The sequence below is a fragment of the Myotis daubentonii genome, chromosome 5 (genome assembly GCF_963259705.1).
Source record: "Myotis daubentonii chromosome 5, mMyoDau2.1, whole genome shotgun sequence".
Classification (NCBI taxonomy): Eukaryota; Metazoa; Chordata; class Mammalia; order Chiroptera; family Vespertilionidae; genus Myotis; species Myotis daubentonii.
In genome coordinates, this window is record NC_081844.1 from 85814399 (window position 1) to 85881988 (window position 67590).

Genomic DNA, 67590 nt, shown 5'->3' on the forward strand with positions numbered 1-67590 from the left:
ACTGAAATTGTACTAAGCAACTTTTGTTTCCTAAAGTTGTGTTTTGTATGTTTACTATGTGAATGGGACTGTACTATGACTGAGGAAGCTGAAAAGGTAATACTAAAATTAGTAAAGACATGGTCCTTGCTCATGAAGAGGTGTTATTAAGTTAAATACACTATAACAATGCATTATAGTAAGGAGTCAACAGTGTTAGGAGTTATGAATAGTTACCAAGATGTTCACCTTTTCCTTTAATATTCCTGTTGTAACTGCCTTTTTTTTTTTCTCCAGCACACTTTTATTTCATTTCCCCAAAATAGATCCTGATACATTTTAGATTCTCAACTTATTGTTTATTAAGTGGATACATTAACACACAGTGAAGTGGTAAAAGGAACCCTTGTGCACTGCTGGTGGGAATGCAGACTCGTGCAGCCACTGTGGAGAACAGTATGGAGTTTCCTCAAAAAAACTAAAAATGGAACTCCTATTTGACCCAGTGATCCCACTTATAGGACTATATCCCAAGAAACTAGAAACACCAATCAGAAAGGATATATGCACCCCTATGTCCATAGCAGCACAATTCACCATAGCTAAGATCTGGAAACAGCCTAAGTGTCCATCAGCAGATGAGTGGATTAAAAAACTGTGGTACATCTACACAATGGAATACTACGCTGCTGTAAAAAGGAAGGAACTCCTACCATTTGTAACAGCATGAATGGACCTGGAGAACATTACGTTAAGCAAAATAAGTCAGTTAGAGAAAGATAAATATCCCATGATCTCACTCATTTGTGGAGTATAATGAACAACATAAACTGATGAACAAAAATAGATCCAGAGACAGAGAAGCATCGATCAGATCATCAGACCTCAGAGGGCAGGGGATGGTAGCGGGGAGGGGGAGAGATCAACCAAAGGACTTGTATGCATGCATATAAGCCTAACCAATGGACACAGACACTAGGGGGGTGAGGATATGAGGGGGGAGATGGGGGTGGGGGCAATAGGGGGATAAAGACACATATGTAATTCCTTAATCAATAAAGAAAAATAAAAAAATTTTGTTCTCCAGAATCTGAAATTCTTGGGTTCTACACCTATCTCTACAACTTGTTAGCTGTGTGACCTTGGGCAGATTATTTAGCTTTTTTGAGTTTCAAGGTCCCCATCTGTAAAATCAGGATAAAAATCTACTTACCCCATAAGGCATGCTAGCATTTAATAAGATTATGCATGTCAATTGCCTGGCTTATAGTAAATACTTAATATTTGCTGCAACCACAAATATTACTGACCCCCAAGATGTTGGGGCAGGCAAGAGGTAGTCTGTAAGGTCTTGAAATTCTCTGGGCTATAGGTTTACTCTATTGTGCCAACAGAGCCACCTCAGTGGTAAGATTCCTTAAATTTCAGTCTAATTATCTGGTCACCATGTAATTTAATGTTTTCTCTTTAGTTACATTTCTATTTATATTGTTTCTGACATAATAGAATTTTAGCAAAGTCTCCCTGGTTATTATGCAAATGAAATCATCAAATGAAATGATTTATTATCCAGCCTGGAGAGTCTATGAGACTCTTCTGAAGTCAGCCATGACCCAGTGGCTGAGTTGAGAACAAAGCCCTGGCCTCTAGAACCTGGATGAAGCTCTCTTGCAATTACATAAGGCTGCTTCCTTATGATCTTTTCTCCTAAACAAAAGGCCAGAACTCAGACAAGACATTTAGCTTCTGTGAGCCTGTTAAAATGGGTACAGAAATAGAACTTATAGAGTTCTAAGAATTACACACACACAAATAAATGTAAAGCACCTAGTGCAATATCTAACACATGTCAAGGACTGATCCTATGCTAACTGTTCCTACTGTCATTGTTGTTGTTTGTCTTAATCTGTTCAGGCTGCTTTAACAAAATACCATAGACTGGATACCTTATAAACAACAGAAATGTATTGTTCATAGTTCTGGAGTCTGGAAGTCTAAGATTAGGGTGTCAACATGGTCAAGTGAGGACTCTGTTCCAGGTTGCACACTTCTGGCTGTATCCTCTCATGGTGAAAGGGGCTAGTGAGCTCTTGGGGTCTCTCTCATAAGCAACTAATCCCATTCATTCATGCAGACTTCACCTTCATGACCTAAGCACTTCCCAAAGGCCCCACCTCCTAATACCGTCTCCTTGGACATTAGGATTCCAATGTATGAATTTGGGGGGACACAAAGATTCATAGCATAGCAATGTTGAACAGGAAAACTAAACCAAACCATCACTGAGCGCCTTGATGGTAACTTGACCTTGATGACCTGTTTGATCAGGCCTTAAGTGTAGTACTATGCTGAGCTCTGTTTCCCCTTCATTAATCAACCCAGTTCAATGAGCTGGCATGCATATTAATTGACTAGCAAGCCTCTTCTTTACTCCAACTCCAATCTTTTAACCCAAATGAGGTGTGCATGCCCCTGATTGTATTTAAGATGATTCCAGATGGTATATAGTCTTATATTTTAATATTTATGGCCTTATTTTAATAAGTATTAGAAAAAACATATAACTAACAAATAAAACCACTGATTTAATGGATAAGCTTGCTTAGGATGAAGCTAAAATGGGTTGATTTAAAAAAGGATAGTGCCTGGCCAGTGTGGCACAGTGGTTAAGCATCGACCTATGAACCAGGAAGTCACTGATAAATTCCTGGTCAGGGCACATGTCCAGGTTGTGGGCTCAATTCCCAGTATGGGGCATGCAGAAAGCTGCCAATCAATGATTCTCTCTAATCATTGATGTTTCTATCTCCATCTCCCTCTCCCTTCCTCTCTAAAGTCAATAAAATATATTTTTCTAAAAAGGGTATTAAGTGAATAATAGAAATGGTAGCATGAAATTACAACAGGAATTGTGAAGATGAAATGCAAATACACTTTGGGAAGCATGAATTTCACAGACCTTGAGATTACAGGGGCTTGACAACTCCAGATAGCTTTATTATTGTTAGTCTTAATCTACCAGTATGTTCTCTTTTGACATAGCTCAGCCTGTCTCCTTTACACATACCATGCCATGCCTCTATTCTTGCTCTAACTTTGGCTGAGAGGCCATTTCTAGCTCTCTTTACTTGGATAACTCCAGCTGAGTCTTTCAGTTTTGAATCGTGCATGGTCTCATATAAGAAGGCAAGATCTCTGTTAGTTCTCCTCCAGCCTCGAAAAGCCTCCCTGCACTTAACACTTTGTACAGGAATTAAATGACCTTGTGCCTCTCTCCCTGCTTTTTTGGGAGTTCCTCAAGGTCAGGGAGAGTGCCTTATTCATCTTTGCACCCCTAGCACTGAACACAGTGCCTGGCATAGAGAAGGCACTCGGTGTTTACCTGAAATGAGCCATTACTCCAGGCTGCAGAAAAAAGAAAAAGAATGTTTCTTCTGGTTGGCCCCTTAAAACTGGCTGCCTGTCCAATGCACAGGGCAGTCATGAAAGAGCTGGTAGCTATTTTGTTTTACTTAAGAACCCAGTGACATTATATATTTCTCAGCTTGTCAAATGTGAGAGAAGCAAGAGGTGAACACATTAAAGAAAGAATAGTATGTGTTCAGGCTCTAGGATGTACAGATCTCTGTTTATTAGGACAGGGAACCTGGTTTGAACTTGTAATTTTTAATTGGGGCAAAACTCTAGGGGGAAAAAATCACTCCTGTATCAGATTATTCCATCTGTGATCCTGTGAAACATTCCTTGGTTCAGTAGAACCCTGCCAAACCACCACATTATCTCTTTTTGACAATTAACATTGATCCAGCAAATGAGAAATGGGGAGACAAACATAGAGGATGCACTCGTTTTCAGTAAAATACTAAATAAAATACACATCTGTGAGTTCCATAAGGTTCTGAAGAACTTGCCAGGAATTGCTGTTCCCTCCAGTGTGATGAGTCACTAGACCAGTGGTTCTCAACCTTCTGGCCCTTTAAATACAGTTCCTCATGTTGTGACCCAACCATAAAATTATTTTTGCTGCTACTTCATAACTGTAATGTTGCTACTGATATGAATCGTAATGTAAATATCTGATATGCAGGATGGTCTTAGGCGACCCCTGTGAAAGGGTCGTTCGACTACCAAAGGGGTCGCGACCCACAGGTTGAGAACCGCTGCACCAGACTATGAAGTTTCCATCAAGACAAAGTATCCTGGCGGTGTGAAGAGATGTGGGCCCTGGCTATAATTTTGCTCTTGTGTAAGATCTTGGGCAAGGTAGCAACTCCACTTACACTTTAGTTTCTTTCTTTCTTTCTTTTTTAAAATATATTTTATTGATTTTTTACAGAGAGGAAGGGAGAGGGATGAAGAGTTAGAAACATTGATGAGAGAGAGAAGCATCAATCAGCTGCCTCCTGCACACCCCCTACTGGGGATGTGCCTGCAACCAAGGTACATGCCCTTGACCGGAATTGAACCCGGGACTCTTCAGTCCCAGGCCGACGCTCTATCCACTGAGCCAAACCGGCTAGGGCAACACTTTAGTTTCATTCCCTATAAGCTAGGGGTTTGCATTAGGCTCTCTCAGGGTATCCTAGGTCTAATAAACTACCTTTAATTCATTCATCTATTTGATAAATATTTAATGAGTTTCTACACTGTTCTAGATCTTTGCAGGTAGTAATTAGCAAGATAAAGTCTGTTCTATCAGAACTTCTCGTCTTGTGATGGAAGGAAGCATTAAACAAATAATTATGCATGATTATTCAAATACTTATTTAAGTGTGGTTACATTAAGTGTGATGAAAGAGGGCAGTGTCGCATGAGCATATATGACTAGAAGGCCTCAGAATAGTCCCAGAGGTCAGGGAATGCTTCCTTGAGGAAGTGATATTTGATAGCTGTTATCTGAAAGATGTGTAGTGACCCAGGGGAAATGTAGAAGAAAGATCTGTCCAACTACAGTAAAGAAGTCAGGTGCTTACGGAACTAAAAGGAACTAGTGAGCGGGTTGGCAGGCACATGAACTGAGGCAGGAGAGGCCAGCTATGGTCAGCCATGCAGAGCTCTATAGGCCGTGGAAAGGGTAGCCTTCTTCAGTGGCAAAGGGGAGCCATCCATGAAAGTGGTATAATGGGGGTAAATGATTCACAGTAACTGATTACAGGAACTTTCTTTTCTCTAATTATGATAGGCCCTAATTGACAAGGTCTTGGATCTTTCTGGATTAACTATTACAAAAACAATATTGCCATCAAAGGCTTCTTTAGAATTCTTGACTAATTCCACATGGGCTCATGGACCTCTCACACTTACAAAAGTGTTTTTTACCCCCTTCACATTATTGCAGTGTGTCAGCAAAGAACATACTGCCAGAACCTTTTGCAAACCCTCGCTAATGAGGTTACCACCCAAATGATCTCAGGAAATATAACCATTTGTAAGAACAACTGTAGACTTTAAAGAAGTCAGCACCTAACCTGCTATTTGGACTCCATAAAACTCACTTTCCCCACTTATTTTCTTTGTAAAGGATCTAACAGTTTCTATTTAGAAGGAGAGGTGAACTTAAATCATGTGCTTCCTCTTTCAGGGGCTCAAGCATTCTAGATTTAACTCCTACTGTTCTCTAATACTCTCAGAAACCAATCAGTAAGTGGGAAAGAAAGTGTGGATGTGGTAGGGTGTGGAGGGTTGGGTTGAGAACCTTTCAAAGTGTGCCTGTGTATAGTATACTTCAGCCATGTGTCACACTAGCCATGAAGGGTGTAAGAGACACTTGAATATTGACTAGAGCAGTGATGGCAAACCTATGACACGTGTGTCAGAGGTGACACGCGAACTCATTTTTTTGGTTGATTTTTCCTTGTTAAATGGCATTTAAATATATAAAATAAATATCAAAAATATAAGTCTTTGTTTTACTATGGTTGCAAATATCAAAAAATTTCTATATGTGACACAGCACCAGAGTTAAGCTAGGGTTTTTCAAAATGCTGACATGCCGAGCTCAAAAGGTTCGCCATCACTGGACTAGAGCAATAATTCCCTAACAAATATTCTAGTTTTTTCTACCCTAAACAAAAATGTCATTTTTTTCTGTATTAAAAAAGAAATAATTTCACAGTATACTGTACAATGCTATGTATTATTGGTATTATTCTTATTACTATGTATTGATTTTCAGAGAGAGAAAGAGAGAGAGAAAACACATTGATTTGTTGTTCCACTTATTTATGCATTCATTGGTTGATTCTTGTATGTGTCCTGACCAGAGATCAAACCTGCAATCTTGGTATATAGGGGCAATGCTCTACTCAACTGAGCTACTCAGTCAGAGCCTTGTTGGTGTTCTTAATGTCTAACTATAAGCAAGCCAACCCAATTTTTTGGAACTTTTCTCTGGGACTGATTTGGGATTCACAATCAAAACAGTAATGTGTCATTATTTGTCATTCACTGTTACTTTAACCACCTGATTTATAGCCAACCAAGCAGCTCACTCAAAAGACAGTAGGAAAGCCCTAACCAGTTTGGCTCGGTGAATAGAGCGTCAGCCTGCGGACTCAAGGGTCCCAGGTTCGATTCTGGTCAAGGGCATGTACCTTGGTTGCGGGCACATCCCCAGTAGGGAGTGTGCAGGAGGCAGCTAATCGATGTTTCTTTCTCATGGATGTTTCTAACTCTCTATCCCTCTCCCTTCCTCTCTGAAAAACAAATTAATAAAATATATTTAAAAAAAAAAAAGACAGTAGGAGAGAAATAGGCAAGATGAAGTCTGGGCCATATAAGGGTGTCCCAAAATTCACACAAGAAGTAATTTTGATAGAAAACACAGGTTTATAATTAAAAATTGTAAAGTTTTTATTGATTCATAAAGTATACAGTATAGGGTTATGTATGGAATAGCATATCGGGTAAACTGGATTATCATGTTGTGATAGCGAGCACCATTAACTGTTATTGCCTGAGCAGCTGCATTTTCGAAGAAGAATGGTCTGATGATACCTCCAGCCCAAAATCCTCACCAAACAGTGACACGTTGTGGATGCATTTGTTTCTCAACAATCACTCGTGGATTTTCTGAACCCCAAATGCGACAATTTTGTCGATTAACCAAGCCATCAAGATGAAAATGAGCCTCATCGAAATTCAGCCACATTTATGCAAAATGGTCATGGAAAATTTCAACAAAAGAGTGCATATGTGCCAGCAAAGCTGTGGAGGCCATTACCCAATATCCTATTCCATACATAACCTTATACTGTATACTTTATGAATCCATAAAAAAATTACAATTTTTAATTATAAACTTGTGTTTTCTATCAAAATTACTTCTTGCGTGAATTTTGGGACACCCTCGAGAAGAACTATGGAGTTATGAAACTGGGTTGCTAACAGAATTGAGCAAATAACCTAGCATGTCTGATGATGCACTTTACCATGGAGGTCAGCCAGTTAGCAACTAGACAGGAAGGTCTGCTGAAAATTGTGGTAATGAGAAGCTGCCTATTCAGATAATGCAAATTCTGCTGTCTGGGCCATACTGCCATAGTCTCTAAGAGCTGTCCCTATCAGGAAAAAGTGTAGTGTAATGTTGAAGAACACAGATTTTGGATTCCAGCTTGACTTCTTCATTGTTTCATGGCCCTGGACTATTACTTAGCTGTCTATGCTTGATTTTCCTTAACTTCAAAATAGGGATAAAAACACCCAGGACCGTGGTGAGCTGTATGAGATGAATGAGGTCCTTACCTTGGGCAAAATGGAGGGGACGCCACAAAACTTAGAAATAGAGATAAATAATATTTTAATGTGATGTTTTCTTTTAAAAAGTCAAATTTAATGCCAAAAAATGCACAAAGAACCAAGTAACAAGAAACTCATTTAAAAAATTATTTTGTAACTACATACTCTGACCTTTTTATCTTTCTAAAGTTTTAACAAAAGGTTATAGAGTCACATGCTCAGTCTTTTTCCTATGCCACTGTGTTGGCAGCCATTTCTGACTTTTGGCATTTTTTTGCCATTTAAAGAATTTGAGGATTTTCTTAAAGAACTTTTTTTAAAATATATTTTTATTGCTTTCAGAGAGGAAGGAAGAGAGGGAGAGAGAGATAAGAAACATCAATGATGAGAGAGAATCATTGATCACCTGCCTCCTGCATGCCCCCCACGGGGGGAATGAGCCTGCAACCCGAGCATGTGCCCTTGTTGGGAATCAAACCCAGCACCCTTCAGTCCGCAGGCCAACACTCTATCCACTGAGCCAAACCAGTCAGGGCAAGAGTCTGAGGATTTTCAAAATCAGCCAGTCTTGATGCTGACACGCAATGTACTTACTGGATTTTGTTTGTTTTACTTCTCCCACTAGAATTTAATCTCTGTGAAGGCATGAATTTTCTTACAATTTTTAAAGTTGAAATAATTTTGGATTTACAGGAAAGCTACAAAGACAGTACAGAGAATTCACAAATACCCTTCATCCAGGGACCCTAATGCTAACATTCACATAATCAAAACCAAGAAATTAACAGCTGCACAATGCTGTTCACTAAACTATAGACTTAATTAGATTTCCCAAGTTTTCCATTAGTGTCCTTGTTCTGTTTCAGGATCCCTTTGCATTAGTCATCATGGCTCTTAAGCTCCCCCAATTTGTGACAGTTTCTCGGTCTTTTCCTGTTTTTCATGACCTCAATACTTTTGAAGGCTACTGGTCAGATGTTGTGCAGAATGTCCCTCAATTTGGGTTTGTCTGGTGTTTTCTTAGGATTAGACTGAGATGATGAATTTTGGGGAAGACTACCAGAGGTGAGAAAAGCACTTTTTATATTTTATTGCTTTTTATATTTTATATTTTATTTTGATTACTGATATTTCCTCAGCATGTAGAATAGTGCCTGGCATGCAATGACAATAATTTGTCAATTGTTTGAGATGGAATTTATATGCATTTACCTGATAAAGTGGCTAAAAAAGGTGTACATACATACATATTTATAGCCATACAACGTTTTTCTAAAGAAAATACTTGCAAAATGCTGATGGCTTCTAAAGAAAATGGCCCTGAGAAATCCACTTATCTCCAATGCCAGATGGGGAATCCTGTTTTAAATTAACTCTAGGTCATTGACGGTCAAACGCCCCTAACACACACGCACGCACACACACATTAACAACACTAAAACCCAAACAAACAAAAATGGAGAACCAAAATGTAAGAAAGCCTGCTTTAAGTATAAATGAACAACATTTGAAAAATACTCACTAGTTTTTCTCCAAAATCATATACTCATACTTAACCAAGAATTTGTAGAAGGAAGGCAGTTGGGTCCTAGTTATTCCCTGTATCACTGGCATCCAGCATCTTACTTGCTCCTTAGTGTTCTTGATAAACACTTGCTTCACTCTGTCTACACCACTGAACAGAATGCATAAGGAGATGAGGACCTGTCCTTGGGAATCTACTCCTCCAAGCGATGTGGAAATAATTTCACAAACTAATTTCGACTTAGACAAATATGCATTCCAATCCTAGCTCTAGTAGGGCATATTTCTTGAGCTCTTTGAGTTCTATTTTCTTGTTGTATAAAAATGAAAAAAGCCTTTTCTCCTCTGTTGTCGATGATTAAACAAAGCAACTATTTTTAAAAGGGGCTAACAGGAAAGAAGGTGAAAAGAAATGGTAAATGTGACTTTTTTGGGGGGTGATTTGGGTAAATGTATCAGGCTGTTAGAGATCCCCACGTCTACCATGGTTGTCTCTACAAAACTTCTACTCTCTGTTCAAATGGTTTCAAATACCACACTGGCTGGAAAAGACCTCTTCATCGAAGTTCAGAAATGTATACTATCTGTGTTAACATGTTATTTCAATAGTAGTGATCTCACAGGCATATTGTCTTATCTGAAATGATGAATCCACAGCTTCTAGCAATATGCTCAATAAGTGTGTGTTTCATTTGTTTAGCTATGTATTATGGTTATTTTGGTTAGTCTTATGTAGATTGTAAGCTAATTAGAGCAATAATCCATTTTTGGTTTTGCATCCAAATTAGATTTTTGTCATGTGCTGAATCATATCCCCTTCAAATTCATATGTTGAAGTCCCAATCCCCAGTACTTCAGAATGTGACTATATTTGGAGATAGTATTTAAAAAGGAAATTATGAGGTCATGAGGGTGGGCTCCACTCCAGGATGACTGGCATTCCTATAACAAGAAGGAAACTGGACACACAGGTACAGAGGAAAGGCCCTGTGAAGATCTAGGGAGAAGATGACTACCTACAAGCCAAGGGGAGAGGCCTCAGAAAAAATAATCCTCCAATACGTTCATCTCAGACTTCCAGCCTTAAGACTGTGAGAAAAGAAATGAACAAATAAGTTTCTGCTATTTAAGCTAACATCTGTGGTACTTTGTTATGGCAGCTCTAGTAAACTAATACAGTGCTCAATATAAGTTCTTAAATAAATATGTATATAAATCTGTCTTAAAGAAGACATTCCTGCCCCTAAGTTAGATATCACTCCTATTTATTGCAATAAGAGCTTGTACTAAACCTCTATTATATCATTCATCTATCACGCTGTATTGTAATTATCACTCTATTATTTATTACTAGAGGCTCGATGCACGAAATTCGTGCAAGAGTAGGCCTTCCTTCTCCTGGCTGCCAGCACCAGCTTCCCTCTGGCACCCGGGACCCAGGCTTCCCTCGCAGAGGGAGGCCCTGCCCTCCCACCGCAGCCTGCCAGTTGGTCACAGCCGCAGCGGCTTGCCTCGGCCTTTGTCCAGAAGGTCGTCTGGAAGGACATCTGGTCTAATTAGCATATTATGCTCTTATTATTATAGATTACATATATATTATTTCTTATATCTAGTATAACTGACAGAAAATATGATTCAAATAAGATCAAGCAAAGTGGAAATCTACTGACACTTCAGGAGTAGATCTAGTTCCAAGGACGTTTTGATTTGAGGACTCAAATGACATCCCCAGGGCCTAGTCTCTGTCTCTTACCTCTGCTTTTCTCCACACTAGCTTCATTCTCAGACTTCGTAAGATGGCTGCCAACATATTCAGGCTAACATAATCCCAGGTTCAAGACAAGCATAATAGAAGAAAACACTTTGTTTTTCCATATTCCCAGCAAAATTTCTCAGGTTGCATCTCATGGAATCAGTCCATGTGCTTATCCCTGAACCAATAAGTGTGATCAGGGATGTAAAACTCAGGCCAGGATGGAATCACAAGCCTCACCAGAGGTCAGACACCTGCTACCCATGGACTGAGAGAGGGGGGTAGGGACATGTCCCCCAGGGAAAACTGAGATCCAGAAGAGAGGATGGGTGTTGGGTGAGCAACTTGTTTGTTGTTCCTATATGACTATTAAACTCTCAAGGACTAGATGCCCCAGTCTCTCTCTAACTTCTGGACCCAATATGGTTCCCTAATTATAATAGGCAGCAATAAGTGGAATGAATGAATGCAGTAGATGGAGACATCAGTGAAGCATGAGAAGTAGACCTCTATTCCTGCTGCAACCAGAGTCCCTCTCATCTGTTTCCACAGTTAGAAAGCAGCTGGTAGTATGAGCCTGAGCCTGAGCCTGGTGGTGGAAATGGCCCTCTTCTCTTCCGTAACAGGAACACAGAACAGCCTTAGTAAGACTATGGGTATGGACGATATGACCACATTCTATCTGGACAGGACAGAGTGGCTAAAAATTAAAATAGAAATAAATAGGGAAGGTGTGGAGACAAGAATCCTACCCCAAATATCCCTGTTCTTCACCTCAGCCAGCAAGTGGGAATTACATCAGATAGGTTACAGAACCACCTAGTGGTCAAAGAGCATCCAGCTAGGAGCATAGACTCCAGTTGGTGTGTGTAATGAGCCTCATCATTGCCAACCTGGACCTGGGGGAATGGTATATGCTGGTCACTCAAGGGTCTGGGTGCTCACCCTGGCTTCTACCTTTTCTCCTACTTTTAGGAATGTTACTAAGGGCAGAAATTTGGGATGAAATGAGTCAGCTATATTGTTATGAGGGGCATTGAGAAAGGAGGGATATTGAAATGACAAAGGGAACTGACAATTTTAGGGAGAATGTCAGTGCAACATGTTCTCCTCATATCTGGTCATCTGTGGGGGGTGGAGGCCATATAAGGACTTTCAATTCCTACTTTACATACTTTTGTACTATTTGAATTGGTTTACAATATGTATGCATTGCTTCTGTAATAATAAAAAAGAGGACATGTTTTAAACATAAAGAAATGGATGCTACTTCAGCAGGAAGGTTTTCCCTGATGTACTATGACCAGAGTATGGTCAGTCTGCACTAGTCCATTTTTGTTTTTTAATCATCACTTGAAGATATTTTTTTTTTATTTTTAGAGAGAGTGGAAGAGAGAGAGAAAGACAGGGAGAAATATCGATGTGAGAGAAACACATCGATTGGTTGCCTCCTGCACGAGCCATAACCAGGGCCCAGGCCAGGGAGGAGCCTGCAAACAAAGTATATGCCCTTAACCGGAATTGAACCTGGGACCCTTTGGTCTGCAGGCTGATGCTCTATCCATTGAGCCAAACCGGCTAGGGCTGCACTAGTCTATTTATAAAAGGCCCATAAATATTGTTCATATATACATCTGGCATTATGGGTATAGGCAGGGGATTGTCAGTAAATGGTGCTACCTTGTTCAGCTAGGAAGTTAATCCACGGACCTCATTATCCTGGACACTCCAATCTTCCCCAGAGAGTCTTGCTTCTGGTAGTATGAAACTCAAAGCTCCTGACCTTCATCCCAAGGGAAATGATCCACTGCAGTGTTTGGAGGAAATAAGGCTGGGAGATGAAGGTGTGATGGTATTTCATTTTGCTAGTGGACACACAGCCATGATTCTAGATGCAGCTAAGTGGCCTGGGATGCTTACAGGATGAGTCCTAGAGGTTTCAGATCATAATGAATATAACAGCTGTGATAGATACATGATATTTAGAAAAATATCATTAAAGTTGAATCTGGGAGGATTAATTTTTGGCCAGTGTATTAGAGAGGGGGACACACAGGCTTCCAAGGTACCAATGGGAAGAGTGTTATAATAATTCAGGGGCAATTTCTTTGTCAACATCAACTCTTCGGTGTGTTTATTACAGTGCCTGGCATTGGTTGAATAAATGTTTATTTAAACCTGGACATTTAGTTACAGGACTGTAGAGGAAAGAAGCACAGGAGAGCCATAAAAGCATGGAGAAGGAGTATCTAGTTAGTACATAGATGCAAGAAGCTAGGAGAGAGAGAATTAAGGGATAACTGCAGTCTTGATCATTACTGGAATGGCTGTGAGAGAGAGACAGAGGTGGAGATAGGGAGGGAGGTGGGGGAGAGAAACTGATTGAAAGAGAGAATTTTGGATTGTGGAGACAGCCTGTCAGAGCAGAGTGGGGAAGAGAGAAAGGTAAGTTCCATTGTGCACATGCTGACTTTGAATTGACAATGAAACACTGTAGAAATGTCCAGCAGGCAGTTGATGGTAGGGATTTGAGCATGGGTGAGAGGTTAGTGATTGGGATATAGTTTTGGACATCTCTCACCTGGAGGCAAGAGCTGAATCTGTAAGTGACAATGAACTGCCCCTGGAGGGCAGGATGGAAACACAGAAAACTGAGTGCTCAGAATTGAGTTCTGAAGAATGTTCAATATTTCAAAAAGTGTTGGGTACAGTGGAAAAACTTGCAGGTGACAAGCTTCTCCAATTGCCAGCTGAACCCTTCTCTACTGAAGGCTAGGTAAAATCACTTGACATTTGAAATGTGGACTTTAGAGAGAATTGTTCAGTGAGATATGATCTGGAAAATCCTTCTGAAATATTCAGAGGGAATAAAATATTCACATTTGTCAATGGTGCTCTTTTAAAATTCTGAAAAGCAACAAAAATCTAGGTACCTCAATTACAAAGTTTGCAGCTGAAGTTTGCTCTCATTCTAGCCCATTTGAGTGTACTTTCCCCTCTTCTATTTTTGCTTGGTCTCCACTTTGTAAAGAGGTTAAACCAGTGCATCAAATTCTCACAAAGCAACTCAACCACTAAGGGAAAATAAAAAAGGAAGTACAGTGCATTTATAACAGCTTTGCTGGAGTCAGTGGGATAGGAAACCAAAGGATACTGTCTAGATCAGTGACCCCCTTGCACTGGGAAAAGTTAATTGGCAAACCATGAAGGAACATAACGGGAGAACCAAGAATGGCTCAGCAACCTTTTCAGGATGAAAGGACTGTACTTTGAGCAGTAACCATTTTTCACTTCCTTGCTTCCCAGCGGCCCTCTTCTTATACATTTACAAAAATGGTACCTTCCCAGCTGTAATGAGACATCAAGAAGAAACAAGATACAGAATGAGGGAGCAGATAAGAACAATTGCTGGCTTGGGTAATGCACCCAATAGTTTGGTGGAAGACATGTTGAAATAAGCATATGTGACCTTTACTGATGGCAGAGGAAGCAGTTTCACAGTTTCTCACAGAAAGAGAGAGAGAGAGACAGAGAGAGAGAGAGAGAGAGAGAGAGAGAGAGAGAGAGAGAGAGGAGAATGCCTGCACATGATGGTATTACCAGCATCAATTTGGATAGGTTAATGGAAACACTTGGTGATCCAAGTATGATAGAAACAATACTTTTTGTTTTCTGTGTGTTTTTTTTTTTTTACTAAGCAGATATCACATGGAAGTAGAATCCAGGTGTTTCCTTTCTGAAGGAAAGTCCCAACAACACTAAAATCTACTGTTAACAACGAAAACACACTGGTAAAAAAGCCTAGTGAATCTGAAATAAAATTCTTTACGGCATTTAACACTGTAGATCCCAGCTCATTAAACTCCTGAAAGGGGGAGAAATTAAAAAGCAATCATTTTAATTATTGTGTTTGTGTCAAGTTTAGTCAGCTGCTACAACAATACCATTGGCTTGTTCTACTGTAATTAATCCAGTAAGTGTACAAAGACAACAAATTAGAACTATTTATAGCTCTGAAGCTAAGTGGAAATGAGATGGTGCCCAAGTACTATTATAATAACTATAGGCTTATTAACAGTCCTTCAAACTATGCTTTAGGATTTTAACCATTCATGTCAGTCTTCAACCAAATTAACCTCCATGAAACAGAAAATTCCAATAGTGGATCTCATGAAACCTATTTTAAGCTGTGCATATCAAGCTGAGTAACCAAGTGCTTGTTTTATTGAACCAAATCAGATAAATCTCATTAAGAAAATGCTAACTATTATACAAATGACAAATGCATCTTTAAAATAGTCTTTGCAATGAGGTTCAAACATGTGACTTTATGAATCAGTCACACAGAATGAAATCCATGGTCAAGAGTCACATCATTTAACTGCAAAGATGCCCCCAGATGCCGATGATAATGAATTAGATATAAACAAAAGAAAATACATCTGGCATGCAAGAGGAAAAATCTGTATTAAAGATAACTTTTTAAAAAAGCAAATAATATCTCTTGCTCAGTAAAAACAAATAGTGTATGCAAGATCACCGGTCCATGTTTAGGCACAACACATACAAATTAGGTCCTATGTAATTAGATTCACAATTGTACAAAAATTGTGTCCAAGACCCCTCATGATGTTTCTACACAACTGCTACTGAGACATCACTGTCCATAATACGTAATATATAGTACCTATTCCATTCACTGCTTATAAACTGCTTTCAGTTTATAAGGCTCCTTATTAAGTTCTTAGCATTCTTTGCTCATTTATTCCCACAGCCTCATACACAGAGGCTGTAATTATCTTTGTCCAGCAGATGTGAACACTGAAGCTGAGAGAAGACTTTGCCACAAGATTCTAGTGGGGAAGTTGGCTTTTGAGCTCTCACCGGTCAGATGACAAAGCCTGGGCTCTTAACCACCTTATTTTCTCCTGACAAAATTGAATTTCAGATATGGAGGGTTTGAGCAGGACTTCTGAACACAGCTGAACTAGCCTGCCCTTTGGTTAGTGGGAACCAGGCCAGATCACTGCTTCAGCAGGTCTGGCTTGGATTCTGGTTTTTCCCCCAACCACAGGTTAATGCAACCAGCTCATGAGCATATAGCCAGGTTTGTTATCTAGAAAACAGTGCCCTGCATGTTTGGAGCCCTTTGGACTTTGTAAATCCATTTCACATAAATGGTCTCTTTTTTTGGTTCAGTGTACAGAGAAACCATTTTTATCACAACTTTACAGTGAGCTTAAACCTTAACTTTAAGTCCTGGCCAGATAGCTTGTAGGCTGATCCCTGATAGGGGCACATACAAGAATCAGCCAATGAATGCATAAATAAGTGGAACAACAAAAATCAATGTCCTCTCTCTCTCTCTCTCTCTCTCTCTCTCTCTCTCTCTCTCTCTCTCTCTCTCTCTCTCATCAGTAAATAAAAATTAAAGAAAAACACCTTAACTTTACCCAAAGCCATATGATGGGTTCAGGGCAGAGCCAGAAGTAGAATCTGGTTTGCCCTTCTGCCTAGCACCTTCCACTTCTGCTTGGCCCCTCCATGTGAGGAGGCATATACACAACATACATCTAAGTGCACGTACAACATACCTGCAGTGGCTGAAGGAATTCTCCAGGAACCTATGAGGCAAAGTGAACAGCACCCGGTAGGGACTCGAGCTTCATGTTCTCATGCAATCTAGAATTTAGAACTAGAGGCAGATGTCTAATTTGTTTCAGAACTGAACCAAAATTCACTGATCCAAACCTCAAAGAGATGGCTCAGCTTCTGATTTTGCCCAAAAAACAGCCCTTTGGGAGAAGAGGCAAAAAAATAATTCATTTATCATTTCAGTTCTGAGCATATGATTTATTTTTTCTAGGTTGCCCTTAGGGCTGAAAAGAAATTACAAGGCAGCATGGATTCTTTTCCAATGTTACCACATTTCCAAGTTTTCAGAACTACTCTCTAGGTCAAATCGTGGCTATACTCATTGCTGGCTGTGTAACAATTGGGCAAATACTTTGAGTCTTTAAAGTAATCTACGCAGGAATAAAAATAACACCTACCTCATTGGACTGCTGTAATCTCTAATGAGATATGTATGACACAACGGACAGTGCCTGACACATGGTATGTGACAACTACATTTTAGTTGCTGATTTTACTCCGCAGAGCATTTTTGAATGCATATTTGAGGCCAAGTAGACAAAGAGTGTTTATGCTTTTGTCAAATTTTTTATCTTAAAGTTTACCAGACTTAATCAAATGCATCATTCAACTGGGAATTAATATCATTGAGTGATTTGCATCTTTCTTAATAAAGGATGTAAGGTGCCAGGGCTTTGATGGCACAATCTCTGCCCTGGATGAGTTTCTTAGGCTTTCTCTTCACTCTCTCAAGTGTGCTTTGTTAGAATTTCACTACCTTGTGAGCTCCTTGAAGGCACAGGCAGACGTTTTTATATGGATTCTCTCACAGAGAGAAAAAAAATGAATTAATGGATTTTACTTTTTACCTTTCACCACATACCCATTAGTACTGTATGATCTTTTTAAGTATGCCCATTTATAACTTTTATAATTAAAATGAAAAAAATGTACACAGCTGTTGCTTTTGGCATTAAAATATTTTCGTTAAAATGGTAACATAACCTGGGGTCTGATTTGCTAATTGCAGCTATCACCCATGATTGGGAGGTTACTAGAAGTCTTGAAGTAGCAGACTAGAAGGGAAAGAGCATGGCTTTAAAGTTAGACAGACATGGCCCTGCAATCTGTATAAGCTTGCCAATTTACTTAACCCCTTTGAGCTTCTATTTCTTCATCTGTAAAATAAGATCAATTATTAATTCCCCTTTGAAAGTCATATCAAGGTCAAGAGTACAAGCTTTGGCATCTTGAATGATGGTGGCAGTATTTGCTATCAGGGTAACATTGTGAATGAAATGTAGGTATTAACAATACCTACCTCATCAGATTATTAGAAAGAATAAATTCAATTAGATAATCAGGAAGAATTCCATTCTATACATTAGTAGACCTGCATTATCAAAAAGTGTACACAATTATTATTGTATTTTTAAGTTTAATAAAATATTTGTGAAAGTTTGTTTTCTCTCTTGATATTTATATAACTATTTACTATATATTATATATGTCATCAAGATTTTGCCTCTTGACCTGCAAAGTCTAACATTTATTATCTGGCCCTGCACAAAAGAAGTTTACTGACCTCTTGTTTAGAAGATAGGAAATCATACTACCCCAAGGTACTGATTCCTCTAAGACATATAATATGTTTTCTATTAATGAAGCCAACTCCATGTAAGTGAGAACAGAGAGAATGAGCCTAGAGGAGGGAGGAAAAGGTAGACAAATTTTAAAGGGAAAAAAAGGAGTTTTTCCCCCCATTTCATTCTTTTTAAGACTAACCTCAAAAAATGCCTTATGGTTAGTTTAACAGTGCTTTATCTGGATGGATTAAATAAAAGGTGACAAAAGTGGTGATGCATATGGGGGGTGGGGGGGAATATTTTATATACCAAGTGGGTAACAAATATTTAAATGTGAAAAGCAAAGCTTTAAAATCCTTAGAAGAAAATATTGAGGCTGCTTTTATGGCTTTGGAATAAGACAGACACAAACCATAGAGGAACATATGTAGCCTCCGCCCCTACTTGGGTCCCTAGAAAAACCTTGCACACACGTACACAAGAAGACATGCACGGGGCTGTTTATAGACCATTGTTTGTAAAAGCAAGCAACCTAAGACAAAACTAATGTCCACCAGCAGGAACATGAATCACACATTGCACTATATTAATGGAATTCTACATACTAGTAAATAGAGCTTCACAAAGTAGTCACACAGCCAAATCTCACAAACTTAGGAGAGAAAAGAGCAAGTTACAGAAAGATAACCATTTATCTGAAAGTCAAAAACATGCTAACTAATACTATGTTGGTTAGGCTAGGCACACACATGGTAAAAAAATACAAAGAAGTGGTAAAAATGATAACTCTAAAATTCATAATAATAGCAACATCTGGTGATGCCCTAGCCGGTTTTGCTCAGTGGATAGAGCATTGTCGGCCTGTGGACTGAAGGATCTTGGGGTTGATTCTGGTTAAGGGCACATGCCCAGGTTGCAGGATTGATCCCTATTCGGGGGGGGGGGGGGAGGGGGAGGGGAAGGGCGCGTGCAGGAGGCAGCAGTTCAATGATTCTCTCTCATCATTGATGTTTCTATCTCTCTCTCCCTGTCCTTTCCTCTCTGAATTCAATAAAAACATATATTTTTTTTAAAAAATAGTAACATCTGGTGAGAAGGTGGGCTGCAACTAGGATATATACAGGGCATTTCAACTATAGTTAATGTCTTTACATTTCAACCTAGAGGCAGGGTGCATGGGTATCTATTGGTATTATAATTTTTTAAATCTTATTACATATATTATATATTATGAAGATCAAATTTATTAATAATGAATCCAAATATCTTCCTTTCTTTCATAGGCATTGCCTTTTGAAAGCCATGCTGGTATTTCCTGCACTTCCCAGATTGCTGAAATGAACATAATTGCTTTCCTTAAGAGGAGCTCAGCTTTTATTTTGACATTGTAGTGACTGAACTAAGGAAATGGCTACTGAGTTTTTGAGAAAGGACATGTTATACCCCAGGAGGCCAGTGCTCATATAGATGGAAGTCCTTGGTACCTCAGAGTGAATTAGGTTATTTTTATCAGCTTAAAGGGGCACTGATGAATCAAAAAGAAGAAATTACTCTAATGGTAGAATAAAAACTCCAACCTATGGAGATGTGCCTGCTTAATAATCTTTATCAATGCAATTAGACTAGTTAGGGCGCCACCCCCTGTCATGCAGAGAGCAGGGCGGATTGGGAGGTTGCGATGCCACCCTTAGTCACGCTCAGGGTAGGGATGATTGGGGGGTTGGGGCACCACCCCCTGTCACACTCAAGGCAGGGTCGATGGGGAGGTTGCGGCGCCACCCCCTGTTACGCACAGAGCAGGGCCAATCAGGGGGTTGGGGTGCTGTCCCGTTATGCACAGAGCAGGGCCGATCAGGGGGTTGGGGAGCTCCCCCCTGTCACGCACAGAGCAGGGCCCATCAGGGGGTTGGGCAGCTCCCCCCCTGTCACTCACAGAGTAGGGCCGATAGGAGAGTTGGGGCACCGTCCCCTGTCACACACAGAGCAGGGCGGATCAGTGGGTTGGGGCGCCGCCCTCTATCACCCACAGAGCAGGTCCGATCAGAGGGTTGGGGCGCCGCCACTGTCACACTCAGGGCAGGGCCGATGGGGAGGTTATGGCTCTACCCCATCACACACAGAGCAGGGGCCGTGCGGTGGGGGTGGGGGGGGTGTTGGGGCACCACACCCTGTCACACACAGAGCTGCAGGGCGATCAGGGGGTTGGGGAGCGCCCCCCTATCAGGCACAGAGTAGGGCCGATCAGGGGGTTGGGGCGCCTTCCCCTGTCACGAACAGAGCAGGGCAGATAGGGAGGTTGTGGCCCCGCCCCTTGTCACACACAGAGCAGGGTTGGTGGGGTGGGGGGGTGTTGGGGCACCACACCCTGTCACACACAGAGCCGCAGGGCGATCAGGGGGTTGGGGAGCTCCCCCTATCAGGCACAGAGCAGGGCTGATCAGGGGGTTGGGGCGCCTTCCCTGTCACGAACAGAGCAGGGTGGATAGGGAGGTTGTGGCCCCGCCCCCTGTCACACACAGAGCCGCAGGGCGATCAGGGGGTTTGGGTGCTGCCCCCTGTCACACTGATCCCGGTGCCGGGAGCCTCATGGCTCCGCTGATCCCGGTGCTGTGAGGCATATTACCCTTTTACTATATAGGATAGAGGCCTGGTGCATGGGTGGGGGCCGGCTGGTTTGCCCTGAAGGGTGTCCTGGATCAGGGTGGAGGTCCCCACTGGGGTGCCTGGCCAGTGTGGGTGAGGGGCTGAGGGCTGTTTTCAGGCTGGCGGGTGACGGAAGCTCCCAACTGCTCCCTTTTTCCTTTTTTTTTTTTTTTATTCTGGGCCAGCTTTAGCTCTGAGGCTCCAGCTCTTAGGCATCTGCTGCTGAAAGCAGGTATCTGGTTTGTTTAGGTTCTATAATCAAAACTCTGTATCAATTCCAGCTCTGAGATCCCCGCTCACTGAAAGCAGGTTTCTGGGGTTTTGTTTAGCTTCTATATTTGTTACAATGTTTCTTAAACTGCAGGCTCAGAGGCCGGCAAGGTAGGCGGGGAACATTGGAGTCCTCCATCACTGAAGCAAGCAAGCCTCATGTTAGTTTCAAGCTGCCTGGCTGCCGGCCGCCATCTTGGCTGGCAGTTAATTTGCATATTTCGCTGATTAGCCAATGGGAAGGGTAGCGGTTGTACGCCAATTACCATGTTTCTCTTTTATTAGATAGGATATATATATATATATATATATATATATATATATATATATATATATGTATATATATATATATATATATATACACTTTCATGTAGCCTGATACAATTAGAATATATGTTGGAAACACTTTAGTTTATCAATATAGATTTTGAACATGATTGAGATTTTATTCCCACCACAAAAGTCATATGCATATTTATATTTTATATATAAATTTATAACATTATACAGGATTAGGCAAAAGTAGGTTTACAGTTATGAATATGTAAAAGTTTATTCTTGCAGTATTATTACTATTGTATTATTTTCTACGTGAATTGGAAACTTACTTTTGCCCCACCCTGTATATAACATACATATACAGCCCATGTTTTATCGAAAAGTGACATATATATTTCAGAATTGAAATGGTTTAGAGAATCTAATATAATTTAATTTCACAGAGAGAAAAACTAAAATGAAAAAAAAATGACTGAAGGTCTCATTAAACTATGAGCAGGGCTAATGTTAAGATAGATATTTTTCACTCTCAGTTCTCAGTTCAAAAGTATGCAAGAAATGTGTCATTCTTAGCCACATAAAATGAAGTAAATGTGAGATCACTGTTACATGTTTGTCATCAGACACATGAAATATGCATGTCCCTATCTGGGCTGTACAATTAAAGAAAGATGTGAAGAATGTGGAAGGGATTAAGAGAAGAGTCCAAGGGCCATCAGAAAAAGAAAGTAAGTTGTGGGGGTGGGGGAAATAAAGCATTAGAGCAGAGAATATTCCGTTTCTAAGGAGGAAGCCAAAAGCAGGACTTTGTTCACAGTAGGCACTTTAATGACTTTAAACTGCATTCGATGGGAAAGCTCATTGAGGAAGGGTGGGACAACCTCAAGCACGGTCTGTATTCTTCTCCATTTGGCTTGAAAAAGATATCCAATATATCAACTAAGGGTTAAATATTTGGTTCTTTGGATTTTTTGTTAAAGAACTGAGAACAGGCAACATAAAACTTTGATAAGCACAACAAATGCTACAAATACATCTCCTTTCTATATTAGAGTCAATTAAAGTTTGAATAAATATAAACAGAAGCCGAGGGTGAGACACCAAGTGGATAGATACAGAGAGATAGGGATAGAAGCCATATTCTAGGCATTAATTATATTGTTTCTCTTTAAAATGAAGATAAACTGCCTACTTTTTATATCACTTTCATTTCATTTTAAACTCAATAATATATTTATTTACCATATATATCAAAATTATTATCATTTTAACATATAGTCAATATAACAATTTTAATGAGATATTTTTTCCTTTTTATTGCATTTATTGGGGTGACATTGGTTAACAAAATTATACAGGTTTCAGGTGCACAATTCCACAACACATCTTCTGTACACTGTCTTGTGTGTTCTCCACCCCAAGTCAAGTCACATCTTCTGTCTCCATTTATCCCCCTTATACTCTCCTCCACCTCCCCAGACTCCATTCCCCCCTCCCCCGCAATCACCACACTGTTATCTGTGTCCTTGAATTTTTTCTTATTTATTTACTAGTGGCCCAGTGCATGAATTTGTGCACATTGAAAGGAAAATAATTTTTAAAAATATTTTAATATTGCTATTTGCCCTTTCTCTGTAATGGAAGTATCGATCAGTGGGGTGATAGGTCCCTGCTCACACCCGCCTTGTCCTGGTGCCACCAACTCACCTGTTCCAACATCCTGCCGTGATCCTGCTCTCATCGCAGCCCATCCGGGCCAGCAGCACCTCCACTGCCGCCTGCTGCCAGCACTGCATCGCTGATACCCACCATGTTCTGCACCACCCTCTGATAGTCAGCGCACATCGTAGTGAGTGGGTGAACTCCTGGTCGAACTCCTGGTCAAGACAATTTGCATATTAGGCTTTTATTATATAGGATTTTAAATATTTTAACTGTTTCAACTCACAAGCTCTTCTCTGAGAACATTACAAATGCCAATGTGGAAGAATTTATTTTTGGAGTAGGACCAGCAGCAGGAGCACACTCAGCCTCAGGGGTGGATGGAATGAAGCCCAAGTGTTGCAGTGAACGGAGACTCTCTTCCACATCTTGGCCAGGGACCACAGGTTCCCTGCTTTAGTCTCAGAGGATGGTGACCTGAACCCGTCTCTGATAAAGAGAGAACAAGAAGACCCAAGCTCTAACTGCAGCACCAGCAATTTAAATTAGTGGCTAAGAAAAATTTCCCAACCCTAGGGCTTAAGTGGATTTGAGGTTTGCAAACATGTTAATATCAGCAAGAATTGCCTTGTGATATGTGGATATGTATTTAAAACTGCTGCAGAATTGAGTTTCTTTATAAAATTGATTTAAAGAGTTACACCTTTCTTCTTGCTGTGTGGTTTACTTTTAGTACTGCCTGCTTTTACACCAAGTAAATAGGCTTTATTTGATAGACTAAAATTTTAATAGCAGTGTTTATATAGTATAAGCACTGAAACAAATTCTCTAGCACATCTTAGCACAATCTCTCTAACCTTTCCTCTGCTGGCTAAGGCTCCAGACTCCCCTCTGTCATCTTCAGTTCAATCTTGACTTTCCTATTTTTCATTCAATTCCCATTCTGCCTCTAGCTGGTTCCTGGCTCCACGGTTTCTTCATAAATGATTCTCTCTTATTTTTGCAGTATGAATAAAAACAGAAAATCAGTGTGACTCATGTCAAATATTAAATTCTATCTTTGGTTCAAAGCAGATGATCAAAGCTAGTCATGTTTAAACACCATTCATTTCATTGGAGATGCATATTAATGTCTTATGAAACCACAGAAATGACTGCATCTTTTATAGAAAAAGTGAAAACCATGTTATCCCACCAGGAAAAGTGTGATCCAGGCCAGAGTCAGAATAGAATATGGTCTAAAGAGGTAGTAAAAATTGAGCTTATATTTAAGCTGTGACAGACATTGGCATTTATGTAAGCTAAGGGATGTTGTTCAATATGCCTGCTCATGTAGTGATTAACACATTAAGCGCCCTGTCAGTCACTGGTGACTGGCATTATACTTTCCATCTGGAAGACAAAACAGGCTGGGCGCTTAACATGTTAAAATGTACTACATTTAAACAGTAAAAAATAGCAATTTTTTTAAAAAAGTGCATTAAAAATGCAAACCTACTTACAGGCCATTGGACATTATAAATAGAACTAGAGGCCTGGCACACGAAACTTGTGTGCGGGTATGGTCCCTAGGCCTGGCCTTTGATCAGGGCCATCTTCCCCAGCTGCCTGCAGCCAGACCTGCTCCCCACTGCCACCCATCTCCAGTTCCCTGTTCACCATCAGGTGATCAGTGCCTGAGGGCCGGGGGAAGGGACCAAGAGGTGGTCAGTGTGTGTCACAGTGACTGGACCAGTGGTTGTTCTCGTCATTCTGCTGTTAGGGTCAATTTTATTACCCTTTTATTATATAGGATAGAGGCCTGGTGCACAGGTGGGTGCTGGCTGGCCTGCCCCAATCAGGTTGGGGGTCCCCACTGCGGGGGGGAGGGCCGGCCTGGGGTAGGGCCCGGGGACAGTTTGCAGGCCGTCCACGCCCCCGGCTTTGTCAGGAAGGATGTCCAGAAGATGTCCGGTCTAATTAGCATATTATCCTTTTATTATTATAGATGCCAAAGCAAACAAATGTCCTCCAAACAACCAACCCCATCCAAACAAAAAAGCAGAAGGAAAGAATTTAAAATTTATAAAATAAACTTATATCTGCAGATGTCCGAATTAGACATGCTGATTTCAGTCTTCTTTTAAACCTCTGCTATGGTAAAATGTAACTCTTGGGAATTTAAATAGAAACAAATTGGGTAACAAATGTCTAATTTGAACACAGCCACTATCAGTTCTATATTATACATTTGATCTTACCTCTAACAATGAGTATTGATTCAATTAAAGCACACCTGAGTAAAATGTTAGGGATGCCCTGAACTGGCCATACAGTCCCACTCAAAGAGAAATAAAAAATGGGCACAGTTCATTTAAAGCTATGTAAAAACAGTGACCTAGAAATGACACTGTTGGAATGACTCTTCTAAATGGGCAAGAAAAAAGAAAGGCAGCTCCTTTGAATGAAGTCTTCCCTTCTAAGGTGGGAGTAATTTGAGGTGTGAGTATGACACAGTCCTTTTAGCCAGTGATTTTCAACCAGTGTGCCATGGCATATCTTTGCCACAAGAATTTTTAAAACATCCAATACCTTTCTAAGGGACACTGAACTCTTTAATCTCAGATTGTCAAATAAAAAAATGACATCAGTTGCCCTAGCCAGTGTGGCTCAGTTGGAGTGCTGGCCCATACTCTGAAAGATGGAGGGTTCGATTCCTGGTCAGGGCACACACTCAGGTTGTGGGTAGGGAGGTGCCGGCTCCCCCCGGCAGGGAGGCATGCAGGAGGCAGCTGATCAATGTTTCTTGCTCACATCAATGTTGTTTTTTCCTCTCTCTATAAAATCAATAATAAATAAAAAATAACAACAGCCAACACAATAGCTGTCCTGTGTGAATGAATCAAAATTACTGTATTATAAAAATGCCAAGATCACTGAGCACCAAAGAGCAATGCCTTGTGCAAATATAGATATGGCTTACTTCTTTCAACAAATCACAGAAAACTATTCTCACACTGGACAGAGCCATTAGGAAATAAATTTACTGAAATATTTAGAATTAAATTCTGAGTTTAAATGATGATCAACTTGAGCACCATTAAAAGCAAATGTGACAGTCTAATAATGAAAGATGCCAATACCAATTTTTTAAAAAAAGGTACAAAAATCCTACTTGTCCAGTGATAAGAGACTGCCAAAATTAACTAGACTCTGATCATATAATATCCAGCTACTAAAACAAATGAAGTCAATTTTGATGTTCAATATATATAACTAGAGGCCCGGTGCACCAAAATTTGTGCACTCAGGGGGAGGGTCACTCAGCCCGGCCTGTGCCCTCTCGCAGTTTGGGACCCCTCGGGAGATGACCTGTTGGCTTAGGCCTGCTCCCAGGTGGCAGAGGGCAGGCCCAATCCCTAGGTGCAGCCCCTGGTCGGGCTCAGAGAAGGGCCGATTGGGGAGTTGGGGCATCGCCCCCTGTCATGCACAGAGCAGGGCAGATTGGGAGGTTGTGATGCCACCCTCAGTCACGCTCAGAGTAGGGCCGATTGGGGGGTTGGGGCACCGCCCCCTGTCACACTCAAGGCAGGGTCGATGGGGAGGTTGCGGCGCCACCCCCTGTCACGCACAGAGCAGGGCCAATCAGGGGGTTGGGGCGCTGCCCCCTGTCATGCACACAGCAGGGCCCATCAGGGGGGTGGGGGCTCCGTACCCTGTCACGCACAGAGCAGGGCCCATCAGGGGGTTGGGGAGCTCCCCCCTGTCACTCACAGAGTAGGGCCGATAGGGGAGTTGGGGCACCGTCCCCTGTCACACACAGAGCAGGGCGGATCAGGGGTTTGGGGCACCGCCCTCTATCACCCACAGAGCAGGGTCAATCAGGGGGTTGGGGCGCCGCCACTGTCACACTCAGGGCCTCAGGGCAGGGCTGATGGGGAGGTTATGGCTCTACCCCGTCACACACAGAGCAGGGCCCGTGGGGGGTTGGGGCACCACCCTCTATCACCCACAGAGCAGGGCCGATCAGGGGGTTCGGGCGCCACCACTCTCAAAGTCAGGGCAGGGCCGATGGGAAGGTTATGGCTCTACCCCGTCACACACAAAGCAGGGCCCGTGGGGGGGAGGGGTGGTTGGGGCGCTGCACCCTGTCACACACAGAGCCGCAGGGCTATCAGGGGGTTTGGGCGCTGCCCCGTCACGCTGATCCCGGTGCCGGGAGGCATATTACCCTTTTACTATATAGGGTAGAGGCCTGGTGCACAGGTGGGGGCCGGCTGGTTTGCCCTGAAGGGTGTCCTGGATCAGGGTGGGGGTCCCCACTGGGGTGCCTGGCCAGTCTGGGTGAGGGGCTGAGGGCTGTTTTCAGGCTGGGGGTGACTGAAGCTCCCAACCGCTCCTTTTTTTCTTTTTTATTCTGGGCCAGCTTTAGCTTGAGGCTTGGCTCCAGCTCTTAGGCCTCCGCTGCTGAAAGTAGGTTTCTGGCCTTTGCATACAATGTTGCGATCCTGCTGGCTGAAGTCCGGTGGTATTTGTTAAAATGTTTCAAACTGCAGGCTCAGAGGCCTGCAAGGCAGGCGGGGAACGTTGGTTTCCTCCGTCACTGAGGCAAGCAAGCCTCATGTTAGTTTCAAGCTGCCTGGCTGCCGCCGCCATCTTGGCTGACAGTTAATTTGCATATCTTGCTGATTAGCCAATGAAAAGGGTAGCGGTCGTACGCCAATTACCATGTTTCTCTTTTATTAGTGTAGATAATACCCATAAGAGATTGCTAAGTTTTAAAAAATAACAAAAACAGATCCGGAGTCAGAGAAACATCGATCAGACCATCAAACCTCAGAGGGAAGGTAAGGGAGGGTGAGGGTAAGGGGGAAAGAGCAACCAAAGGACTTGTATGCACGCATAAGTCTAACCAATGGAAACAGACACCAGGGGGATGAGGGCATGAGTGTGGGGGCAATGGGGGGATAAGGACACATACGTAATACCTTAATCAATAAAGAAATAAAAAGAAACAAAACAAAACAAAAATGACTTTGAAAACATTGTGCTAATTGAAAGAAGCCAGAAACAAAAGGTACATCCTATACTTCTATTTATATGAGATGCCCAGTGTAATCAAATCCAGAGACAGAAAATAATTCATGGTTGCTATGGTATATGAGAGTTGGGAAATTTTTGGAAGTGGAAATATTTTTTTCAAATATATTTTTATTGATTTCAGAGAGAAAGAATCGACAATGAGAGAGAATCAAACGGCTGCCTCCTGCATGACGCCCTAATGGGGATGGAGCCAACAACCTGGGCATATGCCCTGACTGGGAATCAAACCTTGACCTCCTGGGTTCATGGGTCAACTCTCAACTACTAAGCACACCAGCTGGGCTTTAGTGTACACTTTAATGATTTTAGTTATGTAACCATCATCGCTCAAAGGAAGTTCCCCTCAGCTCTTGTGGAGTCATTTCCACCTCCAACCAACTAATACTTTGTTGTCTCTATAGATTTGCCTTTTCTGGTGATTCTTATAAATTGAACCATATGTGATCTTTCATACCTGGCTTTTTAAAAAAAGTTAGCATAGTATTTTTGAGGGTCATCCATATTGAGACAATAACCCATTCCTTTTTATTGCCATTTAGAGGTATTTTTTATCATAATGATGGTGTGTATTCAGAAAAAGAAATACATTCCCATTTTGAAAATTAAAACATAAAAAACCATAGGGCTTTTAAACCATTGATTGTCTCAAGAAAATACTAAGTCCTACAATATTATCAAAGATCACAAAGCCAAAACCTGTAAGCAAATATGTCACTGAATTTTACAAAAATCATTCATTTAAACTATATTTTCCTGGAGAAAAAAATGAAATAACCATATTGCTTTCTCAACTTTTAGGAGAATCAGAGTTAAGCCAAATAGGTATAATTTTAGAAGCATCTTAAGACTCTTGAGTATTTCATTTGTTTCATTTTAAATATTATTTTTGTACAAGTCTTGAAAAGCTATTTAAAACATCTTAATGCATAATTAATCACCCTGCAAGCTATCAGCAGATTTAGTAGTAGTTTCAGAAATAAACCAAATTTATAATGCAAGTTAAGCCTAATTAGTTAAGCACACAAAAAAATGTAATATCCGATTTTTAGAACCTAATGTGCTCAAGAAAGTATTCGTGCTTTTAAATTGGAAGAACAGCTCTGTGTTTAATTAGTCCTCATTTGAGTATGTCATCATTTTAATTTATTTGCACAAACACAGGACATTGTGCTCCATCAGCAGATAATGTTCTTCATTAACTAGAGTAGGAACTTTGTGCATAAGGGTGGAAGAAATATTCTCATCTGTGATGCAAAGATCAGAACTGCATACATTTTATGGTCACCATTGAGATACACATTCATTAATAATGTAAAACACTTTTGACTAAGTACTCTGCCAATCCCTGGAAATCAATAATTTAATATTTAATGTTTCATTTTACCTATTGCCCAGTTATTAAATGGGTATTTAATTATTACTGAACAAAGTAACTTACTGAAATTCAAGTAATAGTAATGTACCAAAATTCAAACTTCAATAATTTGGATGGTGGCGGTACAGTTAATTCAAAATCAATTATTTCTTCACTGATGATGTAAAGTAATTAACAGCCTAGATTGCAGAGAGCGCAGTGAGGGTAGGCTTTATTTAGGTTGTTTGAAAATAGATACTATATGCTTAACAAGCTAATGGTAGATCACTTATCTATTCATTTAAGCATATGCAACAATTCAGGAAATTTTCAAAAACTTGTATTATCTTGTTATTGCCACTCCTTCCTCAAATCCTAAATATCCCTAAAAAGAAACTCAGTAACTACTATAACTATCTTTGAAATAGTATTTATATTTTGCCTGATTCTAAATGTTTCATTCTTCAATTCATGGTAAAACGAGCCTATCATTAAATACCGAAAAATTGCTTAGGAATAATGTAAGTTTTCATTTCCAAATAAATTAACGAATATAAAAATTGAGATAATTTGGAATTTGCATAGGAAGCATGCTGCAGCTAGCGTTTTAAAGACCCAGTGCTATTCTTTGTAAGTGTTCTTCATGCTGTGATCTGAAACATGCAAGATTTTTTGGAAAACTTTTGGCCCTACCTTATGAAAGCTAAACACTGTCATAAATATATATTTTTTTCTCCAATAGAAAAGCTACACAAATTGTCTACGTCATTACATTAGATCTGCTCTATATGGCAACAGGCAAAATTGCAAATGTGGTCTTGATTTCCCATAATTCTCCATGATTAGGTCTGGGTAACCTAATTTCTACAGTTCTGTTTTTGCCCCAAATTCTAAATTCTTCCATTTATATGGGGGAAAAGTATCTAATTTCAGAAAGAAAGGACTCCTTAAAAAAATCTTTTTTTGTTAATCCTCACCCAAGGATCTTTTTTCCATGATTCTTAGAGAATGGAAGGGAGGAAAAGGGGGGGGGGGGAGAGTCAGAGAGAGTCAGACAGAGACATCGATTGGTTGCCTCCTGCCATGTGCCCTGACTGGGTCAAGGATCAAACCTTCAACCAAGGCAGCATTCCTGACCTGGAATCGAACCCAAGACCCTCCAGTGTGTGGGTCGACACTTAATCATTTAGTTACACCAGTCAGGCCAAAAGGCTTTGTTTTTGTAGGTAATGAGTACTACAAACATAATTACGTAATTTTTACTTTGGAAACAACTATTCTTACTTAGCTTTGGAATACATTTGAGTTGAGCAACAACTATTAAGATTCAAAATACATACTTGCAGAATGTTAAGTACACAGTACTTAAAATCTACTAAAAATCATGTCATAAGTTACATTTTTTTAAAATTCTCTGATTAAATGGCTAATATCAGGAAAGTTAGCAATTTAGGTTTTATAGAATTTTGCATTACCTTTACAACTATACCTGAAGAATGCCTATTCCTACAAGCCTACTATACAGACAGATCTTGAAAACACCCATTGGTAACATTACATTTACACAATATGAAAAATCAACTACATGAGCTGGCATACATATATGCCTGCAATAAGTAACAAATAGTTTCAGTTACTCAGTGACAATCATTGGGTGAGCTGTTAGCTATCTGAGAGTGTCTCTAGTATTAAAAGGTCCATGTCTGTTTTTGCATAAAATAGGTCCTAAAAGCAAGCCAGATGTGCTACCTGGTATTAACTGGAAAAACAGAAATCTATTCCAATGCTAGCGAAAAAGTTACCATATAATAAACTTTTTGAGAAATAGCATATCAGTTTTTAGAGTATGTGAAAATGTGATTACATATACTGTATTTTTTATGTAAGATAACTTTATAAGGGAAATTTTGGCTATACATGACAGTTCGTGTAACCTAGAAAACTCTAGAACTACACTCTTGCATTAAATGCAACTCTACTTTACAGCTGTTTTGATAGAATAACAAGTAAAATATAAAACAGTTTTGCACTTAATCATTTCAGAGTCAAATAAAAGACAACCAAAACCAAAAAACTCTACAACATTGATTTAAACTAAAAATTACTTTGTTCGGAGGTCAGAGAGGCAACACACACACAACAACCAACAGACAAAAAGAGAAAACACAACTTGATCCATTTGGGAATCTGACTGAAGACTTGTGGTCTTAAGTCTAACAACAGTGAGAGAATTTAATTTCCAAAGCATCATCTACCCTGTTCATTAGGAAGACCTATGTAGTATTAACATAAGGTGGTCATTACATTTGCCTTAATAAGAATTATATTTATAAAACTCTTAACTGAAAAAGGCAGAAAAGATACCATGCAAGAATTATAATCTATATATATCAAAGCCTAAGTGACCGGTCAACCAGTAGCTATGATGCACACTGACCACCAGGGGGAACACTCAACGCAGGAGCTGCCCCCTGGTGGTCAGTTTGCTCCCACAGTGGGAGCGCTGCTCAGCTGACCAACAGGCACCAGAGCTGGGCTCACGGCTGGCAAGCGCAGTTACAGCAGCGAGAGCCTCCCCCTGTGCGGCCCTCCCCATCTGGACCAGGACCAGGACCAGGATCGGGACTGGCATCTGGACGGACTGGGCACAAACCCGTAGCTTCTTCACCAGTAACGCCCTAGGATGGGCACGGGGAGAACGCAGTGGAGCTGCAGTGAAGCCTACCGAGCGGTGGTGTCAGGTGCAGTGGGGCCAGGATGAGCGGGAGCAGCACAGCACCGGCCTGGTGGGTAAGGCTGGGCTACGGCAGCACGAAGGTCCACTGATCCCCACAGGCCAGACCTACCTATCTCGTAGAAAATATTATTCTAGCCTTGGCTGGTATTGCTCAGTCCATTGGGAGTATTGTACTGTACACCAAAAGATTGTGGGTTTGATTCCTGGTGGGAGGCAACTGATCAATATTTCTCTCTCCTCCCACCCTTCCTGTCTCTAAAAAAACAAAATCAATTAAAAAAATTTATTATGAAACAAATTTGTAAATTGGAAAACCCAGCCATAAACCAATTATTACTGAGTATATTTCTTAAGGTCATTAAGTTAATGAAGAAAACATATTTATATGACTCCAGAGATTAAAACAAAATCATTACCTTCTTTAAGAAATGTTTTATTATCTTAACCACCTTTTATTATTGAAAGCCAGCTCTAAAAAAGAACCATAACTATGTCTGCTTGGAATTTTTATTTAGTCTGAAAATCTCTTTTTTAAAAAGAAACATTTTCCTCTCCATCTAGCACCTTTCTCAAAACAATAACTGAACTACTGAGGCCATTTCTTCAGAAAAAGCCTATGATCAATATGCAAGATTTAGTGTTTCTTAGAGATTATCTTGCAAGAGAACTTGACAATATTAACCATGTTTAATACAAAGAAATAATGTTGTAACTCCAAGTAAATTGCTTTTCATTAAATCTTTTCTTTCTGATCATGTACTAGATGACTTCTATTCTTAAAGCTTAGGATAAATTGGAACTATACATGAAAATCAGACCCTACGTAAAGAAAATGAGATGCCGAGAATAGTTTAGTAAAAGTAAACTTGACAACACAGTTAAAATTCATTGGGAAAATTTTAATAAGCATCAAATGCACTTTACATTGATAACTGCAATACTGAAACTGTGACATTTTAAATATTTTTTTCAAAAAAGGTTAGCGATTTTCTTTTTCCTGGGAAACATGGAGATCCAACTATAAGCATTACTGTGGCCAGTCTACGTCACTATGGTCTAGTTAATGCTAATATCTAAACAGGTGGTTACATTGCACGTCTACAATAAGGCAGACTCTGAACTTCCATATCGTTGAATTTTAGCAAAACTTCCATGAGATAACTGAAAGGAATGTCAAATTTTTGAAGTGCAAACTCATGAACTCTATATTGCGATTAGTTCTTTGCTTGAAGTGCATCCAACTTGAGAATACAGGTGATTTTTCTTTCCTAATTATTTGGAAAAATATTTTGCAGTAAGTCTTGTATCTTCTTTACTATGACTGGGTTGTTTCTAAAAAAGATTATCAGCTCTGTGGTTAGTTTCCCACAGTTGATAAAAATTCTATCAAAAACACCATAATATAATTTAAGGAAAAAAGTTGTTTTTCAAAGGCTGCAGGAACAGGGAAGAAATAGCACTTCTTATTTGTATAAGCACAAACACTTAAAGCTAATCACTCTGCAGGTAAATCCAGTCTAGTATTCCAAAGTTCTATAAAAATGAACAAAAGATCCATGTTTACATCCACTGCTTCAATAGTTAAATGTTAGACCTGCGTGAGAGTTCCACTGTAGCAGTTTGCTGGTCCGGTTTAAGAGTTCGAAGTCCTTTTTGTGTATTTGGCCCAATGATGTCCACATTCCAGATAAATTCAGTTCAAAAAACAGAAATTAGGGCAAAGACTCCGTATAACAAAGCACATGGATATGCTACTAGAAGTTGCTGTCCTTCCATGGCTAATGCAGAAATAAAAATTTTGGAAGCAGAAAAACTACACCATCCAATAATTCCAGCAGTGAGAATGATTCCTACCATTCCTCTGTAACCAACAAGAAAAAAAACAACAAGGAGAGGGCGAAAAAAGACAGTAGACGAGATTAGTTATGTAAGCAAGTCTTTAAAAAAACATTTTAAATCCACATGTAGACATCTGTAGAAATAATCAAGATTCCCCCCCCCCCCTTCAAATGTACTTTGCAGTGAATTCAAGGAGGATAAATTAAGTATGTGATAAACAGTCCATTTATGAATACATTTTGCTCCTTTTAGCACAGGGTTTCTCAATCTCGGCACTACTGACATTGGGCTAGATATACTTTTGTTGTAGGGACTGTTCTGTGCATTGTGAGACTGTTTAGTCGCATCCCTTGTCCCCAACAGTTGTGACCAAAATTATCTCCATGTATTGCCAAATGTCCCCTGGAAGCAAAGTCATCCCTAGTTGGAAAACACTGTTTTAAGTAGAAAATATCTTCTGTAGAATTCAAATATAAATATATCAGTCTTAACAAGTGAGAAGAATGAAGCAATGTCTATACTGAAAACTCAAGTGTTTTTATCCAAAGGAGGAATAAAGCCATCATCTTGCCAAATCTCTGGTATCAACTAGTTGACAGATGCTCTTCTCTTAAAGCTCCATTGTAACTTACTAAGTGAAACAAAGCTTGCTCACTAGTCCTGTCCAATACCGGCCACAAGGAGGAGCTTGAACTGTTGAGATTACCTGCCCACTGGCCATGAGAAGGAACTTTTACACCTTACTTTTTAACCTTTCCTAAATTATTATCTAAAAATTACACACATTTAAAGCTGCTTACAAGTACATCTGAGAATATGATCTATATATATGAAGGCCTAAGCAACCTTTATGACCGGATGACCAGCCAGTAGCTATGATGCGCACTGACAACCAGGGGGCAGATGCTCAATGCAGGAGCTGCCCCCTAGTGGTAAGTGCACTCCCACAGCCAACCTCCTGCAACCGGCCAACTTTCCTTGGTACCTCCCCCTGGCCAGCCGCCCGATCTGGACTGGGCAATGGCCCCAATCCTCGGCCAGGCCGAGGGACACCACCCATGCACGAATTTGTGCACAGGGCCTCTAGTAGGCTAATAATAGCCTTGTGCTAAAAAAAAGTTTCATTTTCAGTTAAAACACTGCCAAAAAGAGAGTATATGTTCATTATTCACTCACTTAGCACATGCCCAACATCTTCAAAAAATCAGACATAGTCTAAAGATATCAGAGAGAAAGTAAACATAATTTTTAACAAGTTAACCTTTTCCATGCTAAATTTAATATTTACTTTCACAATCACCACTGTTTAATTATTTACAGACACTGGTAAGTGAACACAAAACTAGTTACATTCTTTATCACAGGTCAAAGCAGAGATGGTATAAAATGTTTTAAAATGTATTCTCAGTTTCCTCATCAATGACAACAGCATGTAGCAGACCTCAGTCAGAGTCAGTGATTTATCTCAAACTGATAGTGAGGTAAATCCTATTACACAGAATTGGTAAATCAATACCCAAAATAAAGATCATACTTACTGCAAAGAAAATATCACTGCAAAGCTGGAAAGCAGGATCATGGGAAGAAGACAATATCCAAGGACACTTGCCACACAACCAAATGAAACACCCGTCATACTCATTAAGTTTAATAAACAAAACATTCCTAGACATCCAATTGCACTGATCCCATATACATAGCCAAACTGGATTTTGCCAGCCTAAGGATAAAGAAAAGATTACAGGTCAAAGGGCAAAAATAAATAAATAAATAAATAAATAAATAAATAAATAAATAAATAAATAAATAAAATAACATAACTTTTTGGCCTCATTTCATAATTTATGAGCATCAAAATCTAAAGAGGTATCTAACTCTTTCTAAAGAGAAGTAAAACACGGAACAGATTAGCTTTCACATCTGATTCCTGGTCTGGGCACGTGTCCAGGTTGTGGAGTTGGTCCCTGGTCAGGGTGAATATGGGAGACAACTGATCAATGTTTCTCTCTGACATTGATCTTTCTTTCTCTTTCTCTCTTCCCTTCCTTCTAAAAAACAAGCAAACAAATTAAAACACACACACATACAAGAAGTTTAAACTATAAACCTCCCAATATTTGGTTTTTCATTTTCCAGTTAGTATTTGAGCTTGGCATAGAATTCAACAAATAGATACAAAATTTTGGTATAGTAACCTGAAGTAGTACATTTCTAAAAAGACATCTGGCTGATTTTAGGCAAAGACTACAGAGACAAATGGAAAGCTAAAATCATTAAAAAAAACCTAATTCCACCGAAACTGCTCCAAAGCAATTTATTCTCATTGGCAGATACAGCCATAATCTTCTTAACAGTGGAAATAATTTCATCATTCTTTTTATATGTGTTAGAGGAGCTAGGGGATGAAAGCCAGAGTAAAAGCTGGAAGCCAAGGTTCTGTAGGAAGGGGAGAAGAAAAGTAAACTGAATAATGAGGCAAGAGGAATATAACAGAGGCACTATTTTCTTTCTTTTTCTAAATTGTTGATTTATAAGTCCTTTGACCAAAAATAAACAAACAAAAAATTAAGACAGTAACAGCTAGGTAAATTGCAGTTACAGTACCATTAGTCAAGCTATGTGAACAACCATTATATCATTGTATTCAGGTCACATTATCATTAAAATCAGTCTTCAAAGAAACCTTCAAAAGTTCCTAATTTTTTAAGATTTTTGACATATAAAATTCAATTGCAAGAATGCCTCTATTAATTATGCTAAATGGAAAAATCCTTGAAATTTTTGTTAGACTAAATATTTATTTGTAAATACTTGATTAAACATGTAGGAGTTTGAAAGAGCTCAGCTGAGTTCATTGGTAAATTTGTTCATGTAGTAATAATAATCCCTCATACTTGCACAGTGTTTTAAAATTTTCAATGTGTTCTCACAATCTTATTAGGTGAAAGCACAGAATTATCTATCAGAGCTCAAGGACAGAGTAGGAGTCCTGAGTTCATGCCTAGCTGCTGACTAAAAACTACATCTTCTATTCATCACATCATTTCTCTCTCTTAATTCAGACACATTTGAAATATAAAACAAATATTAATAATTACCTTTACAACTTTTCATTTTCAATATGTTTTAACATTCTTAGGGAGGTGGGAAACAGGAACTAAAACTTATTCTTTAATGTTTCCATTCATTAAAAGTCAAAATAATATATAGAAAAATAACCACCAGTATCCCAAGGAAACACTATCCAAAGTCTGGAAATAAATAAAAGAGCAATAGGCTAAATTTTTTTTTTAATCAATCTCTGAAAAGTAAGAAGCGATTCTTATGAAGGAACAAAGCCACACATTTGTTTGTTTGTTTATATGTGTTTGTTTTCCCCTAATAATTGGATCACTTACTGGAACAAGAAATGGTATATGCTATATTTATTATCCATGGAGATATGATGAATAGGTATCAATTCAAGCAAGTCAATACTATTCAGAACACAACAAAGATTTGATGTGTAAGCAGTCTTGGTAGAACATAGAGAGAATTCTTTAATCTCACACTGAGAGCTGAAACTAAAATCTTACCAGTAATAATGTGGCTCCAAAGGCAAGGCAAAAAACCATGGGTCCTGCCAAATCAGTCTCATTCATGATGCTGCCATCTGCTACTTTTAATGGATGTAACACTGTTAGTGTTTTTTGCCAGATGTGGTCAAAATTGATACCTAATTCTAAAAGAAAAGAAAATAAGGAAATCAATTAGGATTTGTGATATAACATTAGTTTACCAGAATCTATGTTAGAACAGGAGACAAAATGAAACACCCAGCATGAAAAGAGCATCTAGCAATACCAATAATACTATTTTGGTAAGTCCTCAATACCAGTCCTTACTGAGTAGGTGCTTATCCCACAAATAACCAATTTCTGGTTTTGTGCTGGAAAAGGATATGAATATGATGAAACAGACACTCTAAGCTATGACTGCATAGCAAAAATTATATGGACAAATTTAAAAGCAAGGTGTCTTTAATCTGGGGCTTCAGGAATACCTGAAGTCCCCATGAAATTGTACACAAAACTATGTCTTTATTTGTTCATTTTTCTGGCAAGTGTATTCATAGCTTTCATTATATTTTCAAAGGGTATCAAATTCCCCCTGTCCCCAAAGAAATGTCCAGAACTACTGCTTTATGGATTTTGGAATACAATTTGAAAACCACCATACTTTTCAGTGATGTTACTAGTTCTGCCAGCTTATTTTCACATAGAATAATCAATACCATGCCATTTCCTTTAACATCTTCCACAGATAGAATTTAATCAATATGAAGTAAAAGTCAACGCTAATATACTGACATACTTTATTATCACTTTATAAAAATTAAAAATCTGGTCCCTTCTGACACAATGAGGTTTCATATATAATCTGTTCAAAATGGATCACTTAGCAGAAACCTTTTTCTAAAACATTATTCTTTTAAAAGAAAAGACAACTTGTCTAAACAGATTTATTTTACTAACCAGCTGACTACTATAAAATACTATCAAGTGTTGCAACCAATCTGACCTTCCAATAAAGGCGGCTCATCCTCAAAGCTGTTTCCATAGAACGGCTGCGGTGTGGTCGGAGTAAAGGTCTGAGTTGGCTGGAAAATCTGCCCGGTGTATGGCTGTTGTGGCTGTATCATTTCTGGAGGGACATAGCGACCTTGTTGCGAATAGTCATAGCCAGCATACTGTCTGTAAATCAAAGTAAGTTACATTTCCCAAAATTATGTCACTCCTATCAGCTAGTATCTCTGATAGCTAGCGAATCTTAGTTATGTGATTCCTAGGACATCTCCCTCGCCAGTTTTTACAAATGGAGGTTGAAATAATTACTAAGATCAAACTGATCACCAACAATAAATTGTCTATGTTTTATAGAGAAGGTTTCTGATGCCAACACGCCCTTATGCAGCACTTAAACATTTTACAAACTAACTTCTAAACAGTAGGAAGTCCACAAATGAAAACTTAAAATCTTTTCTATTTTATTATACAGCAGATCCTCGGGTTACATCGGAGATCCATTCCTATGATGTGACGGAACCTACTTACATAAGCACCTATGTCACTCACAGGGAGCACATGCACAGCAGTAATGAAGTGAAACAGTAAAAAAAATTTAAAAGAAAGATAACAATTACTTGACCTTTACTTGTGGTAAATAAATATTAAAAAACATAAAGCACGTATGTACATACGTCAAAATGACGGAACTTTTTTTTTTATAAATAAATGGGAGATGGCGACGTAACCACGAAATGACATACACCGAGTCCTATGTAACCCCAGGACTGTCTGTATATAAAGACAGCTATGTCTAAGACTATGGATGAGTAAAGTGGCACTGTATTTTATTTTTAACAATCTCACTTATGTCTGTCTGGTTTAAGAGAAGGCAGCTAAAATTTATTTTATCTGCTTCTACACTCAATCTGTTGTGATATATTGTTTTAGCTGAAGTATCTGAAAATCTAGTGTTGTAGACTTGCAGTTGGAAAATAGAGTATTTTTAAGATATTATCAAGAATATTACTTTTCATATTATATCAAAATTCAAAGCAAAGTGGTAGACTTTTAAATTTGTTGAAACATGGAAATTGAAACAATACTAATGATGTTTTGTACTCTGTTGTATTAGAATACGTTAATCTGTTCTCTTATACTTTGAAAGGATTCATTCTTTAATCATGTGTGATTTTGTAACATCATGTACTGGCCATTTAGAAAATATTAGTACACTCTCATTTCTCTTCAGATCACATAAATCTTTCACCTTAGAAAATATTAGTACTCTATGAATTATGTAGATGTTCTAAATATTGACATTTAATATAAATCATACAAGGTGAGGCAACTATAGGTTTATAGTTGTTCATATGGAAAATATAATCTATAATAATAAAAGCGTAATTTGCTAATTAGACAGCCGAATGACCTTCTGGATGTCCTTCCAGATGAAGCCACAGTGGTGGGGCCGGAGGCAGAGGCTGTTGGGATGATCAGGCAGGTAGGTGAGCAGTTAGGGGTGATCAGGCAGGCAGGCAGAGGCGGTTAGGGCAATCAGGCAGGCAAGCGAGCGGTTAAGGGCGATCAGGGAGGCAGGCGAGTGGTAAGGGGTGATCAGGCAGGTAGATGAGCAGTTAGGGGTGATCAGGCAGGCAGACAGAGGCAGTTAGGGCAGTTGTCGGCAAACTGTGGCTCTCGAGCCACATGTGGCTCTTTGGCCCCTTGAGTGTGGCTCTTCCACAAAATACCACGTGTGGGCGCGCATGTACAGAGAGATTGAAACTTCATGGCCCATGCGCAGAAGTCGGTATTTTGTGGAAGAGCCACACTCAAGGGGCCAAAGAGCCACATGTGGCTTGCGAGCCGCAGTTTACCAACCACTGGGTTAGGGCAATCAGGCAGGCAGGCAGGCAGAGGGGTTAGGGGCGATCAGGCAGGTAGGCAGGCAAGCAGTTAGGAGCCAGCAGTCCCAGATTGCGAGAGGGTACAGGCCGGACTGAGGGACCCCCTTCCGTTTGTGCACCAGGCCTCTAGTAATAAATTATTAGAAATAAGAATAAACTGTTCCCCAAACTCACAACTGTAAACCTACTTTTGCCCCACCCTGTATCCTATATAATAAAAGGCTAATATGCAAATTGTCCCCTCCACCAGGAGTTCGGCCAGGGGGCGGGGCTGGCTGGCCCTTCGCACCCTCCCAAACCTCCCCCCCCCACCCCCGCAGTTTGCCAGCCTGATTGGCCCCTATCAGAGAGGGCTGGTCGACACCACCTGTGCACAAATTCAGACAGGCAGGTGAGTGGTTAGGGGCAATCAGGCAGGCAGAGGGGTGCACCGGGCCTCTAATATAATATAAATATAAAAATCACATTTGTTAATGTCACCACTGCTCTCATCAGAAAAAAAATAGTTAATTACTGGGAAGCTGACAAATTCATGGTGATGGATACAAGTTTTACAAAATCTTCATTTTTGCCTGAGAACAGTAATTTGATCACTGGCCACACATATTGTCAATTATTTTCCTTGAAGTAACAGGCTCATTTCATTCATTTTTTGGAAAATATCTGTCAAAATACTTAAGTCTGAATAGCCACAGTTTGTCTGTCAGTTGTTCTTTCCAATAAAAATGGTTTCCATGGAAAAGCAGCTGATTCAGCTTGAGACTCAAATTGCACAGGGGCCTTTCCAAGAGATAATCATTGTACTTCAGTATGAAATAGAAGTGCTTTATGACTGTTTCCCATTTTATCACACAAAATACTTTAAAAATATGTGTACTCAAGGGTCAGGATATAATTCTTACTCCTTCATCAAGGGCATCATTAAATAAAGTTGGTTCCCCCACTCCCTAACAAGTGTGTGGCAATGAAGAATACAATGATTACTAGAATGGTTTGATGCCTTTGTCCTAATTCATATTTGGGTACCAGCAGTTTTACTGAGCATTGCTTTTGCAACATCTGTGCAAAAGTCAACACACCTAAAAAGGTATATAATGTCTTAGTATTGTTATAAAAACAGTTTTGACCTTAAAAACTCTCTGAAACGTCTCAAGGAACCAGTTGGGACTTCAGTCCATTCTACAAAACACTGATATAAACCCATAAATTTCATGTAAGAAAGAGAAATACTGCAAACAAATGACAGTTTCAAAGATGCACCACCATTCCTTCTTCAAGATCCAAGGTGAGAATGACAATATCATGAAGTATCATTCCCTTTTGCTGGTAGAGCCTGGTCAGAAAAATTCCTGACTCGCCTCTGCAAGCTTTAATCTAAAATATAGTATGGTAGACATGATCTTTGTGGATCAACACTTTTACAACAAGAGAAACAGCAGAAAGTAAACCTGTTTAGCACTCATAATCAACAGCAAAGACAAAGCCTTTTAACATACTGGGTTGGCTACTTAAGTTCATGAAAATCCAGAGACAGTATATAAAGGTATTACCAGTTAAGTCAAAGATAAAAACTTAGGCGCTTTCAATACTTAAAAAAATATGTATGGTATTACTACATGTCTTAGAGGCCTATCTAGAACGTGGGTCCTGGCCAAAAATGACATTCATAAAACTCAACAGATTAAGATTAAGTAAGCTTTATTTTTATTTGTTATTTTTAATTAATATATTATATTTAGAAAGTATCCATAGAAAAAGCTATGCAAAATATTAAAGCCGACTTCATAGGGAAAACGCAAAACTATAATAATAAATAAGTCAAAGTTGAAGACAATCCAAGTAATATGTTATTCAAATTTATATTTTCATCAAGATATGTTATGAATACATATGTAATACCCTTTGTAATACTTTAAGCAATAAAAAAAAAAAAAAAAGATATGTTATGAGCTGATCTTTGTTACCAAAACAAAGTATTATTTGATAAACTGAGGTGGACATTTAAAATGTCATTAGGTTATAGATTTAATTAAAGGTACATTAAGTAGAAGAGGCCAGTTTTTATTTTTAAATAAAGCTCAGAAACACAGTTATTACTAATAAAACATTAGGATTCTTGTTTTCCTAAGCGTCACCTATAAACTCATATTCATTAACTGGCAGTAATGGTTATGTAAGCACCTGGGACAAAACTTCATTACTAGTATTGGAGCAATGGTACATAATTTGGTTGGAATGAAATTGTGTGAATAGTTAGCAGTAGAATATCTAAAACTGCTCTGAAAAACTGAAATGAGAGGTAAAGTGGAATGATAGTTACACCTTAACCCCTAGAGTGCCGGGGAACGCGATCGCGCTCCTCCTGTCTTTCGCCAAAAGTGCCAGGAGCACTTATTCAAATTTTTTTTTCTACTAGTATTTCATGATACAATCAGCAAACAATATGTGTCAAAGATGAAAACAAATGTAGTAAAGGTTTCCTTAAGTTTTTGAATATGTAACTTCACTTACTTGCGATTCATAGTTTTTTTTTCCTAAACTGCTGTAAAATCAGCAAAAATGCCTTGTCAATTTTAGCATAGTTCCTAGGATATTGGTTGGCACTCAAAGGGTTAAAGTAATGCAAATATGAACAGGATAGGAAAGAAAGGCAGAGACAGATAAACCCAGGAGGTTGCAACCTAAATGGCATAATTCTGCTGAGTCCAAACACCAATACATATAATTTGGTTAAAAACAGGCTTGCATACAGGGGTTTTCCAAAGTTCTATAGCTGCAATCTGGCTAATCTTACATTCACTTGCCCTCTCATACATAGAACAAGTGCAAAATATATATATTTAGGTAAATAAATGAATAAAAATTTCACAGCAGGATTTTTCTGATTCTGTCCTACTGACTGAACAAAAAAGATATATCCTCAATGATATGTAATCTGAGAATTTAACAGAAACAAAAGTGACTCACAGAGAGAATTCTTTACATGCTCACTCCCATTATGGGTTCACTATGTAAAGTTTTTTGCTGTGTGTGTGTGTGTGTGTGTGTGTGTGTGTGTGTGTGTGTGTAGGGGGGGAGGGACTTAGACTATATCAAAATGAACAAATTCAAGAGGTCTACAGGTTGCAAAAAGTATAGCCTACCCATAACAGGCCAGACTATGAAGCTGCATTTGTTTCTTCCTTGGTTTATTTAATATTTTGGGCCCTTCCATTCAGATTTATCAATTCAAACAAGCACATTCTAGTGCTACATGTTTCTCTCAGACTGGATACACCATCTTCCCTTGCTCTCATCCTGGGCTAGTCGTCTTCATGAGGTTTTTAATTCATGGCTCGCAGGTGAACATCAGATCACACATCAACTGTCTGAAGTCATATGCGCATGTGGATATTTCAGTGCAGGCACATATTTCTCAGAAAGAGGCCCACAGTTTTTATTAGATTCTCAAAGGAATCCTAGATCATCTTGAAAAATTTCCTGACACAGGAAATTCCTTCACTGGTTAGGAGTCTGGTAAGATTCTCCTTAAGGTCCTAAGAAACTAAGGATATGATGTCCTAGAGGAAACTGATAGAAAACCTTCAGTTATTTTTGTCACAAATACCAGGAATTATTAAAAAAGCATTCTTTAACAGTTCAGGGCTGAACAGCGTTGCGTCCCTCTCTTCAAAATGCAACTGGCAACTTGTGCACAAGCTTTTAGTCTAAGTAATAACAAAGATGACTATCAATCGCTAAGTGAAAATCACCTGATGATTCATAATGGGAAGCTTACTAGTGTTACTAGCACTTCAATTAATGTTGATAAAGTCTGAAAGTTGGAGTATTTTAATTATTTAAAAAGCCACCGAATGCTTTTAATTTTTAAGTGTTCCCGTAGGCTAAATAGCCTATCTTCTAAGTACCTGAAGGCCTAACCATATCTTAAATGACGTAGCAATACTGCGAATAGAGAAAGCCCTTCAACAATCTACTTGTCCACCTACATCGCACCTGAAGATTTTGCACAAGATACCAGACTCTGAATAGGGCAAACCCTTCAAACCCAAACTAGTGTCACAGTCCTCTCCCGAGGACAGGAAGATTATGAAAAATCAGATTCCTGATCAGCGGAGACAAGTTCAGTTTCAGGCAGAACCAAACATTCTGGGCATATGGCTTCACTGAGACCTTGAGTAAATAAATGGCCAAACTTGAAAAGTTACTTGTTATAGGGTCCTCCACTTCCTCCATAATCATAGGACTGCTGTGACTGGTCGTCGATGCTGTAACTTGTCTGGTAGAAATCCGTGTTTAAGTTATCAAAGCCTGACATTGCAAACGATCTGCAATAGGAGAGAAATGGGAAAGGCTGCTTATGCTCAAGATCCTACCGAATTCGTTCCTGACACTTTGCTCAAGCAAACGGCCCCCAAAGGCAGCAAACAGTTCTTCTGAAATGTTGCGAAGCAGCATTTGGAGGGTGGGATGGAGCGGGGCGGGGGTACGGGCGTGGCTAAGGAAACGTCTAGTCTCTAAGTCCAGGCCAGGGAAGGTACGTCCACTTCAAGGACCTGATAAACCCTGGGTTAGGGGCGGGGTCGCGGGAGGAGTGGCTCCGCTGGGTGGAAAATAACAACAAGGCCCCCTTTTCATCTCGAGGCTGGGATTTACAACTGACAATGCGGCTGCCTCCTCGCAACATAAGGCCGGGGACTGCCAGGAAAGTGCAGACTCCTGGGAGGCCGCGCCTTTGGTGCAGAGGCCGCGTCACAGCCAGGACTTGCAAGGGAGCGAGGGTTTGAGGAAAAGGGCCCGACGGTGCCGAAAGGCGGCCACAAGCCGCGCCGCCCAGGAGTGGGGAGAAGCCGAGCAGTGCCACGGGCCTGGGACACTCACCAAACGCCCAGGCGGCGGCAGAAGCTCCCGCGGCGCCAGATAATCGCCCGAACTCCGCTTGGGACCCTGAAGAGGCACCCGTTGCTACGTGTCACAGGCCAAAGAACTGCTTCCGGGGCACGCCCCGCTCGCGCAGCCGTGTTGGCCGATTTTGCTCTCATTGGTTGGACACCAGTGGGCGGGGAACCTAATACGTGCATGCGCAATATGGACCAATGAGAAGAGGGGAAATACTTCCGGCAGCCTGGTTAACGGTAGAGGCGGAAAAGCGCAGGCGCAGCAACTGTTGATCGCAATTTGCGGGGAGGAGAGTTCGGAGAGGTCGCGTTTGCCCCGGTGCAACTGTAGAAATGCGACAGAGAGAGCCTGTGTCCTGTCCACCAACTAACGAACCTCGGTCTCTGTGGACTTACTGTGATCCAGGCACTCTGCTAAAGAGTTTATGTGTGTTATTTATCTTTACCCTAATGAGGTAGTTACTCTGTTATTCTCCTATTATAGGCTAGGGCTAGGTTGTTAAACGTTCTTTAATACCATTGAATGCAATGTTACAGGACAACTCTGCCAGCTGTGCGAACTACTGGGGAAGCCGTGGATACTATGGTGAATATAAGCTAGACTAGATGGTACTGCTCACATGGAGCTGGTGGGGGAGGGGATTACACATGTAAATACATGTGAAATTGTTACCGGTATTATGTGCTTCATAATTCCTTGAGAGGGTGTAGCAATCATCTGGGGATAAGAATCTGAAAAGCCACAATCAGAAAGTGGTCAAAACAGTGACCAGGAGTTAATTAGGGAAAGCGGGAAAAGAGAAAGAAAAAAGAGGGGAAGAGGAGAGCATGAATATTTCAGGCTGTGCAAGGCCTGGGATTAGAGTAAACATGGTGTGAGGAAAGCTGTAAATCAGGGTTTCTCAACCTCTGTACTGTTAATATTTTGCTCCAAATGATTCTTTGTTGTCGAGGGCAGCCCAGTGCTCTGTGGGAGGTTTAGCAGCATCCCTGACCTCTAGCATCCCCCCACCCACCTTGTCACACCATCAGACTTAGGAAGTGACTGGTCTAAAGGAAGAGTGATTGAAGTAGCGAGTGCGGGAGCCACATTAGTGGTGAGGCTGAGCTAAGGCAAGGGCCAGGATACCTTGTCTTGTTGGATTCTGGCGTTGGTTCTAAAAGAAAAGGGAAACTACTGAAGGTTATGAACTAATGAGTGGCATTGACTATTTTCTTTAAAAAAAAAAAAAAAGAAAGGAAAGAAAAAAGAGTGAAAGAAAGAAAGGCAAAGATTGCTGTGGCTGCTGTGTTAAATCACTTTTTCAAAGTGGAGAAATCCTAACTACGCTAACTCCAAATGCCACGGTATTAATCAATGAGCAGAACTGTCTTCAGGATTTATAGTCCTAATATTTATATCGAGAGCCATTGTATTGTATGCTGGGACCAAAATCCTGACAAATCTGGCCATTGGTCTGGAATGGAATTTCCAAAGGAATGATAAAATTTTATTGGCTAAAACGAAACAAAGAAGTAAAAATAAAATAAAAACACATTTCCCTCCAAACTAAAAAAGCAGCAGCAAAAGGATATAAACCAAAACATCAAGGACTGTACTCTAGAGATGAACAGGCAGCTACACTTTGAGGTTTTCTACTGCATTAGAGAATGTCTGAAATTGCTCATCCAACTATTTACCACCTTTTACAAATAATTTTAGGATGTATTGATGTAGGTACCATCCGTATAACTCAAGATAGACTGATCATATATACTGATTTGCTGGAGATAGTCTCATTGTCCCATTTTACGCGTGATTTTTCTAGCAGAATTATTAATATGATTACTTTTTCACTCTCAAAAATATCCCAGTTTGATTGATAAATCACATGATTGTACTCTCTAAGCTATATTAGCTCTGAAGCTGAGTTTCTCGTCATGAACAATATGCAATAATCTATCACTTTATCTACTTATGATTGTGATTCTTTCATTGAAAAAAATTCTAGTCTGTTTCTCCTGATACTTTCATTTTTTCCTATCCAAAAGAAATATTACTCTCAAAAATGAGCAAAGTACAAGAATGACTATTAATGTGAAATAAGTCATATAGAAAGACAAATACCATATGATTGTGCTTATATGCAGAATCCAAAGGAAAAAATAAATGAACAAACAAAACGGAAACAGACTTATAGATATGGAGAACAAACTGATGCTTGCCAGAGGGGAGAGGGTTAGGGGGTTGGGTAAAAAAGGTGAAGGGATTAAGAAGTACAAATTGGTAGTTACAAAATAGTCATGGGCATATAAAGTACAGTGTAGGGAATATAGTCAATGATATTACAATAACTATGTATGGTGTCAGGTGGGCACTTGAAATATCAGGGGGAATACTTTGTAAATGATATGGTTGTCTAACCACTATGTTATCCACCTGAAAATAATATAAAATAATATTGAACGTCAACTATAATTAAAAAGTGAAATAAAAAAGAATATGAATATTAATAATGAGCTGATTAAGGATGAATTGTTGGATATAGATATTATTCAAGTTCTGCTTTTGTCTATGAAAGCAATTACCATATTTGTTGGATTTTTTCCTCTCTAGCCTCTGCCTTTGCTGAGAAACCAAGCAATAAAATTGAGTCACATGATTAGATCTTCCATATTGTTTGGCATTGAGTTATAAGCCAAGGTATCCTGTAGAAGCCTCTTGGGGGTTTTGAGAACACCAGTAAATTTCACAGCTAGTCAGGTAGGTCTTCCTTTTTGGAAAATTTATTTATTTATTTATTTATTTATTTATTTATTTATTTATTTATTTATCAATCTAGGGATCTATCAATCTTATCTATTTATTTATTTAATGTTGTACCTCTGCACCCCAAAAGAGGTTGAAGTAAGTTATAGTAAAGAAAACTGGAATAATTGATAAATGTGCTGACCTCTGTTAGAGTCGTTGAGCTGACTTAATTAGGAATACAAAAACTTACCCAGGTGAAGAGATGATGGACCAGGAAGTGGGCTTGTGACAGCTATCTAGTCCTTCCCTAGAATCTAGTATGTCAGTTACCAAAATTGTAACAATAGAAGTAAAGTAATATTTTTAATTAGTGTGATAATCATGCTAGTGTACATACTAACACTTTTACATGCTTCAAAAACATTCCTTTTTTTTTTTTTTTTTTTTTTTTTTTTTAGGATGGCAGTGAAATTGTATTTAGATATTTTAGAATTACCTTCTTTTCCCTTTGTTTTATCATAAATATGTCCTGGGGAATTGTGCCAGAAAGTTATGGTTTGAACATGGGTAGTTTTCCCCTATTTTCAGCTATATCTACAAGCTCCAAATAAGGTAGGGATTTGGCAGCTGTGAGGGTATCATGTCAAGTTCCACAATGAAACCTGACAATAATGGTAAAACCATTGTAAGTGCTAGAAATATGTTTTCACTACCCCTGGATTATTAATTATGTAACCCCATGTCCCAAATATGACAACTGTATTTCCCCCAAATTATCCTTTATCCCTTAGAAAAAGTCTCCTCATCAAAATTTGCTTCTATTATTTAAATGATTTACTCTGAATTATTTTTCTTTGGGAAGACAAAACTTTCAAGTGCCTCATGTTGTTGCCAAAAAATCTTTTTCGATAATTTTTAAAGTCATACTGTAAGTATTTTTATTGTACAGGTCACAAATATCCTTCTAAATAACAAAGACATTTATAATATTAGGTGAATGGATACTGTAGTTTGGAATATGAATTTCAATGACTTTAATGGAAATTTTATATCTCAAATAACTTAGAAGGGGAGGTAATGTAAAAACAAACAAACAAAAAAAAAACCATTATCAGAGGACTGGGCCCTAGTGATGGCAGAGCACCTGTGCTAAAGATGAAAGCGAAGCATTTGAAATATTTGACACCTAACACCTATGCATACTTACACCTATGCAGAGTCAGGCACTGCTCTAAGCATTTTGTACCTTTTAACTTAATTACTTTTCCTAATAACCCAATAAGGTAGGTACTATATATTTGACATACGATGAAACTGAGAGCAGAGTGGTTACATAACTTGTCAAACATTAGGCTAGGAAATAGACCTGAGGTTTGAACCCAGACAGTCTGGCTCCCAAGTCTTTGTGGTAAACCACTAGACTGTATGATTATTATTGTTATCCTATATAATAAAAGGCTAATATACAAATCGATCAAACAGCTGAACGACTGGTTGCTATGACATGCACTGACCACCAGAGGGCAGATGCTTAATGCAGGAGCTGCCCCCTAGTGGTCAGTGCACTCCCACAGGAGGAGTGCCTCTCAGCCAGAAGCTGGGCTCACAGCTGGTGAGCGCAGCGGTGGTGCTAAGGATGTCCGACTGACGGCTTAGGCCTGCTCCGGACATCCCTGAGGGCTCCCAGACTGTGAGAGGGCGCAGGCCAGGCTGAAGGACCCCCTTCAAGTGCACGAATCTCATGCACCATGCCTCTAGTTGTTACATAATGTAAATATGGAAAAAGGCAATGTTTTTAATGCATATACTACCTTACCTAGCATGTGATTATATTTTTATTATGTATATTATAGATACTAAAATTTAATGGGTAAACTCCTTTAACATGTTTTATATATATTACATATATAGTTTTTCCTATATAATAAAAGCCTAATATGCAAATAGACCAAACAGCTGAACAACCGAACGGGTTGGTATGACGTGTGCTGACCACCAAGGGGTGCAGGCGGAACATGGCGGGCATCAGTAGCAGGAGGCAGAGCGCAAAACATGGAGGGTGTCAGCCGCAGCAGGATGGTGGAGCAGGTAAGTAAGGATTCCAGACCAAGGTGGACCACTGGTCGCTGTCATCAGGGCGAGCCTCTAGTGGTTACTGAAAATTCTTTGCTCCTGTGTGCCACAGTCTTGCCTGGCATTCGTACCTGCTGCTGGTGATGGCCCTGCTTGCACCTGCTGCCAGCACCAGAGCTGCAGCTTACACCCACTGCTGGCACCAGCCCCCCTCGCACCCGCAGCTGGCACCAGAGCTGCCGCTTGCACCCATTGCTGGTGCTTGGCATTGGTCCCGATCGCTCAGCGCTGTCAGCGGTTGTGAACGGTGGCTGCCGGCCCCAATAGCCCCTGAGGGCTTTTCCACCTTCCCCTGAGGGGCAATTGGGGCAGCAGCCGCCACTCGCACCCGCTGCTAGTGCTGGCCCCAATCGGTTCGCACCATTAGCGGGTGTGAGTGGGGCTGGCACTGTCAGCATGTGGAAGTAGTAGTGGCGGCAGGAGCAGGACTGTGGTTGGAGGGTCCAGGTGGGTCCACAGAGGATAGGCCGAGACCCACCCCTGTGTCCACTGCAGCCTCGCGGCCAACAGTTCCTTTCACAGTTGTGCCCACAAATTCATGCAGTGGGCCCCTAGTATATGTAGATATACTAAAATTGCAGTTAGTTGTTAATTGTATTTGTGTCCCAAAGTGTATACATATTCAAGTTGATAAAAAAAATTTTTGTAATCTTCTCATTGGGCATAAGACAAATCACCTAATGTTCAAGTTTACCTCATATTAGTCATGTAATCCTATCTAATAAAAGAGAAACATGGTAATTAGCATACGACCGCTAGCCTTCCCATTGGCTAATCAGGGAAATATGCAAATTAACTGCCAGCCAAGATGGCGGCCGGCAGCCAGGCAGCTGGAAGCGAACATGAGGCTTGCTTGCTTCAGTGATGGAGGACTCCAACGTTCCCCACCTGCTGCTGCAGGCCTCTGAGCTGCAACTCTAAGCAACTATGTTACAAATATAGAAGCTAAACAAAACCCCAGAAACCTGCTTTAGTTGCCGGGCTTTAGCCAACAGGATTGCAACATTGTTTCAAATACAGAAGGTAACCAAAGGCCAGAAACCTGCTTTCAGCAGTGGAGGCCAAAGAGCTAGACCCAAGCCTCAGAGCTAAAGCTGGCCCAGAATAAAAAGAAAAAAGAAAAAAAGGAGCAGTTGGGAGTTTCAGTCACCTGCCAGCCTGAAAACAGCCCTCAGCCCCTCACCCAGACTGGCCAGGCACCCCAGTGGGGACCCCCACCCTGAAGAGTGTGTGACAAGCTGCAAACAGTCATAATCCCCTCATCCAGGCTGGCCAGGCACCCCAGTGGGGACCCCCACCCTGATCCAGGACACCCTTCAGGGAAAACCAGCTGGCCCCCACCCGTGCACCAGGCCTCTATCCTATATAGTAAAAGGGTAATATGCCTCCCAGCACCGGGATCAGCGGAGCCATGAGGCCTCCCGGCACCGGGATCAGCGTGACAGGGGGCAGCGCCCAAACCCCCTGATTGCCCTGCGGCTCTGTGTGTGACAGGGGGCAGCGCCCAAACCCCCTGATCGGCCCTGCTCTGTGTGTGACAGGGTGCGGCGCCCCAACTCCCCACTCCCCCATGGGCCCTGCTCTGTGTGTGATGGGGTAGAGCTATAACCTCCCCATCAGCCCTGCCCTGAGTGTGACAGTGGCGGCGCCTCAACCCCTTGATCGGCCCTGCTCTGTGGGTGATAGAGGGCGGCGCCCCAACCCCCCCCACACACACGGGCCCTGCTCTGGGTGTGATGGAGTAGAGCCATAACCTCCCCATCGGCCCTGCCCTGAGTATGACAGGGTGCGGCACCCCAACTCCCCTATCGGCCATACTCTGTGAATGACAGGGGGGAGCTCCTCAACCCCCTGATCGGCCCTGCTCTGTGCATGACAGGGGGGAGCTCCCCAACCCCCTGATGGGCCCTGCTCTGTGCGTGACAGGGTACGGAGCCCCAACCCCCCTGATGGGCCCTGCTCTGTGAGTGACAGGGGGCAGCGCCCCAACCCCCTGATTGGCCCTGCTCTGTGGGTGACGGGGTGGTGCCACAACCTCCCCATCGACCCTGCCTTGAGTGTGGCATGGGGCAGTGCCCCAACCCCCCAATCGTCCCTACCCTGAACGTGACTGAGGGTGGCATCGCAACCTCCCGATCTGCCCTGCTCTGTGCATGACAGGGGGCGGCGCCCCAACTCCCCAATCGGCCCTGCTCTGAGCCCCACCAGGGGCTGCACCTAGGGATTGGGCCTGCCCTCTGCCACCTGGGAGCAGGCCTAAGCCAGCAGGTCGTTTTCTCCCAAGGGGTCCCAGACTGTGAGAGGGCACAGGCTGGGCTGAGGGACCCCCTTCCCCCCCAAGTGCACAAATTTTTGTGCACCGGGCCTCTAGTTGTATGTAATAAAAAGCTAATTTGCAAATTGTCCCTTGGGAGTTCTACTAACTGAGAGTTCAACTGCTTGCTATGACGTGTGCTGACCACAAGGGGGTGGCACGGAACGAGGGAAGCCCTGGCCGGCAGCCAGGGAAAGGAAGGCCCAGATTGGCTTAATTGCTGGCCAGGCCTAGGGACCCTACCCATGCACAAAATTTGTGCACCGGGCCTCTAGTTTAATTAATAATGTATAGTGATTAATAGTGCATGTTTTGGGGCCACTGCCTGGTTTTACATCCTTCCACTTATTAGTCTTGTGCCTCACTTTTCTCATGTGTAAAAGCAAGAAGTAGTGTCTGAGATAATGCATGTAAGGCTCAATGCCTACTAGTAAGTATAAAGGGTTCAATAAATGTTTGCGGTTATTATCAGTGGTGAATTTAAATGGGTACAGAAGCAGTAGGATTTTTTCAGCAACCAAATGGACTTTTAAAAAATTGTAATGATTAAACTTGAACAAACTATGCATTTCTGAGATCAATTGCACACATTCACTCTGATGCTTCCCTGATGATTCTGTATTATTCTACTATTTGCCTCTTTGGTACTGTGAAGTGTATTAAAACTATGTTTTCATCTCTGTGTCAGATTTCCCAAATTGGGCTTGTCTGCATTGGACATTTAAGTTTCACAAATACCTTTTGATAGCACACACTATTGGTTAAGAATCACTCATATGTTACAGTAGCTGTAATTGAAAATTGTGGACAGTGCTAGCCATATTTGATTTTTCTTGGTGTTTTCATGTCATTTCAAACAGTAAAGAAAACGTGTTCATCTTTTTGCTTTATCTTCCTTTCTCTTTCCCCAACACATGGAATTTATCAGGAGACAGTGCATAAGATGAATTGTAGAAAATATATTTATTTGCAAAGAAAGAAAATGGCAGTGTCTAGTCATATAAAACAGTTGCCATATGATATTTCTGAAAATCATAGAGGAATCGGGTTTTATTAGACTCAGTGAGAGAGAAGCCTAGAAATTACTATGAGTGTAATATACTTCCTTTAGGCAGTTTATCTTTTATATTTTACAGTTAGAATTCTCCATGACCTTCTCAGTTATAGACACTTCAAGCTACCAGTGCTTATCATTATAGTTTAACTCTGCTATTATAAAGAATGTCATGTTAAACTTTATTTTATTTTAAGATAGTATTTATCAGGCTAGATATAGCTGCTCTGAGAGCTTTAAGCCAGACAAATTTAAATATAAATTTTAAACATTCTTGGTTTAACATTATATCTTGCCTTTTGTAGTACACATGCCTAAGGTACAGAATTGTAATTTTTAAAATATATTTTATTGATTTTTTACAGAGAGGAAGGGAGAGAGAGAGTCAGAAACATCGATGAGAGAGAAACATCGATCAGCTGCCTCCTGCACATCGCCCACTGGAGATGTGTCCGCAACCCAGGTACATGCCCTTGACCGGAATCGAACCTGGGACCTTTCAGTCCTCAGGCCGACGCTCTATCCACTGAGCCAAACCGGTTTTGGCCAGAATTCTAATGTTTCACTTTTATCTGATTTTCACATTGATGTCTTGATAATAATGGTGCCTCACCTGAGATAAGTCACTAAATGAGAGAGGTGGCCATGTGGGAGCCATGCACCCTAGCCTGTAGCCCTTGGGCAGCAGCAGCACACCCTTTCTTAAATTGTTATTTTTATTTTCATTCTTTTCTGTGTCAGAGAATGCATGTTCTCTGAGCAGAGAATTCTTACTGGAGAGAGCAGGTTACGCTATCTTTTTTTAATATATATAATATATTTTTATTGATTTCAGAGAGGAAGGAGGAGGGAGAGAGGGCTAGGAACATCCATGATGAGAGAGAATCATGGATTGGCTGTCTCCTGCAAGTCCCCCACTGGGGATCGAGCCCACAACCTGGACATGTGGCCTTGACCGAAATCGAACCTGGGACCATTCAGTTTGCAGGCCGACACTCTATCCACTGAGCCAAACCGGCTAGGGCAGGTTACTCTATCTTAATCATAATACTTTTCGTGTACTTAGATACGACTTTTTGTTATTATGACTACTAATTATAATACTAATCAAGCTCTTCCTTAAATGAAGATAATTTTATAAATATCAGAGACATGTGATATCAAACTTATGATTTTCATTAAATTCTGCGAATTAAAGTCTGGAAGTCATAGATAAACATTTTTGCCTTTTGATTTTGCATTAGGCAGTCAAGATGTTTTTGACTCTCCTACAGTCCTAAATTTGCAGAATTTAATGAAAATTACAAGTCCCCTACTGTCCAAGATCATGAATTTTCCCCCTGGAAGTAAATATAAACATTTATTGACTGTTGCTAAGATTTTATTAGAGAAAGATTGACATAATTTAAAAGAATGGTTGATTTTAGGCTTATAAATATTATTTCATTCCTGGACTATCTCTAAAAGCTCTTTACATTAACTCCAAAATTGCCTTCTGTACTAACTGCTGTTAACATATACTCCTTCCCAATCCCTGGAAATTAAATGTGTCAACTTCACATTAAAATTGGGAAAGGGCCCTAGGAGATTAGCCTGCATTCACTGAGATATATTTAAAGTGAACAAAAATAGACTGGTCTTCACGGACAAATCAGGACAGCAAGTGCCTCAGAAAATTACCCACACACCCCATATTTGACTGGCTTCACATAATGAAAATTAAAGGGAATCAGAACGGACCCGAACCTGGAGATTATTCACTCTCCACCCTCTGATTTTACCAGTGAGGATCTGAGGCCAAGAGAAGTGAAGAAACCTATTCTAAGACCTAACTTTCACATGCTGTCATGACATTTCTGACCCTCACAGGGTCCCAAAATCTAGCCATGAGCTCCTCTGCTCTTGCCAGGTGTGCCCCCTACCCCATTTGGAAAGGCTCCCTACCAGCCTGGTTCCCTGATTAGCCACACTAGCTACACCCTCACCTGGTCCTCAACTTAATTGATCTTACCTTCCTACAAGCTGGTGAAATTATTCAAACAAATCATATCCCCCCAGGGGAGTCAGGGATGACCCCACCCAGCTGATGCTACAAAGTCTACCTCCCACAGCCCCTGCTTGGTCACTCTGTTCTGGAGTGCAATCTCCACGTGGCCCTGCAGGATTTGTGCTGTCCTCTCCATAGGGGCTGTGAGTGTGACAGGTGTCAGTGTTCAGCCAATCACTCCTTCAACCACAGGGTAAACAGAAGGTGTTCAGACATGGGATTTGACTCTAAGGTAGATACTGTTACTATCCTCAGTTTACACAGGATGACATGGAGGCACAAAGAGGTAAGTGGCTTGTCCAAAGTCGCATGACTTCTGAGCAGTAGAGTTAGGGTTTGTACCTGGGCAGTTAGCTTCAGAGATTGTGCACTTAACTACACATTATTTTCTCTCTTTGACACCCACTCAATCTTTTTCTATATCACATATATTTTTGTGATATTTTCCTGGATACCTCTCCTAAGTTTGGATTGCAGATTACAAAAAATTAAATGCATATGATTGCATTGTAAGTAGTAATTCATTATCCCCAAGGCCACAGCTAGCTTCAGATATGTTTGAATTCAGTAGCTTAAACAATTTTATACCTTCCAATGATCTCAGCAAGCGTCCTCAAATCACAGCTCTTTGGCTCTGATTGAGCCTTGTGCCCATTGCTGAAGTAACCATGGTGGCAGGGAGCATGAACGCTCTGATTGATCTGCCCAAATGAGTCACATGCCCACACTTGAAACAAGGGTGACATCAGTACAACCTGAACCACAGAAACTCGGCCTCAGGGAGGGTGGTCTCCATGCAGTATTACTAGACTCTCATTCACATTTTATTGGAGATTTTTTTTGAAAGGGTTTTGTTTTTATCCCTTTTGGAACAAATATGCAAGCAAAATTACTGTTTCTAAGAATGTTTTGCTTATAATGGTTCTTGTAATAACAAAAGCTAACTTTGAGTTAGTGCTTTCTATATACCAAACACTGTCCTAAGTATTTTACATATATTGCTCAGTTACTCTTCACAAGAACTCTGTGGGGCAAATGCTCTCATGTACTGATGAGAAAACTGAGATGTAGAAGCGCCTGGTGTACCTGGAAGAGACTGTGATAACTCACCCTCATTGATCCAGTTTAGAAGTGGTACAGTCAAGATTCTCACTCAGGGAGATGGGTTCCAGAGCCTCTTCTCCAATTGCATCATAAGAAAGGTTGCTTGTCATGTATAGAAACTGAAGCCCACAAGGAAACAAAAGAATTTATCACTTACGTCAATGCCTGATGGTCACTGTCAGGAAGACCTTAAGGACCGTCAGTTGATCCCTCTGCCCACCTTACACATAATAATTAGGACTTACAGTAGGACCTAAAGTTTATACATAAGGACAAATATAAATATGTAAATTAGTTTTCCAAGTTTGTGCTAGAAACAATAGTTTTTATTTTTTTACTTTATTTTTTAATTAATTTTTTCAATATACAAAATAAATATATTACTAGATTGTACATACAAAATAATTAGCTATTTACATGCAATAAACATTAATATTTCAAGAAAAACAATTTTAAATATAATATTACATGCAATAAACATTAATATTTTAAATATCAAAACTGTACTAACAGTATAATATCACAAAAGTAGGAAATATTAAAAATCTGCAAGTAGGGTTACTTCTATTACATTCTTTTTTTTTATATTACACACTTTTATTCATATTTCTTGTTATAAAATTGATGTTGTTTGTGGTATTAAACAATACAGAAGTATACAGAGTAAAACTGAAAGTCATTCCATCCACTCAAACTAACCACTCAATAGTTTTGTTTTTGCTTTCATGCATTTTTTTTTATATATAAGTCCAAGCATAAAGCTCTCTCTCATCTCGTTTGACACTGAGTTTGTTAATAAATTTTGCTCTTACAAATTGCCTTGGTAAACATACTCGTGCTTACATTGTTGAATTTATTTCTGGTATTTTTATAGAGTATACTCTTAAATGTGGAAATATTTGATCAAAGGATACATACAATTACATTTGGTTTATAAGACCATATTGTATACCAATTTATATTCCCATCAATAGTGATAAAATGAGTACCCACTTCCCTAGATCCTTACCAACACTGATTTTTAACAAGCTTGGAAACTTTTGCCAATGTGATAAGGGGGAAAAATTATTAACTATTAATGAAATTGTATATTTTTATGTGCTTATTAACCATTTGTATTTCTTCTCTGGGTTTTTTATTGATATTCTCTGCCCATTTTTCTGTTAGGTTTTTAGGCTTACAGTACCACTTGTATAATATATTGATTTAAGCCCTTTGTCTTTTTGTTCTTTGTGTTATCCTATATAATAAAGCCTAATATGCTAAGTGTCTGACCGTTAGTTCGATCATTCAACCAGTCGCTATGATGCACACTGACCACCAGGGGGCAGACGCTCCGACTGGTAGGTTAGCTTGCTGCTGGGGTCTGGTCAATAGGGACTGGGTGAGATGGGCTGGATCTATTACATTTTAAAATAATTTTTTCTCTGGCTCTATTTTTGCTCATCTGTTTATGTTGTTCATTATATTCCACACAGGAGTGAGATCATGTGATATTTATCCTTATCCTTTTGCTCAGCACAATGCTCTCCAGGTCCATCCATGCTGCTGCAAATGGTAAGAACCTCTTTTTTTTTTTTTTAATATATATTTTATTGATTTTTTACAGAGAGGAAGGGAGAGAGATAGAGAGTTAGAAACATCGATGAGAGAGAAACATCGATCAGCTGCCTCCTGCACATCTCCCACTGGGGATATGCCCGCAACCCAGGTACATGCCCTTGACCGGAATCGAACCTGGGACCTTTCAGTCCGCAGGCCGACGCTCTATCCACTGAGCCAAACCGGTTTTGGCAAGAACCTCTTTTTTACAGCAGTGTAGTATTTCATTGTGTAGATGTACCACAGTTTTCTCATCCACTCATCTGCTGCTGATAGGCACTTAGGCTGTTTCCAAATCTTAGCTATTGTAAATTGTGCTTCTATAAACATAGGGATGCATATATCCTTTCTGATTGGCATTTCTGTTTTCTTGGGATATATTCCTAGAAGTGGAATCAAATGGGAGTTCCATTTTTAATTTTTTGAGGAACTCTATATTGTTTTCCACAGTGGCTACACCAGTCTGCATTCCCACCAGCAGTGCACGGGGGTTCCTATTTCTCCGCATCCTTACCAGCACTGGTCGTTATTTGTTGATGATAGCCATTCGGACAGGTGTGCTATGGTACCTCATTGTTATTTTGATTTGCATGTCTTAGATGATTAGTGACTTTGAGCATGTTTTCATATGTCAAATATTAATTGAGCATAATGGCTTGGGCCGATTTCTGGGTTCTCTGTTCAATTCCATTTGTCTATATGTCAGTTCTTGTGCCAGTACCAGGCAGTTTTGAGAACAGTGACTTTGTAATATAGCTTGAGCATCTTTACCATCATTATTCTGAACTGTTTCAGATAAATTTCTTATCTCTGCTTCATTTATCTCTTTTTCTGGAGAATTCTCTAGTTCTTTCATTTGGGGTTGTTTCTTTGTCTCCTCCTTTTGGCTCTCTGTTTGGGTTTGTGATTATGTATTAGGTAGATCCTCTTACCTCTCAGTCTCTGGTGCAGGATAGTATTAAAGGCTGTTTCTGACTAATTAGAATAGGCAAAGACTCAAAGCCTCCAGAGACAGCCTCTGCCTACAGACTGATAGGATTTTGACTTGAATTCCTCCCCCAGGCAATCATCCTCAAGAGTGGTGAGAGGTTTTTTTTTCCAACAGGGTGGGGCAGTTGCTTCTGCCTGGAGGCTAATTGTTACTTTTAATCTCTTAAGTGACCTCAGGGTGTTTACTAATAGGATGTGTCAACTGTCTTCCCCCCAGGCATGACCAATATCTATGTGGGAAAGATGTTCTACCCTTCCTGAAGGAATGTCTCAGCCCAGGAAGCTTGGGCTGTCTGCCTTCTGAGCTCTATTCCCTGAGTCCCCAGTCCTGGCTTCTGTGCTCACAGCTCTAGTCCACTTCACCCTCCCTGTGGCAGAACACAAGGTGGGTGGCTCCACAGGGAATTTTGTGCTTTGGCCTTTTAAGAGGGTGCCTGAATTTTCAGCTGTCATACCTGCAGACAGTGCCCCACTGCTTTTCACAGCCAGATGTTGTGTGGTTACCCTTCTCAGTTTTGTTTCTCTCTGCTGGGGGACCCTGCTTGGGGGTTAAATCCCAGAGTCCTCAGGGACAACCCCCCACAGCTGAGATATCTTCTCTGGGACTTCAGTTGCTATCTGTGGGCACTCAGCCAGCCTTTTTGCACTTCCATCCCTCCTACCAATCTCTATGTGGTCTCCACTTTCAGTCCTCAGGTATCAGAGTTCTTTCCTGCAAGTTTTCAGTTGATTATTTCTATGTATTTTAGTTGTAATTCCAGTTTGTTCCTGGGAGCATGTCTATGCAGTATCTACTTTGCCACTATTTTAATCCTCTAATAGTTTTTGAAAAAAAGAATGGGCCCAGCCGATGTGGCTCAGTGGTTGAGTGATGACCCATGAACCAGGAGGTTATGGTTTGATTCCAGGTCAGGGCACATGCTCCGGTTGTGGGCTCAATCCCCAGGAAGGGGTGTGCAGGAGGCAGCCAATCCATGATTCTCTCTCATCACTGAGGTTTCTCTCTCTCTGAAATCAATAAAAACATCAAAAACTTAAAAAGAACTATAAATTTTAAAAAATGGCCAACAGTCCCAGTTAGAGTCTAAAGGAATGTGATTAAAGTTTTAAAAAATTATTCATGTTATCAGTAGAACTATTTATCATCATGAGCATTGACTATTGTATTTAGAAGAACTTCGTAGCATTCTAGTTTTTCAGTTAAAAAAATCATACTTGTAAAGTATATCTCAAAACTTTGTCACCTCCTAAAAGGAAACAAAAGCAGTTTTTAACTAGTTTGCTAAAGCAAGCACCATCCTCTCTTCACAGTCCACCTTTTCTCTTGAAGGCACTCCCAATAAACAAAGCCTCAAAGGCAATATACTAAAGGTATGTTAATGTCTTAATATCTTGAAAAAAATATTAAGGTAAAAGATCTAAAAATTTTCTGTTTAGAATCATCATACTTTATTTATTTATTTTTTTTAATTAAATCTTTATTGTTCAGATTATTACATTTGTTCCTCTTTTTTTTCCCCCTCATAACTCCCCTCCTCCCAGTTCCCGCCCCACCCTCCGCCCTCACTCCCCACCCACTGTCCTCATCCATAGGTGCACGATTTTTGTCCAGTCTCTTCCCACATCTCCCACACCCCTTTCCCCCCCAAGAATAGTCAGTCCATTCCCTTTCTATGTCCCTGATTCTATTATAATCAACAGTTCATTCTGTTCATCAAATTATTTATTCACTTGATTCTTAGATTCACTTGTTGATAGATGCATATTTGTTGTTCATAATTTGTATCTTTACCTTTTTCTTCCTCTTCCTCTTCTTAAAGGATACCTTTCAGCATTTCATATAATCCTGGTTTGGTGGTGATGAACTCCTTTAGCTTTTCCTTATCTGTGAAGCTCTTTATCTGACCTTCAATTCTGAATGATAGCTTTGCTGGATAAAGTAATCTTGGTTGTAGATTCTTGGCATTCATCACTTTGAATATTTCTTGCCACTCCCTTCTGGCCTGCAAAGTTTCTGTTGAGAAGTCAGCTGAAAGTCGTATGGGTACTCCCTTGTAGGTAACTGAGTTTCTTTCTCTTGCTGTTTTTAAGATTCTTTCTTTATCTTTTGCTCTTGGCATTTTAATTATGATGTGTCTTGGTGTGGTCCTCTTTGGATTCCTTTTGTTTGGGGTTCTCCGCGCTTCTTGGACCTGTAAGTCCATTTCTTTCACCAGGTGGGGAAGTTTTCTGTCATTATTTCTTCAAATAGGTTTTCAATATCTTGCTCTCTCTCATCTTCTGGCACCCCTATAATTCTGATGTTGGTACGCTTGAAGCTGTCCCAGAGGCTCCTTACACTATCCTCGCATTTTTGGATTCTTTTTTCATTTTGCTTTTCCGGTTGGATGTTTTTTGCTTCCTCGCATTTCAAATCATTGACTTGATTCTTGCGCTCCTCTGGTCTGCTGTCGGGCGTCTGTATAATATTCGTTATTTCAGTCCGTGTATGCTTAATTTCTAGTTGGTTCCCCAATATAAGATCGAGGGTCTTATTAGTTTTCGTGTAGATCTCATTAAGTTTATCGGCAGCTTCTAAACAGTTTTTGAGAGACCTTAAAAGTGTGGTTCTGAACTCTATATCTTCTTTTGACAATTTTGTCCTGTTTCTTTGTCTCCGCATTTTGTTATACTTCCTTGGTGCACCCCCTAGTGGTCTTTGTTCGCAGTCTTATAGTTAAATCTTGATTGTTGTAGCTAATTCCAGGGAGGGTTTGACCTCCAGGCCAAGTGGCTATGAGAATCAGCTGTGTCAGCAGTGAGAGAACTTCTGTCCTCTAGGGAGGTGCTAATCTAGCCTTTGCCTGAGGCTATCCGGCAAATGCCTCTGTGCAGGGCTTGGGCGGGGCAGGTCGCACAGGATCAACAGGGTGGGCCGGAGAGAGCAGTTATGGCGGCTCTCAGTCCTGTCCCCAGGGGCTCTGCCTCTCTGAGTCCCAGCACCCGCTGCAAAGCTCGGAGAGAAAGCTGCACTCGCTCTGACCGAAGCCAGACAGTCCCGCTTCTCCCGTTTGAGTCTGGGTCCCTAAAGACTCGCCCGGATCTGGAGCTCAGAGTCTGCGACTCCCTCCCGATTGAAAACGCCAACCGCGCCCTCCGCCGCCAGCCCGCTCCACGCACTCCGCACCTCAGAATTTGACTTCAGCACTGCGCCTCCTCTGAGTGTCCGTGTGCGTTTCTCTTTCCTCCTAGTTGTAGGACTTCCACTCAGCCAGCGTTCCTGTGGTTCTGGGTGATGTCCCTTCCGTTTTTTGGTTTCACTTTTGAAGTAGTTGTTCAAAGCAGCAAACTCCGGCGTTAACCTATGCCGCCATCTTGGTTCTCTTCTCATCATACTTTAATTAGTGATAAAAATTGCAGGAAGTGGCAGTTCTTGTAAATGAATTGGAAGGAGGCAGAGATAAAAAGAGATGTTTTGTATCCTTCTGTTTAACACAATATCCCTTGTGTTTCCCCTTCCCTTCCGATATAAATTTGGTTGATAGAACATAGATAAAGATGTGAAATGAAATGTCTTTACTGAGTCATTGATAACCCGAGGGTAGCAAGAGCTAGACTTTTTAATTGCTTGTTGTGTTTATTGAATTTCATCTTTGGCAGTTGATCTGTGAATTGCTTTATGTAGTCCAAGTCTGGTTGTTAATTAAATCTTCTGTAAAAGTTCTTGTGTAATATATAAAAACTCTTACAGTTTCCACATGTCTCTAAGTTGGGATGAATGTGTGAGGGAGGAGGCTATCTATTGAGAGCCAACCAGTTGCCCCATTTATTATATTTTTGCCAGCAGCTATTTACCTTCAGACTATGATTCCATAAAAAGATATTGTACAAGCCTGCTTCAGTCAACACCCCTCCAGCCCTACCTGCAGTGGCTGTGGTTGGTGTAGTAGATAGCAGTCTTCACTCTGAGTCTAGCTTATGCATACTGCTGAACTGAGAAATGATGTATCTGGAGCCCTTTTTCCCTAGGGTAGGTGAACCTCTGATCATCTGCAGCTGTTGTAGCTTTCTTGCTCCTTGTCACAATAGCAAGGCTGCATTGACATAAAGACATTAGCCAAATGTTTTGGTTGATAATGAACTTGTCCAAATCTTAAGATTTCATCTGGGTTTTCCTGTTATGTGATCCTTCCCTGTAAATTTCCCTTTGGTGCTTCTGAAAAGCTAATGATATTTGCCTTGGATTACTCCCAGATTTACTGTTATGTAGCAACAGAGAATAATCAAGACCAAATTCTCATCTTAGATTTATTTTTTTCTTACTCCTTTCAATAGAAGGTCCATGAGAATATAGTCGGTTCTAAGAGTTCAGTTTTTGGTGAAGTTTGGAGTTATACATTGGGAGGTGAGCTTTCTAGTCCTAAACTCTTTCTTAATCTCTAAAGGATACTTAACCCAAAGGGGCCAGGCCAATGGTTATTAGTTAGGACATTTTAACCTCTGGCTAATATGTCATCAGGCAACATCACAAAGGATTGGAATAGGGGTGTGGTGGAGAAGGGTTGGGTGGGAGAGTGTATGCAGCTTGATGATGTGATACTGTCCTTTCCAATCCCTGGCCTGCCCCCCACACACATACACACACACACACACACACACACACACACACACACACACACACTCCCTGCAGGCCTAAGCCATCAGTTGGACATCCTCCGAGGGCTCCCGGAGTGTGAGAGGATGCAGGCCGGGCTGAGGAATCCGCCCCCCCCCCACCAAGTGCACGAATTTCGTGCACTGAGCCTCTAGTAGGAAGATAAAAGGTCAGCTATACACAACATAATCAAAGGCAAGCCCCGAAGTCGTCAAGGCTTTATGCTCAGATGTGCTTTATACCTGGTGGTACTGCTCATTTGCAAGCATTTGGATTAATAACAATGGTATCAAAGCATTCACTTAAACTTTTTGGACCATCTGAATTGTGCCAGACTCTATATTGTACTAAAATCTATTGAAATAACAGCTCTCACTATTTTCTACATAGCTCTTATCCTACTTGGGAACACATACTATTTATTTTAAATTTTGCATTAACTGTGGAATCTCTAGAAAATGCACAACAGATATGTAGAGTTTTACATACAACTTCAGGGAATTCAGAAATTTTATGAAGTCCATGCATGATCTAGGTTAAGAACTGGACATTTGAAGCAAATTATGCAAGGTAATGAAGACTTCATGGAATACAGTTTTCCTGTCTGAGTGACTGTTTTTTCAGCCACCTGCACAAGTCACGACGGCCTTGGGTTCTTTCAGGTGGGCTACCAGAATCTTCTACCTTTGCTCATTCAATTTAATATGGTACAGTTGCCTGGCTAGTGTAGCTCAGTGGTTGAGTGTCAACTCACGAACTAGGAGGTCATGGTTTGATTCCCAGTCAGGGCACATCCCAGGTTGCAGATTCGGTCCCCAGTTGGGGGCATGCAGGAAGCAGCCAATCAATGATTCTCATCATTGATGTTTCTTTCTCTCCCTCTCCCTCTCCCTTCCTCTCTCTGAAATCAATAAAAACATATTTGAAAATAATATGGTACAGCCACTTCATTTTAATTCACCTGGTTGTCACATTCCTCACCCCTTTCTGAGAGTAGTTAAGATAGATTGCTATCTGCTATTTTTCTTCCTTCTCTGGAATAACTCTAAATACTTGATGAGGCCCCTGTATCAGAGCTACTTATTGCATGCAGGATGAGGCTCACTAACCACAACTTGTTAGACAGACTGGGGAAATCCACCGGAAAGAAGCTTTGGAAGGTATTGCAGATTGTTGTGGGTAACCAGGCCCAGAGAGAGCAATGAATTACATAAACACAAAGGAAGATGTCTGTATTTTGAGGACCCCCCCTCCCACCCCACCCACAGTCACTTAGTCACTCTTTCCTCTGTGTTTTCTTAACTCTATTATAGCTCAATTATAGCTCCTGTCACTCGACTGGAATTGTTTATGAGTCTATCTCTCTTACTAAACTATGAGCAATTCCAAGACAGAGTGCATGACTTATTTATCTCTGTACCCCAATCCAGGCTCTGGGTTAAGAGTGCAGGCCTTGGAGTCAGACTGTCTGCATTCAAATCCATGCTTTGCACACATGGGTAGGATCACTTGGGCAAGCTACTTATCTAAGCCTTTGTTTCCCGCTTTTTTTCCCCTCTTCTTTATTTTCCCCTCTTCCCTCTTTCCCTTCCTTCCTTCCTTCCTTCCTTCCTTCCTTCCTTCCTTCCTTCCTTCCTTCCTTCCTTCCTTCCTTCCTTCCTCTTTTTCTCTCCCTTCCGCCCTCCCTTCCTTATCTTCAATTTCATTTGCACCTAAAGGATCACACTAATAATGTTTTTGGTTTATTGTGAAGAATAAATGATATAATGCTTAGCACAACAGTCACTATAGATGAGATAATAGACAGTACCTATTATTGTATGTATTATCATTACTATTGACTGTTGAATGTCTTTCCTTATTGTAGTTCACCTACTAAAGTTTAAAGCCTTTTAACTACTAAAGAACACACATTTCTCCCACCTCTTTCCTTGTTCCCTTTGCCCTCCCCTGCAACATGATAATTGATATCCTTCTCACCTACTTTATTTTTCATACTTGTACTTATCATCATCTAACATCGGATATGCTTATTTGTTTATTTCTAGAACATGAACTCCATGAAGGTAGGGACTTTGGCTATTTTGGGGTTCACTGTTGTATCCCAAATACCTAGAATGGTTCTTGGAACATAGAATGTGCTCAACAAATATTTGTTGAATAAATGAATGAATGGACACACACTGCAATACTCATAATGCATCCTTACTTTCTGTTGTAGGGGAGCCTCAGTGATTGCCACTCAAGGTTTGCATTAAATGTGCATTCCTGTACTTTGCCAAATGGTCATAAAGCAGATTTTTCCTTTATTTCCCTTTCTTCTATGATTGGGGCAGGGAAAAAAATATTTTCCAAAGTGCTGTAATACTGAAATGATTAAAACTTCAATGTCAAAGCCACACCCTTCAGTAGGGCTATTGATGGAAATCATTGAATGGTAGGTCCCTTCTCTGAGAAGTGAGAAAGGTGATAGCTGGGGGAAGGTGGGTGAGCTTTCTATTATCTTGTAGAAGTGGCTGCTCAAAAGCTTTCAATCACTACTCATTGTTTAAAACTTAAGTTTCAACTCCTCAGCAACTCCCCCACTCTTCCTTCACAGTGCATTTGGCTCCAGCCAAATTGTCAACTGAATTTTTTCCATCTCCACAGAAGCTTAGCTTCTATTTTTCAAGATTCTACTGTTTGTCAAGGTACAATTACAACATGGTCTAGTCAGGATATTTTCCCTAACTTCTCTGCTATTCCTCTACCTTAAACTCTGAGGATAGCCAGTTGAGGTCTTTCTCAGGTTCCTTTAAATATGTTTACCTCTCTTTTAGGGATGCTCTCCAGCCTTTCTCTGCATAGATCTTTCTCAAGAGTTTTCTGTTAAATTGTCTTGAGGGCTAGGGCTGTTTCCTTCTGTTTTTCTATATATACCAAGCATTCAGCAAATGTTTCTGAGTAAGTCTCTGGGTGTATAGCTGTATATTTATTTTTCTAGTGGTACAAAATACCTTTAGGGCCCGTCTGATGAAAATATGTTAAATATAGAGCATTTTGCTCATATGGTCAGTACAGGTGAATTTCTTTCACCATCCATTCTGTAGAAGAGAAAAACAACAACTAATGTAAAAATAGAGCTGGGCTTGTATTTCTTGAGACCACAGTGAGAAGGGGCCTTTTTCTCAGAGGGTTGGCAGGACATATCTGGGTGGTATAGATCAAAGGGAACTTATTACTAACTTTGTTTGGGGGAGGGGGGTTGAGTCTTAACAAGTGAAAAGAAAAAAGCAATGAAACTAAATTCACTTCCTACTCCTGCATAAATGAACAGGGATACTCTGCATAAAGCTCTGTTTTTCTCTTTCAGGGCATCCAGTGCATGTAAGACTGTGATAACACTGCCCTCTTCTGTTACTCTTGATTATTAATACCGGTGATTCTCAAGTCTGGTTTGATGATCCTGACATGAATTTTCTATTTCCAAGAAATGCTTGCTTAAGACAGAAAGACAAGCAATTATGTATTTATTATATATTTATTCAATGTGATTTTATTCTATCAGGTTCTCC

The 67590-nt window shown here is 40.3% G+C and overlaps 1 protein-coding gene and 1 long non-coding RNA gene across 3 annotated transcripts; one reads left to right on the forward strand and one right to left on the reverse strand.

Annotated features, from left to right (window-relative positions):
* Positions 1-33118: 33118 nt before the first annotated feature.
* On the reverse strand, positions 33119-45555 carry YIPF5 (Yip1 domain family member 5). Of its 2 annotated transcripts, XM_059698758.1 has the most exons (6): positions 45412-45555; positions 44739-44858; positions 38640-38812; positions 37655-37800; positions 35618-35799; positions 33119-34101 (listed from the first exon to the last, which is right to left on the reverse strand). In XM_059698758.1, the coding sequence occupies exons 2-6, from the start codon at positions 44846-44848 to the stop codon at positions 33939-33941; spliced, it is 774 nt and encodes a 257-aa protein (XP_059554741.1). In that variant the 5' UTR covers positions 44849-44858; positions 45412-45555; the 3' UTR covers positions 33119-33938. The 2 variants fall into 2 exon arrangements, with proteins under 2 accessions (XP_059554741.1, XP_059554742.1); XM_059698759.1 differs by lacking the exon at positions 45412-45555 and having other exon boundaries at positions 38640-38762.
* A 136-nt stretch (positions 45556-45691) lies between these two features.
* LOC132235802 (uncharacterized) lies at positions 45692-58368 on the forward strand. The gene is made up of 4 exons (XR_009453088.1): positions 45692-45883; positions 48025-48171; positions 50107-50247; positions 58290-58368. It is a non-coding gene; the product is annotated as an uncharacterized LOC132235802 (long non-coding RNA).
* The last annotated feature ends 9222 nt before the right edge of the window (positions 58369-67590 follow it).

Bases quoted from the DNA above. Each gene is read 5' to 3' on its own strand.
- YIPF5 (XM_059698758.1), bottom strand. From the start codon at position 44,848: ATGTCAGGCTTTGATAACTTAAACACGGATTTCTACCAGACAAGTTAC. The intron at 38,813-44,738 runs GTAACTTTTCAA...TTTGATTTACAG, and splicing joins AGTGGAGGACCCTATAACAA to ACAGTATGCTGGCTATGACT. The intron at 34,102-35,617 runs GTAAGTATGATC...TGTTGGTTACAG, and splicing joins GCAGTGATATTTTCTTTGCA to AGGAATGGTAGGAATCATTC.